Raw genomic sequence first — 72,089 nt, 5'->3', positions numbered from 1 at the left:
TGCTGGAGGGTGGGGTTATTAGGGAGAGCAGTAGTCCCTGGGCAGCCCCCATTGTGTTAGTCCAAAAAAAATGTGGAGCTTGGCAATTTTGTGTAGACTACTGTAAACTCAATAATGTCACACACAAAGATGCTTTCCCTCTTCCCTGGATTGAAGACTCCCTAACCAGCCCAACACAAGCTGAATCGTACTCTACCCTCGATTTAGCTAGTGGGTACTGGCAAGTTGAGGTTGAGGACAGTGACAGGGAAAAACGGCATTTACCACCCCTTTTGGCTTGTTTGAGTTTGAGAGGATGCCATTTGGCCTTTGTAATGCCCCTGCAACCTTCCAGAGACTAATGCAGCGATGTTTATGTGATTAACTCACTGAATCAGATCTTGTGTACTTGGATGATGTAATTGTATTTTCTAAAGACTTTTCAGCCCACCTTGGCGATCTTGAAAAGGTGTTTCAGGCCCTTGGTCGCTATGGCGTCATGCTTCGCCCTGACAAATGCCGGCTGTTCCAGAAACAAGTCAAGTTCCTGGGGCACAAAGTCAGCAGCCAGGGGGTTGCACCCGACCCAGAAAAAGTGAGTGCTGTCCAGAGTTGGAACACCCCCACCACAGTCCGACAGGTGAGATCCTTTTTAAGGTTTGTGGGCTATTACAGACGATTCATCAAAGATTTCTCAAAAATTGCTAAACCACTGAATGAACTCCTGAGAGGCACAGGCCGGAGCCGGGGAAGATACTCGCAGCCCATCCAATGGACTGAAGAGTGTGAGACGGCCTTCAAACAGCTAAAACAAAACTTGGTTAAAGCCCCCATTTTAGCCTTTGCAGATTACACACGGCCCTTCATTGTATACACTGATGCCAGCAATTGTGGGTTAGGAGCCATTTTGGCCCAAGAACAGGATGGTTTGGAACAAGTCATTGCATATGCTAGTAGAAGCCTTCACCCATCTGAGCATAATGATGAAAAGTACAGTTCCTTTAAGCTCGAGCTACTAGCTATGAAATGGGCAATTGTGGAAAAGTTTAAAGATTATCTGTGGGGTGTAAAAATTACTGTTGTGACAGACAATAACCCATTGGTCCATCTGCAAACTGCAAAGCTTGGAGCTGTAGAGCAAAGGTGGGTTGCTCAGCTTGCTAGCTTTGATTACACCATCAAATACCGCCCAGGGAGGGACCATACTAATGCTGATGTTCTATCCAGGCTCCCACCCACTCCTGCAGATCCAACATCAGATGACCAGGAGCACGAAGATGACCTGCTGGTGAGAGCAGTGGAAACCTCAGACACTGGAGGGGACTGGTTTGCCAGCTGGGGAAGGGACCCTGACTGCTGGAAAACTGTACAAGGGGAAGACCCTAACCTCTGCCAAGTCCGACGGTATCTGGAGCAAGGTGGCTTACCTGATCCTGCTCAGAGACTGTTGCTTCCACAAGCAATAAAGGGACTGTTGAACCAGTGGAGGAGATTAGAGCTCAGAGATGGAGTTGTATGTAGGAAAATACATGATTCACTGACTCTCGAAACTTTAAAGCAGGTAGTAGTCCCTGAATCCAACATCCAGGCCCTGCTGGAATCATGCCATAAACATGCAGGGCATCCAGGGACAGAATGGATGCTATCCCTGCTGCGGAGGAACTTCTACTGGCCCCAAATGAAACAGGTAGTGCAAGTCTACACCCAAAAGTGCCCCCGCTGTGTACTACACAAAGCAAAAACCAATGCTAAAGCTCCTCTTTCCCCCTAACTGCTAAGGCCCCCATGCACATTTTACTTATGGATTTCCTGACACAGCCGTCCAACAGACAGATACTAGAACATTCTTGTAGTAACTGATTTGTTTACCAAGTACCCATGGGCAATCCCCACCCCAGACCAAACAGCAACAGCTACAGGTCGTGCATTGTGGACAAATGTCATACAGCCCTTTGGTTGCCCAGAGATCCTTCATTCAGACCAAGGTCCAAATTTTGTGTCAAAGTTGATTAAAGAACTCTGCCGAATATACGGTTGCCGTAAAAGTCGCACAACTCCTTACCATCCACAGGGTAACGGAGCCTGTGAAAGGTTTAACCAAACACTTTTGAACCTGCTAGGAACCTTAGAAGTAGAGCAGCATAATAATTGGGTGGGATATTTGTCTGGGCTTGTTCAGTCCTATAATAAACACCATCCATAGCTCCACATGTTACACACCCGCCTTCCTGATGTTTGGTCGCCACCTTAGGACCCCAATGGACATGTTAACTGGATCAGTAGGCCCAGAAGTTGCTGCAACTACAACTGAGTGGGTTGGGAACCATCACAGGCAGCTAAGCTATGCTTACAGCAAAGCAACAGCTCACTTAAAAAAAGGCAGCAGAGAAAAACAAAAGGATCTATGATCAGACAGCCCAAGAGGCGCCACTGCTGCCAGGAGAACGTGTGATGGTTTTAGATCAGAGGAGACGAGGCAAGGGAAAGTTGAGTGATAGATGGGAGAACCAGCCTCATGTGGTAGTGGCCCAACCCTATCCCGACCACCCAGTGTACAAAATCAGACCCGACGGCAGGGATGGCCCAGAACGTGTCCTCCATCGCAATAATTTGCGCCCCTGCCTTCCCTGTCTATCCCCAAGGGCAGCTGAAAACACAGAACCTCTCGCCATGGGGACCAATGAAAATCCGCCACTTTGGGGTTTTGCACTCACCTTCAGTCCTGCCAATCCTGGGGATGCTGCTGAAGAAGGTCAGGTTCCTGAATTAAGACGTTCCCAGAGGGAAAACAGGCGTTGCCCTTTAAGTTATAGAGAGTGAGTTGTTCTAGGGACTAGACCACTTAAAGTTGGGGGGGAGTGTCACGGGGTGATGGTGTGTGTATATGTGTGTGTGGCTGGTCCTGGTGGCGGCACTATCTTTAGGTGAAGCACTCTCGGCTTTGGCAGCATTGCTTTACTAATGACCCAGAAAGGCACTGTGGGTGAGCATGCAGTGATTGGTGGGCTGGGATTCCTGTGGGTGTCTCCTACCTGTCCCGACATAGCTAATTAGGTGATGCAGGGCAGGTGTGCAAGGAGGGCGGAGGAGAGCGGAGCTCACGGAGACGCGGAGTAGAGTGGCGTGGTCAATACTGGTGTGCAGGAAGAACCTCCAGCCTATGGCCCGGTTCGAACAAGTGCCACAGTTAAGAGGACAGCCCGTCGCCACGAGGGTCACCCGCAAGACGCCGAGGGAAGCAGGATCTGTCGCACACACTGTGCCCACACGCCGCTGCAGTGCAGGGGAGAGTGAGACACGCTTCGTGGGAAAGCAGAGGGATGAATGTGCGCTTCACCCTCCTTCAGTTAAGTCTCACTAACATACTTTACTCCTTGAATCACTTGGATCTGAGAAGCAGCGTGTGTTTATGCAGTGGCTTGTAGACATCTTGGACTGAAAGCAGCTACAAGCTCAATAGGGGGAAAGCCTTTTAAATTAATTCCTGCCTGCTTTTATTTGTTTGCTCTTTTTAACTTGAACGTGTGTTTTATTTGGTTTGTGGTGTTTTTAGGAAATGATTTGGCTCCCCTTGTAGCTTTTATAGCTTGATTTCATCCTTTTGAACTCTTGAGATATCGAGAGACAAATCTGCTTATATCTGTCTCCCTCTGATTCCACTAGCAGAAGGAGCCTCCGAATAGCAAGGGACTGGAGACCGGCGTGGGCTGCAGCAGGAGGCTGGAAAAAGGACTGCTTTTACCTGGGCTAGGCCCTACATGGACCCTTTTAGAGAGAGACTGGGACTTGGTGACATTTTAGTTTTGCTCAAGGGCTCTTTTTACCCCTTTTTAAAGAAACTGCTTTTAACTTGTGTTTTTAATAAATTATTTTATGATTCACGTTAAAAGTCGTTGTCTGCACGCTGATTTGGGTCAGAAATATTCCCCAGTGGCAATTATTAAAATTACTAAAATTTCCCTTTAAAGAAAATCACACCCCTTATCCGTGACACTATTTGTAAGCAGACAGAAGAAACGAGGATGGAGTTGCATTATGGGTATAACTGATCATTTTTAGAATTCAAAGTCAGAATAACTTAGCCTGTGTTGCTCTGGTTTCTTGTTTTAATCTGTCTCTCATGAGTCCTCCAAATTCACAGAAGTTTCAATAGTAAATTGTACTGCATTCAGTTCCCCTTTAAGAGACTCCCTGGACAATGATATGCTAATGAGCCCTGAAGAATAACTTATCTGAATATACTGCTCAGTGTCACAGACCAAGAGCTCCCATCAGTACAGATGCACAAACAAAATGAGCATGTTGTGAAACACACAGAGCACTAAAACTAACTGAAATTTTCTCTCTACAGGAAACAAGAATCTATTCATTTTCTTGATTTAAGGCACATTAATGCAAAGATTGCTTCACTATTGATGATCATTTATGCATGGAATCTAACTTTTCTGTCAACAAGCTTGATGATGTTTTTAGGATCTGTTTTGGAACAGGTGGCTCCTTCAAGTATTTTTTTTCTATTACTTTTCTCTTTTTTTCATTTCTTACAATATCTGGGAACCTTCTTGTAATAACCTCCATCATTTACTTCAAACAGCTCCACACTCCTACAAATTTCCTCATCCTCTCTCTTGCTGTGTCTGACCTGCTTGTTGGGGGTGTAATTTTGACTTTAGGAGTGATACCAGTTAATGACAGCTTTTGTTGGTTAATATTCAGTATCGATTTCTATCTGTGCTCATCTTCTGTTCTGAACTTGTTCTTTATTTCTGTTGACAGATATTATGCTGTGTGTCAGCCTCTGAAGTACAGAACTAAAATGAATGTCCATGTTAGTTTGATCATGATCCTGCTGAGCTGGACTCTATCTACTCTGAGCTTCTCAATTGTTGGTTTACAAGCTGTTTTTTGTTTTTACATCCCAGCTATCATAATGTGTGCCATCTACCTAAAGATTTTGATGGAGGCACAGAGACAGGCACGCAGCATCCACAACACAACCTGTCAGAGCACAAAGTCTGAACGTAAGATGGAGAGAAAGGCGACTAAAACTCTGGCTATTGTGATGGGAGTTTATGTGATCTGCTGGGCTCCTTTCTTTTTTTATTTGGCCTTGTCCAGTTTTGTGACGTTAAATGAAGGTGCAGTAATTATTGGATTTAAATTGTTGGGATGGTCAAATTCAGTGCTCAATCCATTCATCTATGGTTACTTTTACAACTGGTTTCGATCAGCTTTCAGAATGATCATTTCTGGGAAAATATTTCAAGGTGATTTTACTCATTCTAAGCTCTCTTGACTCATGACTTGCTGGTAATCATCACTAGTTTGACTCTGAAGATTTACATCTCTTTCTACTGCAGCTCATATAAAATTTGTCACTGTACTATGCATAAAGTATCTGTATGTACAACTCAGTACACAGATAGCAGTACATAGTAAATAGTACATACAATAATCGCAATCATAATGTCTGTTAATAATCACATGATCCACATATCTTATAGTTTTCCTCATTTCATACTGTATGTATTCAGTCATAGATGCTGCATAATGAATGCAGGACTACAGCTCTGAAGTTCTCTTAAAACTTGTGGAAAGAATGTTTAAAGCACCGTTCTCTTACAGTAGTTTTTAATCATAGCCTTCATTATTTGTTTAGGATGCAGATAGAAACAGAATTAAGTATTAGGTTTCCACAACATTTCTCTGTTCAGATAAGTAATTTATGGATGTACACTTTAGTACCCTTTACAGTAGAATCACTTTATTATGCAACTGAATAAGTTCTCATTCTGTCTCTGCTTTGAAACTTATGAAGATGCTGTGAATCAAAGACTAAGTAGAGAAAATGTCAACTGTTGTGGCTCATGATGATCACACTGCAGTTTGTGTCTTAACAACATTGAGTCATTTTTAGTGGACGTTTGTCTTTTCTTTGTGAGACAATTTCACAATGAATCAAATTTACAAACCAGTACAAACAGGGTTCCTTTAATGTGAAGACTGTGTGTACCTTTTCATTTCATACATCCTCAATTATCAGTCTTCAGTCTGACTTTTACATATCTCACCTCTGCTGTGGTTTAATCAGTGACAAGTCAATGTACCCACATTACAACATAGTTGTTGTATGATTTCATTTTAATGCAATGAAATATTGTGTGAGACAGAGTGTTGTCCTACAAAAACTACTTTAACCTCAAAACATTTTATGTGTCAGTTCAGGCAGGACTGAATTATCCTTGTAGAGCAGTGATACTCAATTATCTTCCAGCTGACTATTTACTCATTCACAATAAAAATGTATTGATTGCCAGTTTTTCCCAGGAAGGAGGGACAGATATGCCAAATTTGGTCTAAATTAGGCTAATAGGAACAGAGAGAAGACTGATTTACATGATGACCTTTCAGGCTGTGAAAAGCGTAATTATTAGCTGAATCCAGTTGCATCCAGTCAGGGTGACATGTAGAGCAATTAAATACTCAGACACAATATCTGTCTTTGTCTCTTATTCCAGATGATTATTTGTTGCTTGCAAACAAGAAACTCCCATGTAAATCTGTAGAAGAAGCACATGAGACTGAAGAGAAATTAGTAACCCTGCAGTTTATATTTGAACATTTGAATATCACTCTTTGTTACAAACAGGTGGACGTTTCTCACTGAGGTCAGAACACAGGCTGCAGCACAGCTGGTCTCCAGTCTCTCTGGGGCCTGAAGTTACAGGTAACCTAAATGAGGGAAAACAATATGTTATCGCTATGGTAACACAAGTGTGGAGATGACCTGGGTGGACCTGAGGCACAGGGCTGACAGCTCTTGAGATCTTCTGGAGGAAAAAAACAACACAGTCAGATTTTGTTCTGACGTGGACGCAGAGTTAATGTTTCAAATTTTTAGTATTAAAAAGCAGATTAATCTTCACTCATGCTTTTCAATCTGTCTGTAGCACCAACCCACAGAGTAATTGGAGACATGTTAACAAGTGAGACGAGAGCTCAGATTTTTTTTAAACTTCTTGGATTAAAAAGCAGATTTGTCTTCACTCTTACTTCTTAACATGTCAGCAGCAGTGACCCACATATGAGCCGACTGTGCTTGAATGTTTACAGTATGCTAATTAGTCCCTCTGTCCATGTTGATTGCTGAGATGAGTAGTAAAGTATTTTTCTGAACATATAAAGAGGAGGGGGAAAGAAAAGAGACAGGAGACGAAAAACATAAATAAATGACTTCTGTGGTGAGTGCTGTCAGAGGCTCCCACACAAACACACAGATAAAGACACACACAGCTGGTGCCTGGTGGCTGGAGATCTATTGGCATGTTGTTTATTAGCATATGGCTTCCTGTTTGGGGTGAATAAACACACTCACACAAGTAACGTGAGTTGAATATTCACATCGCTCATCTCCCTTCCTTGTCCACCTATCCAGCACATGAGTGCAAGCGTCACCTGTTGCTGATTGGTTGGAATTGTTTTGTGTGGCTCGGCCCAAGCCACTATGCCGATATCACATTTAGAGAGCCGGGGCCGTGTAGAAACTTTTTGTCAGCGCACACACAGAACAGGAAGCCAGAGAACTGTGTATTGGATTAGAATATCACAAACACATTTTAAATATTGTAAAGGAATGCGTTTTGGGCTGTGTTGAACCAGGGGTTTCCTGGAGGCAAGCACAGCTGTGACTTTGGTGGTCACCAAAGCAAAAACGTAGGTGTGGGAAGAGTCCAGGGACGCTATAGAGAAAGACTTTCAATTCACCACAAGTGAGACTCACCAAACTGTTAGCTAACTCAAGAAGAGAAAGCAGGGCTTGAGTCTGGCTGTGACCAGCAGTAGAAAGAACACTTTGGGTTGGCAAGGTGCCAGGTGTGGATGAGATTTACTTTGGGGCGCATGAGGCTCTAGACATAGTTGGGCTGTCTTGGCTGATATGCCTTCTCACTCATTCATTCATTCATTCATTGTCTTCTGCTTGTCTGGGATCGGGACGTGGAGGCAGCAGTCTGAGCAGGGACACCCAGACTTCCCTCTCCCTGGACACTTCCTCCAGGTGTTCCGGAGGGACCCCAAGGTGTTTCCAGGCCAGCCGAGTGACATAGTCACTCCAGCGTGTCCTGGGTCTTCCCTGGGGCCTCCTCCCAGTGGGGCATGCCCGGAACACCTCCCCAGGGAGGCACCCAGGAGGCATCTGCTATAGATGCCCAAGCCACCTCAGCTGACTTCTCTCGACGTGGAGGAGCAGCGACTCTACTCCGAGCTCCTCCCGGGTGACAGAGCTCCTCACCCTATCTCTAAGGGAGTGCCCCACCACCCTGCGGAGGAAACTCATTTCAGCCGCTTGTATCCGAGATCTTTCGGCTCAGCTCCTTCTTTCTCACGACAGACTGGCGCAACGACCACATCACTGCTGCTGCCGCACCAATCCATCTGTCAATCTCACGTTCCATCCTCTCCTCACTCATAAACAAGACACCAAGATACTTGAACTCCCCCACTTGAGGCAGGGACTCTCCTCCGACCCGGAGAGAGCAAGCCACCTTTTTCCGGTCGAGAACCCTGGCCTCGGACTTGGCGGTGCTGATTCTCATCCCAGCAACTTCGCACTCGGCTGCAAATCGCCCCAGTACAAGCTGAAGGTCCTGGTTCGAAGGAGCCAACAGGACAACATCATCTGCAAAAAGCAGAGATGAAATCCTGTGGTCCCCGAACCAGACTCCCTCCGGCCCCTGGCTGCGCCTAGAAATTTTGTCCATAAAAATAATGAACAGAACCGGTGACAAAGGGTCCAACATGCACCAGGAACAGGTCTGACTTACTGCCGGTAATGCGAACCAAGCTCCTGCTCCAGTCATACAGAGACCGTACGGCCCTTAGCAGAGGGCGCCGAACTCCATACTCCCAAAACAACTCCCACAGAATGTTACGAGGGACACGGTCGAATGCCTTCTCCAAGTCCACAAAACACATGTGGACTGTTTGGACAAACTCCCATGAACCATCAAGCACCCTGCGGAGGGTATAGAGCTGGTCCAGTGTTCCACGACCAGGACAAAAACCACATTGTTCCTCCTGGATCCGAGGTTCGACTATTGGCCGAATTCTCCTTTCCAGTACCCTGGAATAGACTTTACCAGGGAGGCTGAGGAGTGTGATCCCCCTGTAGTTGGAGCACACCCTCCGGTCCCCCTTCTTAAATAGAGGAACCAACACCCCAGTCTGCCAGTCCAGAGGCACTGTCCCCAACTGCCATGTGACGTTGCAGAGGCGTGTCAACCAAGACAGCCTTAGAACATCCAAACACTTGAGGTACTCAGGGTGGATCTCATCCACCCCCGGTGCCTTGCCACTGAGGAGCTTTTCTGAACTTTTCCCATACCCGAGTTTTTGCTTCCACAACCACCCGGGCCGCAGCACGCTTGGTCTGCCAGTATTCGTCAGCTGCCTCAGGAGTCCCACGAGCCAACCAAGCTCGATAAGACTCCTTCTTCAGCCTGACGGCATCCCTTACCTCCGGTGTCCACCACCGGGTTTGGGGATTGCCAGATTGACCTTACAGCCACAGCTCTGAATGGCCGCGTCAACAATGGAGGCAGAGAACACGGTCCGTTCGGACTCAATGTCTCCAACCTCCCTTAGGATCTGGTCAAAGCTCTCCCGGAGGTGAGAGTTGAAGACCCCTCTGACAGATGGTTCCACCAGATGTTCCCAACAGACCCTCACAGTACATTTGGGCCTGCCAAGTCTGTCCAGCTTCCTCCCTTGCCAGCAGATCCAACTCACCACCAGGTGGTGATCAGTTGACTGCTCAGCTCCTCTCTTCACCCGAGTGTCCAAGACACACGGCCGGAGGTCAGTTGATACAACCACAAAGTCGATCAGTGACCTTTGACCTAGGGCGTCCCCGTGCCACGTGCACTGGTGGACACCCTTATGCTTGAACATGGTATTCGTTATGGACAAACTGTGACTAGCACAGAAGTCCAATAACAGAACACCACTCGGGTTCAGATCAGGGGGTCCATTCCTCCCAATCACACCCCTCCAGGTAACACTGTTACCACCCACATGAGCGTTGAAGTCCCCCAGCAGAACAACGGAGTCCCCAGTCAGAGCACTTTCCAGTACCCCTCCCAAGGTCTCCAAGAAGGCCAGGTACTCTTCACTGCCGTTCGGCCCATAGGCCGAAACAACAGTGAGGCACCTATCCCTGACCCGAAGGCGCAGGGTGGCGACCCTCTCGTTCACCGGGAAAAACTCCAACACATGGCGGCTGAGCTGGGGGGCTATAAGCAAGCCCACAGCAGCCCACCGCCTCACACCATGGGCAACTCCAGAGTAGAAAAGAGTCCAGCCTCTCTTAAGGAGTTGGGTTCCAGAGCCCTGACTGTGCGTGGAGGTGAGCCTGACTATATCTAGCCGGTACCGCTCAACCTCCCGCATTAGCTCAGGCTCCTTCACCCCCAGTGAGGTGACAGTCCATGTCCCCACTGTGAGATTCCATGTGCTGGGATTGGGTCGTTGGGGCCCCCGCCCACGACTGCCACCCAAACCACATTGCATCAGCCCCTTCTGATCCCTCCCGCAGGTGATGGGCCTACAGGAAGGCGGGCCCACGTTGCTCCTTCGGGCTGGGCCCGGCCGGGTCCCATGGGCAAAGACCCAGCCACCAGGCGCTCGCCTGCGAGCCCCGACCCCAGGCCTGGCTCCGGGGTCGGGCCCTGGTAACGCCAATCCGGGCGACGTAAACATCCCTGATGTTTAACTATTCATAGGGGGCATTAGAACCGCTCTTAGTCTGACCCATCACCTAGGGCCTGCTTGCCTTGGGAGACCTTACCAGGGGCAACAAGCCCCCGACAACATAGCTCCTAAGATCATTCAGGTTCTCAAACCCCTCCACCACAATAAGGTGGCGGTTCAAGGAGGGGATACCTTCTCACTGTTACTGTTAACAGAGAGCCTGCAGAAGTTTGGGAGTGTTTTTCAGCCAATGGACCAGGGAACCTAATCACAGTAAACGGCACCATGAAAAAAGAGCAATACATCAAGATTCTCAACAACAACATCAGGCAGTCTGCAGAGAAACCAGTGGACATTTCAGCACGACAACGACCCAAAACACACAGCAAAAGTGGTGAAGAAATGGTTAGCGGACAAAAACATTAATGTTTTGCAGTGGCCCAGCAAGAGTCCTGACTTGAATCCAATTGAGAATCTGTGGAGGGTTGTCGTGGCTTAAAGGCCTTTTCCCATTGTGTGGTTGGGGATAGTGCCTACAGAATAGCAGGCCAGGTTGGTGGTTTCCCATCTTTAAAATTGTTACTGGAAAGTGTGCTCAGCCCCCCCTGGGATAGCTTATGCCAGGGTGCTGGACAGGAGGTTCCAACTGACAACTATCACACCTCAAAAATAAATGAGGACCATTGCAGATTCTTCTTGGTCTTGGAACACTGGTCCAGGTCTTTACCCTTGCAGGATTATTCAGTGGCCATGGGAGTTTGGCCATCAAGTGTGGAACTGTGGGGATTCCTGTAGATGGTACTACAGGACTGTGGTGTATCCGTACTGTTGCTGTAAGCCATTCTGTCCTTATGTGCAATGTAACCCGAGTGAGGTCCTTGTGTAAGGAGACTGTGTCTGTATTCTTGGCAAGAAGTCAAATACTTTTTCAGTGGGTTTTAATTTTGACCTACGACTTTCCAGCTCTCACCTATGGTCATGAGCTTTGGGTGGTGACTGGAAGAATAGTTTTCCAGATCCAAGTAGCCAAAATGAGTTGTGTGGGATGGCTGGCTTCACTTGGCTTCACAGGAAGAGCTGGGAAGCCTTACTGAGGAGAGGGACATCTAGACTACCTTGCCTTGCCTACCTTCCTTAACACCGACTCTTGATAAGGGCTCAGAAAATAGAAGGATGGAGAGAAGCTGATAGCAGAGTTTTAAGTCTGTAGTTGATTGTGTTCAAAACTTCAAAATTACTTGAGAGTGCACTGATTAATTTAAAAGAGAGGATTACAAATCATACATAGGTATTGGAAATTAAATATTTGCCTTAAATGAAATGCCACACTATGCTAATAAGCCCAGAGTAATAACTCTAATGTGATCACTCAGTGGCACAGAAACTCATGTTATTGATGTTTGATGGAAGCACAGACAAAACCAACAATGTTCAGCGAGTCACAGAAGAGTTCCTGAGTTAGCATCCAATGTACAGAAACAGTTGTCTGAATTTTTGTTGTTGTTGTTGTTGTTAAGTATGAAAAAATGTTGACAATGAAAGCAATATTATGAGATGATAATATTGTCAGTGGTCTCTAAACCTGAATGCAAGACTGACCCCAGACCTCACTCAAGTGTTTACTGTTGCACTGCTTGCACATGGATTTTGTGGGTGATTCACTGGATAACTCGGGAAAGTAAGGTATGTTTAACATACTTATTTTAACCCAAATCATGATCTTTTCTAAATCCTAAACAAGTAGTACTGTTGCCTAAACTAACCCAAACTACATCCATTTCAGAAAGTTAACGCAGCATTTAAATCTGTTATCATGACAGTAAAGGTCACCTGATGATGGATATTCTCTTCATGGGAAGACTTGGTGTATTGCATGTGTGCAAAATACGACTATGCAATGACACAATCTGAAACTATAGAGTTGTGTTAATTGTAAGGAGATTGAAGAGACAAGGATGGAGGTGCATTATGGGTATGACCCACCATTTTTAGAATTCAAAGTCAGAATATCTCGGCCTGTTTTGCTCTGATTTCTATTTTAATCTGTCTCTAATGAGTCCTCTGAGTTCACCGAAGTTCAATACTAAATTCTGCTGCATTGAGTTCACCTTTGAGAGACTCCCTTGACCATGATATGCAAATGAGCCCTGAAGAATAACTTATGTGAATATACTGCACAGTGTCACAGACCAAGAGCTCCCATCAGTACAGATGCACAAACCAAATCAGCATGGTGTGAAACACACAGAGCACTAAAACTAACTGAAAATCTCTCTCTACAGAAAACTACATTTTACTAATTTTCTTGGTTTAAGGCATATTAATTCAAATGTCACTTCACTATTGATGATCATTTATGCATGGATTCTAACGTTTCTGTCAGCAGGTCTGATGATGCTTCTGGGGCCTGTTTTGGAACAGGCGCCACCATAAAGTATTTATTTTATATTATTTTTGGCTCTTTTTCATTTCTTATAATATGTGGGAACCTTCTTGTAATAACCTCCATCATTTACTTCAAACAGCTCCACACTCCTACAAACTTCCTCATCCTCTCTCTCGCTGTGTCTGACCTGCTTGTTGGGGTTTTACTTTTCACTTTAGGAGTGATACCAGTTAATCAAAGCTTTTGTTGGATAATATACTTTATCGACCTCTATCTGTGCTCATCTTCTGTTCTGAACTTGTGCTTTATTTCTATTGACAGATATTATGCTGTGTGTCAGCCTCTGACGTACAGAACTAAAATAAATGTCCGTGTTACTGTGATCATGATCCTGCTGAGCTGGACTGTATCTACACTTTGCTCCTCAATTGTTGGTTTACAAGCTCTTTTTTGTTTTTACCTCCCAGCTATCATAATGTGTGCCATCTACCTAAAGATTTTGATTGTGGCACAGAGACAGGCACGCAGCATCCAGAACACAACCTGTCAGAGCACAAAGTCTGAAAGTAAGATGGAGAGAAAGGCAACCAAAACTCTGGCTATTGTGGTGGGAGTTTATCTGATCTGTTGGGCTCCTTTCTTTTTTTGTTGGTCATTGTCCGGTTTTATGAAGTCAAATGAAGGTGAAATAATTATTGGATTTAAGTGTCTCGGATGGTCAAATTCAGTGCTCAATCCATTCATCTATGGTTTCTTTTACAGCTGGTTTCGATCAGCTTTCAGAATGATCATTTCTGGGAAAATATTTCTTGGTAATTTTACTCATTATAGGCTCTCTTAACTCATGACTTGCTGGTAATCATCACTAGTTTGGCTCTGAAGATTTACATCTCTTTCTATTGTAGGACATATAAAATTTACCACTGTACTATGCATAAAGTATCTGTATGTACAACTCAGTACACAGATAGCAGTACATAGTAAACAGTACATACAATAATCTCAATGTTAATGTCTGTAAATAATCATAGGATCCACATATCTCATAGTTTTCCTCATTTCTTACTGTATGTATTCAGTCATAGATGCTGCATAATGAATGCAGGAGTATAGCTCTGAAATTCTCTATGAATTAAAGTTGAGGAATTATTCATGTTTAAATCACCTTTCTCTTACAGTAGTTTTCAATCATTATGTTCGTCATCTTTTTAGAATGCCGATAGAAACAGAATTAAGTTTTAGCTTTCCACAACATTGGAGTAAAGTGAGGAAGGATAACTTGTAGTTCTGCAGGCACAGAAACAACTTAAGCAAATAACGCTGAATTACTTTTCACTCTCTGTTCAGATAACAAATTTATGGATGTACACTTTAGTACCCTTTACAGTAGAATCACTTTATTATGCAACTGAATAAGTTCTCATTCTGTCTCTGCTTTGAAACTTATGAAGATGCTGTGAATCAAAGACTAAGCAGAGAAAATGTCAACTTTTATGGCCCATGATGATCACACTGCAGTTTGTGTCTTAACAACATTGAGTCATTTTTAGTGGACATTTGTCTTTTCTTTGTGAGACAGTTTCACAATGAATCAAATTTACAAAACACTACAAACAGGGTTCCTTTAATGTGAAGACTGTGTGTACCTTTTCATTTTATACATCCTCAATTATCAGTTTTCAGTCTGACTTTTACATATCTCACCTCTGCTGTGGTTTAATCAGTGACAAGTCAATGTACCCACATTACAACATAGTTGTTGTATGATTACATTTTAATGCAGTGGAAAATTGTGTGAGACAGAGTGTTGTCATAAAAAAACTACTTTAATCTCAGTTCAGGCAGGACTGAATTATCCTTGTAGAGCAGTGATACTCAATTATCTTCCAGCAGGCCAAATCTGGCCTCAAATAGGCTGCCAGGCAGCTGTCTGACTATTTACTCATTCACAATGAAAATGTATTGATTGACAGTTTTTCCCAGGAAGGAGGGACAGATATGCCAATTTTGGGTGAAGGTCTAAATTAGGCTGCTAGTAACAGAGAGAAGACTGATTTACATGATGACCTTTCAGGCTGTGAAAATTATTGGCTGAAGAGGAGCAAAAGTTCCAGTTATGTTTAATGTTGTAACCTGTTTCAAATGTTACCACAGCAGAACTATAATGTAGTTACAGTTTTTAAATGCAGTAAAACACAACAAATGATTTATCGGTCAGTCCTTCCACCAAGTTAATTTAGTTCAGAGGTTACGTTTTAATGTCGATTTATTTAGTATAAAAAGTAATGCTGTACATGAAGTTTTCATAACTGACCCCTGGTCAGTTTGTAAAAGTTGAAAAATGAGTAACTCTGTTGTAGGGGTTCCTGGGGCAAAAATAAGCTTTAAACTCATACTGACCCCACATACTAACCCAGTCACTGTACATCAATTGTGTGTTATTTTGCAATTAGTATGTGGCAACTTGATTCAGCACTAATTAATATTGATTGATGAGACACATAAGAACAAGATGAACTGAAATAATAAGTGTCCCTCTACAAAACAAGTGTCACAGTGAACAGAAAACCTTTTGCATCCAGTCAGGATGAGATGAAGAGCAATTAAATAGTCAGACACAATATCTGTCTTTGTCTCTTATTCCAGATGATTATTTGTTGCTTGCAAACATGAACCTCCATGTAAATCTGTAGAAGAAGCACATGAGACTGAAGAGAAATTGTCTACACTGCAGTTTATACTTGAACATTTGAATATCACTCTTTGTTACAAACAGGTGGCTGTTTCTCACCGAGGTCAGAACACAGGCTGCAGCACAGCTGGTCTCCAGTCTCTCTGGGGCCTGAAGTTACAGGTAACCTAAATGAGGGAAAACAATATTTTATTTATATGGTAACACAAGTGTGGAGATGACCTGGGTGGACCTGAGGCACAGGGCTGACAGCTCTTGAGAGCGTCTGGAGGAAAAAAACAACATAGTCAGACTGATTTTGTTCTGACATGGACTCAGAGTTAATGTTTCAAATTTTTGGTATTAAAAAGCAGATTAATCTTCACTCATGCTTTTCAATCTGTCTGTAGCACCAACCCACATATGAGCCGACCGTTCTTGAATGTTTACAGTATGCTAATTAGTCTCTCTGTCCATGTTGATTGCTGAGATGAGTAGTAAAGTATTTTTCTGAACATATAGAGAGGAGGGGGAAAGAAGAGAGACAAGGGACAAAACAGAAATAAATGGCTTCTGTGGTGAGTGCTGTCAGAGGCTCCCACACAAACAGATAAAGACACACACAGCTGGTGCCTGGCAGCTGGAGATCTATTGGCATGTTGCTTATTAGCATATGGCTTCCTGTTTGGGGTTAATAAACACACTCAAGTAACGTGAGGTGAATATTCGCATCACTCATCTCCCTTCCGTGTCCACCTATCTAGCACATGAGTGGAAGCGACACTGTTGCTGATTGGTTGGAGCTGTTTTGTGTGGTTCGGCCCAAGCCACTTTGCCTATATCAAATTTACAGAGCCGGGACCGTGTAGAAACATTGGGACTTTCATCAGAGCACACACAGAACAGGAAGCCAGAGAACTGTGTATTGGATTAGAATAGCACAGATAAATCTTAAATATTGTAAAGGAAGACGTTTTGATCTGTGTTGAACCAGGGGTTTCCTGGAGGTGAGCACAGCTGTGACTTCAGTGGTCACCAAAGCAAAAACTTAGGTGTGGGAAGAGTCCACGGACGCTATAGAGAAAGACTTTCAATTCACCACAAGTGAGACTGACCAAACTGTTAGCTAACTCTAGAAGAGAAAGCAGGGCTTGAGTCTGGCTGTGACCAGCAGTAGAAAGAACACTTTGGGTTGGCAAGGTGCCAGGTGTGGATGAGATTTACTTTGGGGTGCATAAGGCTCTGGACATAGTTGGGCTGTCTTGGCTGATATGTCTTCTCACTGTTACTGTTAATGAGAGAGCCTGCAGAATGGTAGACCAGGTTGGTGGTTTCACATCTTTATGAGAGGGTAGTCACGGTCATGGTCTCCAAGTCACGGTCATGGTCTCCAAGAATTCTCAAGCTTGTCATAGAAGCCATATATTCAACTTTTACCCTACAATGCAATATTATGTCGAAAAAAGCGACGATTTTTGGGCCTGTGCAAGGACTTTTAGGCTAGGGCATCTCTGCAGCACTACTGTACTTCATTATAATGCATTCAGTAATAAAGTGTTTCCTGATAAGCAAATTTTAGATTAGATTTAGATTATAGAAATGAAATGAAAAAACATTTTATGGTCATTTGGTTTTATTTTATTATTTAATTTCATACAGTAGTTTTATGATTTGGAAGAGGAGCACCTCATACTGCTTCAGATGGCATCCCAGCCCAAACGAGTAAAGAGCAAAGAGTAAAAGAAACCAGAAAATATTCATATTTAAGAAGCTGACCATGATATACATTATTAAGATTGCCTTGTATTCATGGATGTGGCTTTGTTTGTTATTTTTTTCAGTCACCTCAGGAACACACCTGTCACCCATTGTGTATCCAGTCCTAAAGTATTCATAAGGACTGTCTCTCCTTTTTCTCTCCCCCCTTCCTCTACGCCCTCTGTCAGGACCAGCAAGTGTCCTGCCACTGAAATCCTCTTGGATTCAGCTGCCTCTGTAAGTTTCTTTAATTCTACATTTCACATTTGCAATAGTTCATTTACTTGAATATTGAAACAGTATTTTCCCTCTCTCTATCTCTAGCTGTGCGTGTGTTTATGTCTGATCCACTTTAGATTAGGATGGATCTAGTTCAACTGCCCCACTTGTGCCTCTGCCTCTTCCTCTGCCTGTGGTTCCATCACCTGGATGTGGTCAGCTGTGGTTGCCTGAGAAGCTGAAAAAGACCCTCCCTGTGCAAGATCATCACTGGATTGCCTCTACCTCGTGGAGAAACCAGAGACTACGAGATGATCTTAAAATGTGGTATGATCCTCCTGCCCCATCACTGATCTTTCACCAGGTCCCCACTCCAGAGCGCTTCTTCTGCCACCAGCTTCTGGTGTGGATGCCTTACCACCTGTGGAAGATCAGGGTGTTCTGCCCCAAATGTGGGGGGGCATCTCACAGGAGGGGGTATTCATAAGAGGGCACGTCAGGTGCTGGATATCGACCGGAACTATTTGATGATAACAGAGATCCTCTGGTGCAGCAACACAGAATGCAAGGCATCCTGTTTGTCATCAAGCAACGCCATTTTGGATCAGCCAGACCTTCCTCACCGATCAGAGTTCCGCATCATCCTGACACATAAGTGAGTTGCTGTCTGCACATTTGATCTATCAGTGAAATTTTATTTAAACTCTACACTACACAAGTTCATTGTTTTTTTTGTGTGTAATTATTGACCAATAACTGCATGTGTGTTGCTAAGAATGAACACACTGGGTATATGTTTGTTTTCCTTGTTGCTGTTATTTTGTCACAGTCCACTGTTTTTCATTTGGTTGTCCTTTATTTTTATATGGTTTCTGCATATGTAGGTATGCGTGTGACATTCATGTCATACGACTGATGAGGGAGAGAACATTGGGGAACAGCTCTACCCATCTGACCAAACAACTGAAGGAGAACCACAGTGAGGAGTGGCTTCAGCACCTGGCAAGATACGTTGGCGAGTGTTCAGACTTCGCACATCGCCCAATTCTCCTCCCTGTAGTCTTCCAGGAAGCCCCAGAGCCTGTAGCTGTACCAACCAACAGGTGGCTGATGGCAGTATATGCCAAGGACATTATGGCGAGGATAGAGCACATAAAGGCCAGAATCACTTCTGTTTTTGGGTCTGTTTTAAAAATGGACTCAGCCAAGAAGGTAAAAAATTTTTCAAATTACATAACATTAATGCAGTAATAATAATGAAAGATTATTGTAGTTACACGTGCAGTTTATTAAGATATTAATTAACCACTTTTTTGTTTTATCTGTGTATTCACAGATCACCAAGAAGTTGTCAGGGGCAGCAAAGGGGACGGCACTGTGGATGACTTCAGTTGGAAATTAACTGGGTCAGATTCTTATCAGTGTGTAACATTCTGGTTTTCATCATGTTATTTCCTGATTTATTTTGTAATGCTACCTCTTGTGTCCTTTCAGTTTCCTGTGTTTTCCCGCCTCTCATCAACCACACCTGAAGCCACTTATTCACCTGCCCCTGATTACCCTCCTTGCCATCCCTGTGTATTTATACCCCCACCAGCTCCACATGTCTTTGCCAGATTGTCTTTGTTGTCAGTGATGCTGCTTCTAGCTTTGCTGTGTTAGGCTCCATGATTTCGTTTGGACTTCACCTATTTGTGGGTTTTTAGTTTTGTGCCTTGTTTCCTGTCTGTTTTTGTTTGCCTTTTTGGATTCTAGTAAAGACAGTGATTTTTGTTTGAACCTCACTCTGCCTCCTGTGTGTTCTCTGCACCTGAGTCTCAACCTTCCAGAGTTGTTACAGTACAATCTGGCCATGTCTGACTCAGCAGAGAACAATGCTCTCCGCGCTGGTCTCCAGTCTCAAGGGCAGCGGCTGAAGGACCATGAACAGGCACTGAACAAATTGGGTGGCGGTGTTCAAGAGCTTCATGTATGCCAAGACGCCTTCCAAAATGCCATGAAGGAGCAGCTACTCGCACTCACAGCCCAGACTCAGCAGTTGTTAACGCTGCTGGGCAACCAAGCTCCGTCGGAGGCTGCCTCTACCTCACCTGCTCCCCCTGCCCCCGCAGCCATGCCTGATCTCCAGCCTGTCCTTTGCCATGAACGGCGTGCACCACCCATTGAAAGGTATGGCGGGGACCCTGAGACCTGCCGCTCCTTCCTGACTCTCTGCTCCCTAACATTCGGCCTCCAGCCGTCATCGTTTCCCACCGATCATTCCGGTGTTGCCTTCATGATCACCAACCTCACTGGAAGGGCATGAGAGTGGGCTACGGCTGAATGGGACAGACAGTCGCCAGTATGCCTGTCTGAGGAGACTTTTTCTGCTGCATTAAGAAGAGTTTTTGGACATTATACCCCTGGTCGTGAGGCAGCCCGGGGTTTGCTAGCTCTGAAACAGGGCAACAGCCGTGTGGCAGACCATGCCATTCGTTTTCGGACTTTGGCTGCTGACAGTGAATGGAACACTCAGTCCCTGTCCGACACATTCCTGCATAGCTTTCCTGACGATATTAAGGTTCACCTCGCTCTACTAGATTTGCCCTCAGACTTTGATGCTCTGGTTGTCTTGGTTATCAAGATTGATAATCGCCTGTTTGTAATAAGAAAGGAGAGAAGTCATGCTGAGAAGAGAACCACAGCCCACTGGGGGCAGTCCACTTTCTGGTCTCCAACCAAACGCCGTTCCTGTTCTTCTGGGAGCTCCAGTGTGGAAGTTAAAGTGCCTCCTGGGGAGAAGGAGGAACCTACGCAGTTGGGCCGAACTCAGCTTTCCCCAGAGGAGCATCAGCGCGGCTTTAGGGAGGGAAGATGCTTCTACTGTGGTCTCATAGGACATTTCCAGGCAGCATGCCCAGTAAAAGGCTGTGCTCATCAGTGAATGGAGGGTTACTGGTGAGCAGAACTTTTTCTTCAAGACCCTCCCATGCACTCTCCCTGGCCCGTATTTTCCTCTCCTGTGGTTTCCTTGGAGTTGGCTGCTTTCGATGAGAACTTCATGGACCAAGGCCTTGCTCGCCAGCTCCAGCTGCAACTCTCCCCTCTCCCCTCCCCCCTGGTGGCCCATGCCCTTGATGGTCGCCTCCTCTGTCATTTGTCTCTCCAGACTCTAGCTCTCACTCTCCTCATGTCAGGTAACCATTCAGAGACTATTTCTTTTTACATTATTGACTCTCCTGACCATCCTCTCATTCTCGGTTTTCCGTGGCTAACCAAGCACAACCCGCATATAGACTCGTCTACTGGCACTGTTCTGGGCTGGAGTAACAAATGTCATTCATCTTGTCTCCTATCTGCTGATCTCCCCAAGCCTGTTGACCCCTCCTCAGAGTTCCCTGATCTGTCTGGCATTCCTTCTGCTTACATGGATTTGAAGGAGGTTTTCAACAAGGCCCGTGCTACTTCTCTGCTGCCTCACAGACCCTATGACTGTGCCATCGACCTTCTCCCTGGAACCTTCCCCCTTAAGGGCCGCCTTTACTCCCTGTCAGCCCCTGAGAGGGAAGCCATGAATAAATACATCCAGAGCTCCTTAGCCGCTGGCATTATCTGCCCCTCCTCATCTCCTGCTGGTGCTGGATTTTTCTTCGTGGAGAAGAAGGACAAGACTCTGCGACCGTGCATTGACTACAGGGGCCTAAACGACATCACCGTCAAGAACAGGTACCCCCTCCCTCTCATGTCATCTGCCTTTGAACTGTTGCAAGGAGCCACCATTTTCACTAAGCTCGATCTCAGAAATGCTTACCATCTTGTTTGCATTAGGGAGGGGGATGAGTGGAAGACTGCTTTCAACACCCCTAGTGGCCATTATGAGTACCTGGTGATGCCTTTTGGTCTTACTAATGCCCCAGCAGTTTTTCAGTCCCTGGTCAATGATGTTCTTCGTGATATGCTTAACGACTTTGTCTTTGTCTACCTGGATGACATTCTGATTTTTTCTAAGAGTGAAAGTGAGCACATCCACCATGTCCGGCAGGTACTTCAGCGGCTGTTGGAGAACCAGCTTTTTGTCAAGGCAGAGAAATGTGAGTTTCACCAGCAGTCAGTCTCTTTCCTGGGGTTCATCGTGTCACCTGTAAGCATCCAAATGGATCCCACCAAGGTGTTAGTGCAGTTGTTGACTGGGCAATACCCTCTGACCGCAAGCAGTTGCAGAGATTTTTGGGGTTCACCAACTTTTACAGACGTTTTATCAGGAACTACAGCTCTGTAGTAGCCCCTTTACATGCCCTCACTTCACTTCAAGTTTCAGTGGAATACTCAAGCAGAAGAGGCCTTCAATACCCTGAAGCACCGGTTCACCTCTCGAAGCACCTTCATCCTCTCCATGCCAAACCCCAAAGTTCAATTCATTGTGGAGGTTGATGCCTCAGATGTGGGGGTGGGGTACTTTCTTAATGCTCTCTCAAAGACAACAAGGTTCACCCATGTGCTTTCTTTTCTAGAAAACTGTCCAAAGCAGAGAAGAACTATGGGTAACTGAAGTTGTTGGCTGTAAAGTTGGCCTTGGAGGAGTGGAGACACTAGCTGGAAGAGGCTGAACAGCCATTCCTTGTATGGACGGACCATAAGAACCTGGAATACGTCAGAACAGCCAGCAGGTTGAACTCGCATCAAGCCAGGTGGGCCCTGTTTTTTACCCGATTCAACTTCACCCTGTCTTATTGCCCTGGTTCCAGGAACACCAAACCAGATGCCCTCTCCCGCCGGTTTGAATCTGATAACTATCCTAGGGCCCCCTCTACCATCCTGCCCACTGCCCGTGTGATTGGAGCTGTGACTTGGGGCATTGAGAGTGAGGTGAGACGAGCACTGGAGGGGGCTCAAATTCCTGCCGGATGTCCTCAGAACCTTCTCTTCATCCCGATCGGCTTCATACCTGGTCGGCTTCCTGTATCTTCTGGTGCTCTTCCACCTGCTAATATCCGCCCTGCTGCTCCTCCTCAAACTCCAGGCCCTGAGCATGTATACAACTTGCCCTCAAGCACCGTAGGACAGGCAAAGTCAAATTGGCGGGCTAGAGCTCCTATCACTGCCGCCCCACGAGCTATCCAGCCAAAGCCGGCAGCACAGAAACAGCTTTTTCCGCGGCCTCCTGCTTCCGGTTCTCTCTTTTTTCTCCTTCAAGCACCCTTCTCCTACCCCATCCACTTTCACACTAGTTGCTGTTCCTACACCTGCATGCAGTGCCCCCCAAAATCCTGCTGCTCCTCTGGCTCCATCTGCACCTCCCCCACCACCTGCCAGTGGTCGACCTACCTCTAAGGCATGGTTTAATAAGAGGAAAGTTGTGTCCAACACTTGCAGGAAGTGTGGACAGTTCAGGACTGCAGAGACTGGACACAGCCAGTATCGGGGCATTATCTACTGCCCCAATACAGAAACAGTCCCTAAAGAGCTGTGGTTGGCACAGAGAACAATCAAAACTGTAAATATGTAATTTAAATGGAAAATGTAAATAGGTTGTAATGTTCATATAGTGTATACAGGCTGTGTTATGTGTGGTGTTTTTTTTTTGTTTATTGTTAATTTATTCAGAATTTTCAGGTAATTGTTGGAATCCTAAAAGTAAGAAAATAAAGGAGGAAAACATACTTAAAGTGGGTCATAACTGATGATTGACAGGGATTATTCATCATTTTTATTATTGTTGTTGTTGCAGCTGTTCTTGTTGTTACAGCAGATGCATGGCTAAGTGTACAGAAACAGCTGTCTGAATTTTTGTTGTTGTTAAGTATGAGAAAATGTTGGCAATGAAAACAATATTTAAAAAAAATTGCTCTTGTTGCACTATTTTAACACTGACATGCGCCCCGTATGAGATGATAATATTGTCAGTGGTCTCTAAACTTGAATGCAAGACTGACCCCAGACCTCACTCACGTGTTTACTGTTGCACTGCTTGCACAAGGATTTTATGGGTGATTCACTGTGATAACTCGGGAAAGTAAGGTATGTTTAACATACTTATTATTATGTTTTTTTGACCTTCTTTTTATTGAGCATCAACAACATAGTATATAGATACACATACAGAGAAATCACGATGTTCATGTTTATATTTACAACCTTCTCCCACCCCCACAAACATGTTGGACACCAATCCATAAGGAGAGTATGACTGATTGAATAAGAACAATCAAACAAGCAAACAAAACAAACAAAAAAAAAAAAACATATGCCTAGGCTCACCAAGACCAAAGCTGTGCACTAAACCGGACATGGTTCACATGAATTCAATCATAAACACAAATATAGATGCTAGATAACTGCTAATTTGGCACAAGAAGTGCTGTTGTTAACTCTTAGAAGAGCACTCTCCCAAGTGTCCTCTTCCAGGTCTTCCCCTAGCTCATCCACCCAGTCTGCCCTGATCTTTGCCAATGTGGTGTTTTTAAAGGAGGTTATACAATCATCAATCCTTGAGATAAGTCTTTTTGGATTGAATTGGGATTTTAACAGATCATCTAAACCAGAAGGTGATGTTAAATATGGAAAGTTGGGATCATGATGTTGAAGGAAATGGCGGACTTAAATATCGAAATAGGCTGGACCGGGGAAGGCCAAATTTGTGTGATAACTCATTAAAGCTTGCAAAAATAGAGTTTATATACATATCCTTAAAATTATGAATGCCTTGTCTCTGCCAGAGACTAAATTCAGAATCTAACCTAGCTGGGGGAAAAAGATGATTATTGTGTATGGGACTTCGTTTTTTAAAGTTCCGTCTAAGCTGAACCCATATTTTGAGGGTGTTTATGACTATAGGATTGTTAGTGTATTGTAAGAAAGAGAGGGGAAGAGAGGTGGAAATACAAGATGCAGCTTCAAGGTAGCACCAGTCTGCATCAGGACTATGGAGCCAATACATAATTTTTTGAACATTTGAGGCCCAATAATAATGACAAAGATTTGGAAGAGCTAAACTACCTTGATTTTTGGGCCTCTGTAACAGTTCTAACCGTGTTCTAGGTTTCTTCCTGTCCCATATAAATGAAATTAAGGCTTTATCAATAGATTTAAAAAAAGATTTAGGAAGATAAAGAGAAATGCATTGAAATAGGTAAAGAAACTTGGGGAGCACATTCATTTTGATACAGTTCACTTTCCCCGCTAAGGATAGATGAAGTGGCTTCCATTTCTTCAGGTCTAATTTGACTTTATCAAATAGTAAACAGAAGTTTTCTTGGTAAAGATTTTGCATGTCCCTTGTAATATTAATGCCCGGGTATTTAAAACCATTCCTAGACATTTTGAATGGTAGAGTACCATCCTGTATTTGAAGAGCCAGATCATTACCAGGATAACATTCACTTTTACTAAAGTTCGTGTTTCTTCCCGTCCCATATAAATGAAATTAAGGTTTTATCAATAGATTTAAAAAAAGATTTAGGAAGATAAAGAGAAATGCATTGAAATAGGTAAAGAAACTTGGGGAGCACATTCATTTTGATACAGTTCACTTTCCCCGCTAAGGATAGATAAAGTGGCTTCCATTTCTTCAGGTCTAATTTGACTTTATCAAATAGTAAACAGAAGTTTTCTTGATAAAGATTTTGCATGTCCCTTGTAATATTAATGCCCGGGTATTTAAAACCATTCCTAGACATTTTGAATGGTAGAGTACCATCCTGTATTTGAAGAGCCAGATCATTAACAGGATAACATTCACTCTTACTAAAGTTCAATTTGTACCCAGAAAGAACACCAAATCTCCTCAGAGCACGGGTAATATGGGGAGCACATGAAACAGGGTCAGACACATACATTAATAAATCATCTGCATAAAGAGATACTCTATGCTCTCTCCCCCCCCTATAAATCCCAGTGATTGATGGTGATGCTTAAACTGTTAAAGACAAGGGCTCTATAGCTAAGGCTAATAGCACTGGACTGACCGGACAGCCCTGACGGGTGCCCCTTGACAGCTGGAAATATTGTGAGCGCTTACCATTCATGGTTACAGAGGCCTTGGGTGAGGTATACAAAAGTTTAATCCATGATATAAAATTAGGGCCATATCCAAATTTCTTTAAACAAGCAAATAAATAACCCCATTCCACCCTATCAAATTTGTAGGTTTAGAACTGGAGCGGTCAAGTGCTGGATTCATCACGCAGTTTAGGTCTCCACCAAAAATCAATTGTTGTGAATTCAAATCTGGAATTAATGATATAATTTTGCCAATAAATTTATCCTCATCCCAATTCGGGGCATGGACATTTACCAGAACCACAGGCTTGTGGTAAAGGAGCCCAGGGACTATCACAAATCGTCCTTGTGGATCTGAAATAACAGTAGTTGCATTAAACTTATTTTTTTATGAACCAATATGGCTGTACCACAAGTTTTAGAGTTAAGATTGGAATGGAATACATTCCCCACCCACCCTGTTTTAAGTCTGACTTGATCTTTTACTAACAGATTAGTTTCCTGGAGAAATGCAACATCGCATTTTAAGTACTTAAGATGATTAAATATCCTGGCTCTTTTAACAGGCCCATTTAAACCCTTCACATTCCAACTATTAATCTTATAGCGGCCATCTTTGCATCAATACCATTCACCATGTTTAACTAAATAAAATAAAATGAGAAAAGGAGCAATAAAAAGGTAAAGGTAATGCAGTGATCATGTTTAAGTGCACAGTTTGAATCCTTTCTTCTCTTACATGAATAAAGGTGAGTATACATTGCAAAAATATGGTGGTGTCCCTATCCCTAACCCTGTCCAAAAACAAAAACAAAACTAGAACTAAGCCTATACTTGTCGCTCTCTTTGAGCCAAGCTGCAGGCTAAACACTATTTCAAATAACTTCTGGTAGCACATTTTCTCAACACTTCTACCTAGGAAGGCTCCCAGTTCCTGTGATAAGCTATAATAATACCTCTTAACATGAAGGAAGAAATAGAAACAAGATGGCTGAGCAGCACAATAAATGTCAAACAAGTGGGCAGATACACACACTCATATGAAAAAGTATATAACCTCAATGTTAAAAAGAAACAGAGGTGGTTTATATAAAGGAAGAATTCTAGATATAAGTCAGCATAATATTGATTAGTCCAGCATTAACATCACTGAATGTCCATACCTCAGGTCCGCGAACCGCAGGTTGACATCTATGCCGACAAGGAGAACTTACACGTCATCGATCTCAGGTGCTTAATCATCGTCAGGCTGAACAGTCTAAGCCGCGACACAGTCTTATTCTTTACCAAACCTCCAGTCGAAAAACTTCTGGGCTTCATCAGGCAAGTCGAAGGTGAACACATCGTCTTCGCACATCACTCGCAGCTGGGCCGGGTAGAGCTGGTGGAATCTGATGTTCTTCTGGTACAAGGCTTGCTTGATGCGGTTAAATGCAGCTCTCTTTTTAGCGAGTGCTGCGCAGACATCCTGGTAGATCCTTATAAGCCTGATGAGGAACCGGTCAACTGTCCCTTGAGACACACGGATGGCACCACCCACCACAAGTTTGGCCTGGTTGTCTGGGAGCTTGCTCTGCTTACTTTTGCCTCCTTGTTCCTGTGGTGACTTCCGTGAACATGCACTAAAAGCAGCAAGCTTTGATGGATGCTTTCTCTGTGAATACACACAGTACAAGAGGGTACAGAGTAGTTATGTATTTGTAGGCACACTCATATTTAGAAAATACTATTTGAGAACTAGAACATTTATTAAGCTAGAACAATCTCATCCTTATGAAAAAAATGTGTTGTACTGTCACTGTTATATTAAAAAATGCAGAATTTAATAGGCCTACTGTAGGATTGCTGCAGTTAGCTAGGCATTAAATTCATTAAATTATTAAATCCTTAAATTAAATAGAGAAATTCTACTAAGAATCCCCAGCCCACTGTCCCCCAGCATCTGCGATCCGTACTACACTACCCCCCCGCCAAATCTCACGCCTACGTTTCTGGGAAAGTTGGCAGCACTGTGTTATCTGGGATTAATAAACCAAACAACAAATAAACTGTTTGGGATGTAAGAGACAAAAACACATGCGCTAACTTACCACCACATGCTTTCGTAAATTAGATGTTGATGTCTTGAATGCTGAAAGCTCCGTTCTGCCGGGCAGGCACATTTTACACTGCATTATAATGTTGTTGCCTTTTGTGCGTTTGAACGCAAATAAGTCTTCAAGTTTGGCCAAGGGTTTTTGTGGCTTTTCTCTTCAGAATTTATATCTTCGTCGGGCCCTTCCTCCTCCATGATCTCCATATCTTGGTCAGCAACAGCCATCTTCCAACGCGTAGATCCAATTATGAGACGCATTTAATGTTTTTCACTATCAATATTGTACTCAGTAACGTCAGGGGGTTCAAATGTAGCGAAGTAAAATACTTGGGTCAAAATTTACTCGAGTAAAAGTAAAAATTACATATTTCAAAAATGACATAAAATTCATAAAAAGTACTCAATTACAGTAACGTCAGTAAATGTAATTTGTTACTTTCCACCCCTGCTTGACAGTAAAGGTCACCTGATGATGGATATTCTCTTCATGGGAAGACTTGGTGTATTGCATGTGTGCAAAATTGGACTATGCAATGACACAATCGTAAACTATAGAGTTGCGTTAATGGTAAGGAGATTGAAGAGACAAGGATGGAGGTGCATTATGGGTATGACCCACCATTTTTAGAATTCAAAGTCAGAATATCTCGGCCTGTTTTGCTCTGATTTCTATTTTAATCTGTTTCTAATGAGTCCTCCAAGTTCACCAAAGTTCAATACTAAATTCTGCTGCATTGAGTTCCCCTTTAAGAGACTCCCTGGACAATGATATGCAAATGAGCCCTGAAGAATAACTTATGTGAATATACTGCTCAGTGTCACAGACCAAGAGCTCCCATCAGTACAGATGCACAAACCAAATCAGCATGGTGTGAAACACACAGAGCACTAAAACTAACTGAAAATCTCTCTCTACAGAAAACTACACTGTACTAATTTTCTTGATTTAAGGCATATTAATGCAAATGTCACTTCACTATTGATGATCATTTATGCATGGATTCTAACTTTTCTGTAAACAGGTCTGATGATGTTTTTCAGGTTTGTTTTGGAACAAGCACCTCCATCAAGTATTTATATTTTATTATTTTTCTCTCTTTTTCATTTCTTACAATATGTGGGAACCTTCTTGTAATAACCTCCATCATTTACTTCAAACAGCTCCACACTCCTACAAACATCCTTATCCTCTCTCTCACTGTGTCTGACCTGCTTGTTGGGGTTTTAATTTTCACTTTAGGATTGATACCAATTAATCACACCTTTTGTTGGTTATTAGGCTCTTTCGATCTCTATCTGTGCTCATCTTCTGTTCTGAACTTGTTCTTTATTTCTATTGACAGATATTATGCTGTGTGTCAGCCTCTGAGGTACAGAACTAAAATAAATGTCCGTGTTACTGTGATCATGATCCTGATGAGCTGGACTGTATCTACTCTGAGCTTCTCATTTATTAGTTTACAAGCTGTGTTCTGTTTTTACATCCCAGGTATCATAATGTGTGCCATCTACCTAAAGATTTTGATTGTGGCACAGAGACAGGCACACAGCATCCAGAACACAACCTGTCAGAGCACAAAGTCTGAAAGTAAGATGGAGAGAAAGGCCACCAAAACTCTGGCTATTGTGGTGGGACTTTATCTGATCTGCTGGGCTCCTTTCTTTGTTTATTTGTCCCTGTCTGATTTTATGAAGTCAGATGAAGGTGCAATACTTATTGGATTTAAGTGCCTTGGATGGTTCAATTCAACGCTCAATCCATTCATCTATGGTTTCTTTTACAGCTGGTTTCGATCAGCTTTCAGAATGATCATTTCTGGGAAAATATTTCAAGGTGATTTTACTCATTCTAAGCTCTCTTGACTCATGACTTGCTGGTAATCATCACTAGTTTGACTCTGAAGATTTACATCTCTTTCTACTGCAGCTCATATAAAATTTGCCACTATACTATGCATAAAGTATCTGTATGTACAACTCAGTACACAGATAGCAGTACAGAGTAAACAGTACATACAATACTCTCAATGATGATGTCTGAGACAGAATTAAGTTTTTGTTTTCCACAACATTGGAGTACAATGAGGAAGGATAACTTCTAGTTCTGCAGGCACAGAAACAACTTAAGTGAACAACACTGGATTACTTTTTTCTCTGTTCTTATATTTTTATGTTTCTTAATTTATGGATGTACACTTTAGTACCCTTTACAGTAGAATCACTTTATTATGCAACTGAATAAGTTCTCATTCTGTCTCTGCTTTGAAACTTATGAAGATGCTGTGAATCTAAGACTAAGCAGAGAAAATGTCAACTTTTATGGCTCATGATGATCACACTGCAGTTTGTGTCTTAACAACACTGAGTCATTTTTAGTTGACACTTGTCTTGTCTTTGTGAGACAGTTTCACAATGAATCACATTTACAAAACAGAAAAAGTGGGGTCCTTGATTCTAAAGACTGTGTGTACCTTTTCATTTCATACATTCTCAATTATCAGTCTTCAGTCTGACTTTAACACCTCTGCTGTGGTTTAATCAGTGACAAGTCAATGTACCCACATTACAACATAGTTGTTGTATGATTACATTTTAATGCAGTGGAAATTTTTGTGAGACAGAGTGTTGTCATAAGAAAAAAATACTTTAATCTCAGGCTGGACTGAATTATCCTTGTAGAGCAGTGATACTCAATTATCTTCCAGCAGGCCAAATCTGGCCTCAAATAGGCTGCCAGGCAGCTGTCTGACTATTTACTCATTCACAATGAAAATGTATTGATTGACAGTTTTTCCCAGGAAGGAGGGACAGATATGCCAATTTTGGGTGAAGGTCTAAATTAGGCTGTTAGTAACAGAGAGAAGACTGATTTACATGATGACCTTTCAGGCTGTGAAAAGCGTAATTATTGGCTGACGAGAATCAAAAATTACACAGAGATGAGGATAATTCTGATCCCATAAATGTGTATTACAGACTAAAAGAGTTTAAATATGCTGCTCTTTCTGTTCCTGGTAGGATGGAAAAGGTTACAGTTATGTTTAATGTTGTAACCTGTTTCAAATGTTACCAAAGTACAACTAAAATGTAGTTACAGTTTTTAAATGCAGTAAAACACAACAAATGATTTATCTGTCAGTCCTTGCATCAAGTTAATAAATTTCAGAGGTTACATTTTATTGTCTATTTATTTAGTGTAAAAAGTAATGTTGTTCATGTAGTTTTCATAACTGATCCCTGGTCAGTTTGCAAAAGTTGCAAATTGAGTAACACTGTTGTAGGGGTTCCTGGGGCAAAAATGAGCTTTAAACTCATACTGACCCCACATACTAACCCAGTCACTGTACATCAATTGTGTGTTATTTTGCAATTAGTATGTGGCAACTTGATTCAGCACTAATTAATACTGATTGATGAGACACATAAGAACAAGATGAACTGAAATAATAAGTGTCCCTCTACAAAACAAGTGTCACGGTGAACAGAAAACCTTTTGCATCTAGTCAGGATGAGATGAAGAGCAATTAAATACTCAGACACAATATCTGTCTTTGTCTCTTATTCCAGATGATTATTTGTTGCTTGCAAACATGAACCTCCATGTAAATCTGTGGAAGAAGCACATGAGACTGAAGAGAAATTGTTTACACTGCAGTTTATACTTGAACATTTGAATATCACTCTTTGTTACAAACAGGTGGATGTTTCTCACCGAGGTCAGAACACAGGCTGCAGCACAGCTGGTCTCCAGTCTCTCTGGGGCCTGAAGTTACAGGTAACCTAAATGAGGGAAAACAATATGTTATCGCTATGGTAACACAATTGTGGAGATGACCTGGGTGGAACTGAGGCACAGGGCTGACAGCTCTTGAGAGCTTCTGGAGGAAAAACAAACTACATAGTCAGACTGATTTTGTTCTGACGTTTTTAGTCTTAAAAAGCAGATTCATCTTCACTCATGCTTTTCAATCTGTCTGTAGCACCAACCCACAGAGTAGTTGGAGACATGTTAACAAGTGAGACGAGAGCTCAGATTTTTTTTTAAACTTCTTGGATTAAAAAGCAGATTTGTCTTCACTCTTACTTCTTAACATGTCAGCAGCAGTGACCCACATATGAGCCGACTGTGCTTGAATGTTTACAGTACGCTAATTAGTCTCTCTGTCCATGTTGATTGCTGAGATGAGTAGTAAAGTATTTTTCTGAGCATATAGAGAGGAGGGGGAAAGAAAAGAGACGAGGGACAAAACATAAATAAATGACTTCTGTGGTGAGTGCTGTCAGAGGCTCCCACACAAACACACAGATAAAGACACACACAGCTGGTGCCTGGTGGCTGGAGATCTATTGGCATGTTGCTTATTAGCATATGGCTTCCTGTTTGGGGTTAATAAACACACACAAGTAACGTGAGTTGAATATTCACATCACTCATCTCCCTTCCTTGTCCACCTATCCAGCACATGAGCACAGGCGTCATCTTTTGCTGATTGGTTGGAATTGTTTTGTGTGGTTTGGCCCAAGCCACTTTGCCTATATCACATTTAAAGAGCCGGGACCGTGTAGAAACATTGGGACTTTTGTCAGCGCACACACAGAACAGGAAGCCAGAGAACTGTGTATTGGATTAGAATAGCACAAATAAATTTTAAATATTGTAAAGGAATGCGTTTTGATCTGTGTTGAACCAGGGGTTTCCTGGAGGCGAGCACAGCTTTGACTTTGGTGGTCACCAAAGCAAAAACTTAGGTGTGGGAAGAATCCAGGGACGCTATAGAGAAAGACTTTCAATTCATCACAAGGAAGATCTACCAAACTGGGCCCCATTTCCCAGAGCCTCCGTAGCACTACGTGCATCGTAAGTTGTATCTTAAGATCTTCCTTAAGCTTATGGGCTGTTTCCCAGGGGATAGTGGCTACCTGCTCCGAAGCTACCTGCTGTCATCGTTGTCACACAACATTGATGTGCACGAGCACGTCTTCCTCCAGAGGAGAATGAAGGAGAAGATGATGATGCATACAATGATGGTATCAACCCCCGCCCGAACATCGTGCAGCACTGTACAATGCCGGTTTTCAAACAAGACAAAACATCATAAACATTTTTGCCTGAAGTTCCTGATTTTTTTCTCCTCCACTTTTCCTGTGCAAACGGTCCATGTCCCACAGTCACCAAAGCATCACAATGACCCTTTATTTCTCCCCACAATAAGCCCACTATCATAAAGTGTGGCACCCAAATTCATTTTTAAAAACAACCTTATATGGACATGAGTGAATCTCTTGAGCACACTTGGTGCGCTTCTGCAGCTCAGCTCAATGTCTCTGGGAGACTGCAGAAACACGCTCAAGAGACCCCCCATACCCCTTTGTTCCCAATCTCTCAAGTTAAGTTTTAAATAAATGAAAAGTTGCAAAGATGCAATCACATATCAAGTGTTACCCTTCATTTTAACAATGAAAAGCAGCATGGTTTTACTGCAACTTCAAGAGTTTGACCCCAAATGTTTATACTACACAAGCAACCTCATTTCTCCCAACAACAAGCCCACCGTTATCAGTTTTACCATATATATATATATATATATATAGAGAGAGAGAGGGGACAACATGATGTAGAACATAAGTAGGTCGCGGATTTTGCATGAAACGTTGCCAAAACACTCGTCTGGATAGAGATTTGGTTTAAAAACGCTGTTTTTAAAAATACCTGTGTATGTGTGGACTAGGTTTCAAATAGTTTAGCAGATGATCTCTGGGAGGCAGAGCATTTATGATATAATATTTGATGGAGGTAAAATGATTGTGGCAAAGCTTGTAATATTACAACATCATTTATTTACCTTTATAAGTGATCAATCGATGCGTGCAGCATCTATTAATATACTTTCAGCACCGTGGTGAAGGACAGCTCCAACTTACGATGTACATTAGCAGCTCTTTGTAAGAGCACCCGCTGAGGGACAGTTTGGGAAACACTCGTAGGAAAAGAAGTTCCTTTGCTAAGGTATATCTTAGAGACCTTCTTAGAGCGCTGAGATACATCGAAACTGGGAACCACAGCCCTGTTAGATAACTCAGGAACAGAAAGCAGGGCTTGAGTCTGGCTGTGACCAGCAGTAGAAAGAACACTAGGGGTTGGCAAGGTGCCAGGTGTGGATGAGATTTACTTTGGGGCGCATGAGCCTCTGGACATAGTTGGGCTGTCTTGGCTGATATGTCTTCTCACTGTTACTGTTAATGAGAGAGCCTGCAGACTGGTAGACCAGGTTGGTGGTTTCACATCTTTATGAGAGGGTAGTCACAGTTCATGTTCCCACTTGTATAATCCATAAATGGTCTCCAAGAATTCTCAAGCTTGTCATAGAAGCCACATATTATAAATCTCAGTTTCTCAAGTTTGACTTGCTGCATTAACTCCCTCAGCCAGTCCAGTTCAGCTGATGAAGAGTCTTCCAGTGGAGAAGGATCAATCTCTCTGCTAACAGAGTGACTCATTTAGTTATACTGAGTTCAATTCTAGAGAGATTACTGTCCTGTCCAAATGATATTCTTCAACAACAGGTCCAACATCAAGCAACAACATCAAACATGGCAGTGCTTTGGTTTAATCTTCCCTTCATGCATTTTGCTTTTTACGGCCACCACCTCCCAACCTCTCTGGTGTATATTTAAAATATTTTGACATATATTCTTCAACTTTGGTCGTTGTCGTATTAAATGAACAGAAGACAGCATCTGAAGAGGAAAAAAAAAAAACAGCAGATCACTATTAGCAAATGCTAACCTCATAGTTATGTCAAAATACCAAGGTGCACAAAACTGCCTTATGTTATTGCATTATCTTTCAAAGCACATTGTGCGAAAATTGATGGCAGAGCACCTAAGTGGGACTTTTGCAGAGGGCCGTGTGGAGAGAGAAAGGGTTTCTCTCTGCATGCTGAGTGCTCGTCTCCACCATCAGTAGCAAGTCCTGGTTTGTCTTTTGTGCAGCAAAAAGAGTTGCCCCTGGTTCAGATGAAATGGAACACTGAGAAGGAGGTTGCAGAGGAAAGAAGGTGACAGGGTATATGGTCTAGACAAGTGATGCAAATGATGCAGTTACATGAAATACGCGTATTGATGTAAATTGAAAATACTCAACTTAAGTGAAACATTTGCGTGTATTGCAGAACTTTTACAGAGTTTTGTGTGGAGAGGACCAGGCAGAGAACTGGCAGACAGCTGCTGAGGTCTGCAGAGCTCTGCAAAAAATAGCTGTAGGGCAGAATGGAGCCTCTGGGGGACTAAACACTGTAGGCACACCCAATTTTTGCTTCACCGCAGACTTGCTCACTGGTGAGAGGAGAGCTCAGTTTGTTTGCCAAACTTTTGGAATTAAAAAGTGCATTAATCTTCAGTCTTGCTTGATAACCTGCACTGTCCTTGCCGAAGCGTTTACTGTGGGCTAGTTAGTTCCTCTGTCCATGTTGACTGCTGACTGTGGAAGAAATGTACTTTAAAGTCACATCATGGACATACAGAGAGGAAAAAGAAGAGAGACAAGACAGTCCGAACAGAGTTCAGTCAGAGGCTGCTTACTAGATTTCAGGTAGTTGCTCATTAGCTTGTGACTGGCTGTTTGGGGTGAGTTATCCGACTTGAGTAATGCAAATAACTAAAAATGTTCCCTGAATGATCTGACAGTCAAACTTGTGCAAGTAACCTGACCAAACTGTGACTGTTTCACATCCTCAACAAAGCGTTTGTTTTTGTAACCATGAAAATAAACATCACCTGATTTTTTTTCTCCACATATGTTAATGGGAAGGATTGGCGTATCACATGTAGGCAACATTGTAGGTTGGCGTACGCAGTCAGTGCAATTTTGAAAGTATAAAGTGGTGTTATTTGGATGTGGATTGAAAAGACCAAGATTAAGTTGCATTATGGAAATGACCCAGTATTTTTAGGAACTAAAAGTCTGGAAATCTTGTTCTCTCTTACTCTGGTTTCTTATTTTAATCTGTCTCGTGTGAGTCCTACAAATTCACAGAAGTGTAATACTAAATTGAAACCCCTATGAGAGGGTCACCTGACCATGATATGCTAATCAGCTCCGAAGACTAACTGATCAATATACTGCTCAGTGACACAGACCAAGAGCTCCCATCAGTACAGATGCACAAACCAAACAGACACAGTGTGAAACACACAGAGCACTGAACTTAACTGAACATCTCTCTCTACAGAAAACTAGAAACTATTAATGTTCTTCATGTAAAGTATGTTATTATGAATGTTACCTCTCTATTAATGATTGTTTGTGCATGGAACCCGAGTTTTTTCTCAACAGCTCTGATTATGTTTTTGAAACAATTCTCTGTTATGTAACACTAGATGTATCAGACACAACAGCAGCAACCACCTCCATGTATTTATCATACATTTTAGTTGTCTCTTTATCATCTCTTATAATATGTGGCAACCTTCTTGTGATAACTTCCATCATTTACTTCAAACAGCTCCACACTCCTACAAACTTCTTCATCCTCTCTCTTGCTGTAGCTGACCTGCTTGTTGGGGTTTTACTGTTGCTTTTTGCCCTGTTACCGGACACGGTAAGCTCTTGTTCGGTGCTATTCAGTGTTGATCTTTATCTGTGCACATCTTCTGTTTGGAACTTGTGCTTTATTTCTGTTGACAGATATTATGCTGTGTGTCAGCCTCTGATGTACAGAACTAAGATAAATGTCCGTGTTACTGTGATCATGACTCTGATGAGCTGGACTCTATCTGGTCTTAGCATGTCAAGTTTTGGTTTAAATCAATTTTTTGCTTTTTACCTCCCAGCTATCATAATGTCTGCCATCTACCTAAAGATTTTGACGGTGGCACAGAGACAGGCACGCAGCATCCAGAACACAACCTGTCAGAGCACAAAGTCTGAAAGTAAGATGGAGAGAAAGGCGACTAAAACTCTGGCTATTGTGATGGGAGTTTTTCTTATCTGTTGGACTCCATACTTTCTTTGTTGGGCCATAATCAGCAATAATTACCATATACCAATGTTTGTGTATTATGCATTTATGTGGCTTGGATGGTCAAATTCAGTGCTCAATCCATTCATCTATGGTTTCTTTTACAGCTGGTTTCGATCAGCTTTCAGAATGATCATTTCTGGGAAAATATTTCAAGGTGATTTTACTCATTCTAAGCTCTCTTGACTCATGACTTGCTGGTAATCATCACTAGTTTGACTCTGAAGATTTACATCTCTTTCTACTGCAGCGCATATAAAATTTGCCACTGTACTATTCATAAATTATCTTGATGTGAAACTTGCTACACAGTACATACATATATTTTCACAAGATCCACAGATGTTACATAATAAATGCAGGAGTACAGCTCTGAAGTTCTCTGTGAATAAAACTTGAGGAATTATTTCATGATGATCTTGGTTTTAAAGCAGATTTCAGTCAGTACCTTCATTTTTTGTTTTGGCTTAAGATAAAATCAGAAATAGAATAAAATTTAATCACTGTCAGTCATAAAGCAGGATGACTAAAAAGTCCTTCATTTACAGTCACATTTAAATCAGTTAACAACAAGTTGCATATTGTCGACAATATTGTGTTGATTTTAATGACAAGACATAACTTCTAGTTTTAACAGCACAAGTATAGCTCAAGTGAAAAATAGTGAAAAATATCTGATCAGATAAATGAATTATGTTAATAAATTGTGTTCACTTTATAATCTTAGTTATATTAGAATGACTTTTTGTGCAGGGTAATAATTTCTCATTCTGTCTCTTACAAAGATGCTGTGATCCTAAGATTAAGCAGAAAAAATATCCTATTTTATGGCCCTCGATGATCATGGCCATTTATAATGTGTATACTGCAGTTAGTGTTAACATCACTAAGTCATTATTTGTGGACATTCAGCTTGACTTTGTCAGAAAGTCTCAGAATGAATCAGATTTACAAATCAGTAAAAGCAGATGTGAAGACTGTGTATACATAATTTCATTTGACCAATTCTCAATTTTCAGTCTCCAGTCGTTACCATCAAAAGCTATTTTATCTCAAAAACTTTTATGTGTCAGTGATACACAACTTGCGGCCAGAAGGCGAAATCTGTCTCCCAATAAATGACAGGTGGCCCTCCGACTGTGTTTCTCATTAAGAATGCAAATTAATTGATTGACACAGTTTTTCCCAGAAAAAAGGGACAGATATGCCGGTTTTCAATGATGGTCTAAATTAGACTGTTAATAACAGAGAAATCTGATTTCCATGATGACATATCAGGCTGTAAAAAGTGCAATTATTATCTGAAGAGGACCAAAATTTACACAGAAGTGGTAATTCTGATCCCACAAGTTTGTGTTCCATCCTAAAAGAGCTGAAATATGCTGATCTTGTTCCTGGTAGGATGAAAGAGGTTCCACTGACCTCCATCTAACCTGTTTCAAATTTTAACAAAGCACAACTTAAATGCAGTTTTAGTTTCTAAGTGCAGAAAAAACATCCAATTTACCTATCAATCCTTGAACCAAGTTAATTTATTTAATAAATAAGGGGGTTAAATAAGGGGTTAATAAATAAATTAATTTAATACTATAATTTATATAATATTAATTACTCCCTGATGTCCATATCATCCAGGTTTCTGGTCTCCTTCTGCTAGACTGTGCTGTAGAGCAGGACGGCATTTAGACTGCTATCATCCAGCTGGTCAGCTAGCACAGGGCCATTCCATTCCCTGTCTGATCCTTCCTGGAGGCCTTCTGGAAGGAATCATGGCATGCCTGTCATATCCTGGTTGGCCTGGAGTAATATCTTCTGCTGGTGTGGCCACAACTATCAATTTCAAACTGGTCCAAAAATGCCAAAAATCACAGTTGATCACATTTTGTTTTCTTAATGCACTTTTGATGAGTAATACCGGTACAGTATTTTTTTCCTCATAAATTCACCCATTCAGGATACTGCAATTACAAAACAATTGTGATACTTTCAATGGCCAATCTGCGGGCTAGCTGTTACAAGCCATCCAGTCCTTAAATACCTGGAGTGAGGTCCTTAATCATATTACTTCATTTTCTGGTCACAAAGTGAGCAACCAGTTAAATACCAAATACTACTAACTAATGATTCTGAATCTGTCAGAACAAGCAACAAGGAGACTAAATAATTTGGTAATTTATTTCTTTATTTCTAAGTCTCACTGTTCAAGACATTAACTTATCAACACAAGTCATTCTTTCAAATTGTCATCTATAGTCATATGTTTCAGTTATGGTAAGAATGATATCATTAATACAAACAGCTGAAACGGGCTCACCCCCATATTATGGAGCTCAGATATCTGGAGGGAGCTTGGGGTTGAAACAAGCTGATAATAATGATCAATAACGGATTTAATTTTCATTAAATCCTCCACAAGGGCACCACTCTTCAAAAGAAGATAGACAATCTCAAAATATAATGAAGTATCAATTCGGCATTGTGATTAATAATAAAATTAAGAACTATAACCAGATTTCCATATCAACAGCTAGTAACGGTCAATGCATATGGAACTTTATGCAGTAGAACTTGGCAACATTCACTCTTGTACAACATTAAATAAGCCTGCAAGGACATTCAAAATCATCTGTGTGCACATAATCAAATCAAACCAAAAAACACTAGAAAACTAGGCTGCAGAGGAACAAACACAATCTGGCAGAGACATGAAGAGCTGGTGAAAATGATAATCAGGGGTAGGTGTGCAAGTGGCAGCAGACCATCCTTGAGTTCTTTATTTTCAAATGCAGGTTTCCGACACAGCAGGTGACTTCACTCAGGTTCTGTCAGGGTTCTTGCAGTAAGGGCTGAGGACGGACTGAAGACAGACGACCAGAGCTGAACACCATTGCGATAATCATTAAAGGACATTTTTCAGGAAAGTGACACTTTTGTTACACTTAATTTAAATATGGCCAAGTACTTTAATTCACATTACAGGTGCTACAGTTGTAATATTAATTAATTCCTCAAGTTTTATTCTCAGAGAACTTCAGAGCTGTACCGTGGTGTTATCACAGTGCTATCTGTGCCAAAGCTCCAGCAAAGAAAGAAAGGAGTCCAGCTGATCAGAAAAACTCCCATCACAATAGCCAGAGTTTTAGTTGCCTTTCTCTCCATCTTACTTTAAGACTTTTTGCTCTGACAGGTTGTGTTCTGGATGCTGCGTGTCTGTCTCTGTGCCACTGTCAAAATCTTTAGACAGATGACAGACATTATGATAGCTGGGAGAAAAAAATCCAAAAATGTCTTGTAAACCTACAATTGAGACGCTAAAACCAGATATAGTCCAGGACATTTATTTTAGTTCTGTACCTCAGAGGCTGACACACAGCATAATATCTGTCGACAGAGATAAAGCACAAGTTCCAAACAGAAGATGAGCTCAGACAGAGATTAAAGTCATCTAGTACCAAACACGAAGCCGGTATCAAAACATAAGACAAAAGTAAAACTCCAACAAGCAGGTCAGATACAGCAAGAGAGAGAATGAGGAAGTTTGTAGGAGTGTGAAGCTGTTTGAAGTAAATGATGGAGGTTATTACAAGAAGGTTCCCACATATTATAAGAAATGATAAAGAGCCAACAAAAATATATAATAAATGCATGGTGGAGATTGCTGTCGTGAGAGGTACATCAGGTGTTTCAAGACAAATAATTTTATCCCCCAAAACATCATCAGACCTGTTGACAGAAAAGTTAGATTCCATGCATAAATGATAATTAGTAGTGAGGCAACATTTTCAATAACATGCTCTACATTAAGAAAAAGTAACAGTTTCTAGTTTTCTGGAAAGAGAGATTGTCAGTTAATTTTAGTGCTCTGTATGTTTCACACTGTGCCTGTTTGGTTTGTGCATCTGTACTGATGGGAGCTCGTGGTCTTTGACACTGGACAGTGTATTGGATGTGCATATTATAAGCATATTAGCATATTATTGTCAACTGACCCTCTTAAAGGGATACACAATGTGTACAATTTAGTGTTGCACTTCCATAAAGTTGCAGTCATAATAGATGGATAAAAAAACAACGAAGAAAGACTGAGATATCCTTATTTTGTTACTGAAAATGTGGGTCGGAGTCTTGATGCTGAGTCTTACCGTTCCCACAATGCAAATTCAACCCCGTCTCTTCAATCTGTGTACAAACCCTAACTTCGCAGTATCATATTTTTGTTTTTGCATATGGACTTCAATGGAAAGCAGATCCATAGTCAGGTGATCTTCATCATCATGATGACAAAAAATAATGCTTGGTTTATGTTGTGAAACTTTTGCAATTTTGTTAGGTTTAGGCAATCAAACTACTTGGTTAGGTTTTGGGAACGATTTTGGTTTGAGTTCAAATAAGTAAGTTAAACATTTAGGATATAAATTTAATCTGCCTCAAAACCTTTTTCAGATTCATCCATATTCGTTCTTCTGTCAGACAACTCACATTTAAGAAGCATTTCCATCAGCAGAACATAGTTTGAGTTTGGTGTCTAGGCTCAGAGCTCATCACTCCTTGCAGATTATGTTTACATAGAGATATTGAGGATTGATGAACACATATCTTGGACCCCCTGTTGGAGCCTGCAGGTGGATGCTGGGGTGGTGGTGGGGCTGACAGAACAGGCAGCTGCTGCTGGGTTGAAGGAGAGAGACTGTATAGTCACCAAACAGTGGACTGGGAGAGGGACTGGCTGAGTATCCTGGTGAAGACTCCAGCCAGCTGGTCCGCACAGTCCCTCAACACACGTCCTGAGATGCCGTCGTCCAGCAGTCTTCCTCGAATTGATGGCCCGCAGCGTGCGCCTGACCTCACACTCCTCTACTGTGAGGGTGAAGCTGCTGTGGACTGTGGAGTGTAGTGTAGCTGCCTCTGGTGGCTCCACCTCAAAGCAGGCAAAGAAGAGGTTCAGCTCCTCTGCCAGCGTGGCGTTGCCGTCAGCAACTCCAAGGTTGGTCCTGTAGTTAGTGAGATGCTGGACACCCTGCCACACCTGCCTGCTTTTGTTGCTGTTCAGGTGGTCCTCGATTCTCCTCATGTGGTATGGCTTGGCCTTTCTGATGCCTCTCTTCAGGCGATGTTCCTGTCCTTCAACAGCTGCTGGACCCGGGTAGACCTGGATGCGTTTGTCCACTGTGACAGTGTCAATGCAGTTCTCAGTGGAACACAGAACACTGTCCGTGAACACCTCCAGGTCTGGATGTTCAAAAACGTCCCAGTCGGTCCTGTTGAAGCAGCCCTGCAGCTGCTGAGAGGCACCATCTGGCCAAGTCTTGACAGTCTTTGTGGTGGTAAGAGCAGTTTTCCTGAGAGGAAGTTGTAGTTAGTTAGTAGTACTCCAGTTGTTATTGATGTACACACAGAGCCCTCCTCCTCTGCTCTTACCAGTAGACTTGCACCGATTTGAACTTTCTTAGCCAATTCCAATTTCCGATTTTTGAGGGGTCTGACCTACCGATTCCGATTTTGGCCGGTTCCGATTTTCAGTCTTTCTAAGAACTGTAATTGACAGCATTCACAAACATTTTTGCAACTTTTCTTGTAAATATGTTCATAATAAGACACTGACTATTAAATTTTCATTTAATACTTTCTCCAAAATCATCCAGGTTACAACCAGGCCTTATTATAATTTTATATTAAGATTATGAATTGGGTGAACGTGATCTCGCGAGATCATCTTGCGGGATTTCGTGGGACGCGATTTCAAGTGATCTTTTGTGGAAGCGGATGTTAACAAACTGGAGACTAACGCGGTGCAACAGTTTGAAGTAAAACTTTGCCGTGAGAAAAACAAACACAGAAGTTAAAGGAGTCTGGATGAGAAAATGTTTGAGGAGATGCATCAACACAGGTTGTTTGTTCTTCAGCCAGAACAGGAGGTGAGATTTGAACTGTCCCTCTGTGAACAGCAGTCTGCTGCTAGCTTGCTAGCATTAGCCTGAAGTGCGAGAGAGTTTACGGCTGTTCTGCGTCATTGTCAGCTGCTCTGTCTCGTTGTAGACTGTCTGTCTTCTCTTTATTCTGTTCTTTGAATCTGTCGCTGACACCATCTTCAAGCAGACGTGTCAGAGTGTGTAGCTGTTATCAGCGCTGTGTTGACGTCACGGTCAGTTTGTCTGCTGCGCGCATGACGTGACCATCGTGCAGAACATGTGTGTGACAATGACGGGCACAGAACCGGATTTGTGACGTTGACCGGCCGGTCACCGGTCAAGGCCAGTAACGTGAAAACCGGCCCGATTCTGAGCACTGCCGATTAATCAGTGCAAGTCTACTTACCAGAGTCTGATATCCTGTCATGACGCTGTGTGGTGTAGCGTGCTAGCTCGATAACAGAGTCTGGGATGGATGAATGAAGCCAGGTCTCTGTGATCAGCAGAATATAACTATCCTTCATGATGTTGTTGGTTGCAATCTGTAGCCTCAATTCATCCATCTTATTAGCAAGGGATCTGGTGAGAAAAAAGCTGGGGAGTGGTGGTTTGTGTGGCTGCCTCCATAGCCTAGCTAGCGCGCCGGCCCTTCAGCCTTGCTTCTGCCTTCTCTCCCCTTCCCACGGGGATGATAATCCACGGAGAGCTGGGGCTCCTTGCTATGTCCACCGGAATGTTGTGTGAGCAGAGAAACTCGGCTGTAACACTCCGCCTGTAACAAACTCCTATTTTAAGGAGATTGTGCCGGCTGTAGATGTTGTTCGCCCAGCAGGATGTACACAGGACGAGAAACAACACATACAGCCAAACAAAGCACCGACAGGGAAAGCACTGAGCTGCTACATCTGTGTGCGCCACCATCTTGCCTGTGTTTTCCCCCATGAAGCTCATTATAAGTTTTTGATGTTTAGAAACAGTTGAGATTTCTCCAGAAGAGAAAGTCCAACATTTTCTTTATCTCCTCGACCTCCTCGTCCAAGATTTTCCTGCTTTGTCTGGTTTGCTTTGGTGGCATTTAGCTTGTTTGTGCACAACCGACCAAGCATAGTAGTGTACAGTTATTATGTACACAGCAGCCACCACTGCTTTAAACAGTTATAAACAGCTATAAACAGCCCAGCTAGACTGACTGGCCATGCTAGCTAGTCGGCTTTCTGATATCAGTCTTTCAAGTCTGAGTTCCTTAATCTTTGTCACAGTCCAGGCAGTGGTCAAAGCCAGACATCTCAAGTGTATATAGTCCAAAATTGGTTGTCTTTTCCAAAAATGCAGTCAAAAAGCCAAGAAAAAGAAGCAAGAACATTAAAAACAACCATGAACAAGTGTCCCAGAACCAAGAGAAAAATGTGTGAAGGATAGATCTAGATCCTGCCTGTGAAAGAAGAAGAGTCTCACCTGCCTCTGGAGCACATTCATTCTGGCCATGTCCTAATCTGTGCATTTGTTGGAGTTCAAGCTCTAAAAAGCTTTCTGATATTTTCAGAATGTTTTTTAATAATACCAATAATAATTTAAATAATGAATAAATCTTTCTGGAAACTGGAATGGATCGTCTTTGGTCTATGGACCATACAGATCTGGTTAAGTCAGCATGTGATCCACATGCTAAATGAAACTCATGTGAAAATCATTCATACTGTCACTGTTACTTTCCTTTTGTTTACGTAATATTTTTACATATTTGACATATTAAATGATATTTGGGTGTTTATTTGTGGTAAGATGTTGAAATTTTCTTTCTTTTGAGTAGACCTTGACTTCCTTATATCCACCGAAACAAAATAAAATTTAGGCATGATGAAGAATAAACTAAGAGTGACTGTTGTGAAACTGTAATGATAAAGATGAAAGTCAGGAAAAGTGTTAAGCTTTTCTCTCTTTCATAAACAGGTTTTCTGTTTACCATGACACTTCATGCAGCATCTTGTAGACAGACCTTTATTATTTCAGTTTATCTTGTGCTTACATGTTATGTTAATCTGTATAATTTTGTACTTAATCAATTTGACACGTGCTAATTGCTAAATAATAAACAATAATGTACAGTGGCCGGTTTAGTATCTGTTGTCAGTATGAGCACAAAGCTCATTTTTGCCCCCATATCCCCTACAACAGGGTTACTCAACTTGCTTTTCCCAGTGGCCACTTTTGCCGCTGGGAAATTAATATTAACATTACTTATCAGATAAAATGAATAAACATAAAATGACAAAGAACTCATATTTCTTTTAAATTATTTATTTTTAAATTAAATAACTTCTTAACTATATTATCTTGGTGCAAGGATTGACAGATAAGTCAGATGTTTTGCTGCATTTACAAACTGCAGCTGCAGTTTAGTTGTGCTTTGGTAACATTTGAAACGGGTTACGACATTAAACATAACAGGAACCTGTTCTGTTTATTATTTAATAATTGCACTTTTCAGTTATTCAATTTGCCCTGAAAAGCCATCATGCAAATCAGCTGTCTGTTTGTTACCAACAGCCAAATTTAGACCATCAGCCAATAGTGGCATATCTGTCCCTCCTTCCTGGGAATAACAACTGTGAATTGTCTTTCATTGTGAATGAGAAAAAAGTCAGAAGGCCGCCTGGCAGCCTAGTGAAGGCCAGATTTGGCATGACAGCCAGAAGTCGAGTATCACTACCCTACATTAATAATTCAGCCTTGTCCCAACTGACAATTGAAAGGTTTTAAGGTTGAAGTAGTTTTTAATGGCAACATTCTGTCTCACAGAATTTTCCATAGCATCAAATTGTAATCATTCAACAACTATGTTATCATGTGGGAGGTGAGATATGTAGACTGAAGACTGATAACTGAGAATGACTAAGATGAAAACATACACAGTCTTCAGATTTAAAGAGGCCTGCTTGTACGGACTTGTAAATTTCATTCATCATGAAAATATCTCACACAGGCAAATTGAGTGTCCACTAATAAAGACTCAGTGTTTTTAAGACCCAAACTGCAGTGTGGACAACATAAATGACCATGATCAACATGGAACATGAAAGTGGGCATATTCTCTGCTTAGTCTTGGATTCACAGCATCTTAATAGATGTGAAAGAAGAGACAGAATGAGAACTTATTAACTTACACAAAAAAGTGATTCTGTTGTTAAGTATACATCCATAAATTTGTTATCTGAACAGAGAAAAAGTAGCCTAATACACCATTCTTAACTGTAGCTATTCTTGTGCCATGAAAAGTTATTAAGTTAAGTTATTTATCTTCATTCTATGCTACACAATGTTGTGGATAATGAACAAATTCACAAAATAATGAAATGGTGACTGAAAACTACTGCAAGAGAAAAATACTATTAACATGAATTTATTCCTGAAAATTTTCTTCACAAAGAGAATTTCAGAGCTGTACTCCTGCATTCTTTATGTAGCATCTATGACTGAATACATACAGTAAGAAATGAGGAAAACTATGAGATATGTGGATCCTGTGATTATTTACACACATTAACATTGAGATTATTGTATGTACTGTTTACTATGTACTGCTATCTGTGCACTGAGTTGTACATACAGATACTTTATGCATAGTACATAGTTTGTATGACCTGCAGCAGAAAGAGATGTAAATCTTTCAGTCAAGAGAGCTTAGAATGAGTAAAATCACCTTGAAATATTTTCCCAGAAATAATCATTCTGAAAGCTGATCGAAACCAGCTGTAAAAGAAACCATAGATGAATGGATTGAGCATCGAATTTGACCATCCAAACCACATAAATGCATCAACCAAAGCATAAGGTATGCCGTAATGAATCAATGGGCGTAAACTCCAACAAAGAAAGAAAGGAGTCCAACAGATCAGAAAAAGTCCCATCACAATAGCCAGAGTTTTAGTCGCCTTTCTCTCCATCTTACTTTCAGACTTTGTGCTCTGACAGGTTGTGTTCTGGATGCTGCGTGCCTGTCTCTGTGCCACTGTCAAAATCTTTAGGTAGATGGCACACATTATGATAGCTGGGAGGTAAAAACAAAAAATATCTTGTAAACCTGTAATTGAGACGCTAAAACCAGATAAAATCCAGCTCACCAGGATCATGATCACAGTAACATGGACATTTATTTTAGTTCTATACCTCAGAGGCTGACACACAGCATAATATCTGTCAATAGAAATAAAGCACAAGTTCCAAACAGAAGATGAGCTGATATAGAGGTCAAATTTGTCTAGTGCCAAACATGAGCTTACTGAACCTGGTGTCAAAATATACAACAGAAGTAAAAGCCCAACAAGCAGGTCGGATACAGCGAGAGAGAGGATGAGGAAGTTTGTAGGAGTGTGGAGCTGTTTGAAGTAAATGATGGAGGTTATTACAAGAAGGTTCCCACATATTATAAGAAATGATAAAGAGCTAACAAAAATATATAATAAATGCATGGGGGTGAATGCTGAATTGAAATATACATATGGTGCGTAAAGACAAAGAATTCTGTCCCAAAAAACATCATCAGACTCGTTGATAAAAAGGTCAAATTCCATGCATAAAAGAGCATTAATCGTGAGGACACATTTGCAATGACATGTCTTAAATCAAGGAAATAAAAAGTTTACAATTTTCTGTAGAGAGAGATTTTCAGTTAGTTTTAGTGCTCTGTGTGTTTCACACCATGCTGATTTGGTTTGTGCATCTGTACTGATGGGAGCTCTTGGTCTGTGACACTGAGCAGTATATTCACATAAGTTATTCTTCAGGGCTCATTAGCATATCATTCTCAAGTGACCTTCTTAAAGGGTACTCAGTGTCATAAAACTTAGTATCTCACTTCCATAAACTTGCAGGAGTCATTTGAGATGGATTCAAATTTTAAAAAAAGAAAAAAGTAAAATCAGAACAACAAAGGTCAAGATATCCTGACTTTGTTGCGAGAGTTTTCCAGTTTTGTGATATCAGTTCAGTTCTGAATGCAGTTATGGATTGTTATGTTCTTGTTCCTCTGTATTTCATTTTTTGTTCCTCCTTGTCTTTTCCACAATCATAGCTATGGATCACAAAAACAAACAAATGGTCACTGATGTCATTCATCAGCAGTCTACTCACGAAACTGCTTTCCATTTAATTTATGAATATATTGTTAATTAGAGTGGCAGAGTACATTGTTGTTCTGCTTGGTTTGGTGATCAGTCAGTATAAACTCATACTGTACATTGTGTCATTTTGTATTTGTTTGGATTAAGCAGGTCTACATTAAAATCCCTACAAATGAAGGTAACCATCTGATTAGTTTTGTCAAATATTCCCTCCATACTGTCTTTAAAAGTTTCAATGCTGGCTCCTGGTGCTCTGTATACACAACTAACAATCACATTGTTCTGTTTCTGCATTCACATCTCTACAGTGATACAATCCATCACATCATCAATAGTGGTTGACATGTTCTCCATGACCTTAAAGCTCAGTCTATTATTCACACACAGAGCCACATTCTCTACTTTGTTATTATTTTTGTTCATGTAATTAAATTCATGTCGTTTTAAGTTGAGAGCTGCTTCCTTCTCAAAGCTGAGCCAGCTTTTGGAAATTGCTATGACACTGAATGTTTTTATGAACTGACTTCAGTATTCTTTGATGTTTTGATAATTAGCATTAGCATTAGCTTCTACTGTTGAAGTGAATCAATCAATGTCTTATTCAGGTTCACGCATATTATGTTCACTTAGTGATTAATTAATGTTTTGAGAGAAAGAACCCATTATCCATAGTCAGACAGTTATGATTACATTGCTGTGTTGTTCTGGAGTCACTGGTTTTTGTCCAGTTCTTCAATTTCTCTGATGACCAGCCGCAGTCCAAGTTGACTGAATTTTCCTCTGCTTTCTTAGAAACTCTCTTTTGGCAGTGTCTGCATTTTCTTTGTGGAGTGTTTGTTCACATAGACATCTGATCCCTTCAGCTTCCTTCTTTTATCTGAGCAGCTCAGTTTTCTGTTGGTAAACCAGATTATTATGGCTGGTTTGTGGTTCATGTTTCCCTGAGAGAGAGTGTGAGAGGGTGGCATGTCTCAGTGTTGGGGTTGTTGACGGAGTTGCCTTTGTTGTTGAAGGAGGCTGTCACCTATTACTCTTGGGACATCTCAATTGCATCCCCACCATCTGCTGGTGTCATCGCTTGGGTGTATGACCACAGCCTGGTCTCCAACCTGCTAATGATCATGTTGTTTATACTGCTCCAGGCCTGTCAGAGGCCTTCTCAGAGGGTCTCTTGTCCTTCTCAGTATGTTGTCTCTTAACATTAGAACCACCAAGATGGTCTGACAGACAGTTTTGGTTTTTATAATCCAAATAACTTTGTTTTTTGTTTTTTTTTGTTTGTTTTTTTAAAGTACAAGCCTCTCATTCCGTGACTTTTCCTAAATATGTGTTTTGTATGTTTTTCTGAAGCCTATAAGGTATCTAAATAAAATACAAAGGATTTCTGAGCATTTATACCTCTGACCACCACAGCAGTCACACAGGCTGCAGGTGAAAAATGATACAATTAAGAGGGTTGTTTTCCTGCTGCTATGATTTTTTTTATTAGTTATTGTTTATATTTATATATTCCATATTCATACGCAGGAACAGTCTGAATAGAGAGAGACAGAGACACAGAGAGAGTGATACAGACAGTCACATGGACAGAGTGACACAGACAGACAGAAAGAAATAAAGAGAAATAAAAATCAACAAAAGAAATGACGATGAAGAAAAGGTCGACAAAAAATATTATTTTGAAGCACAGAGAGTGAAAAGTACATGTAAGGGTTGAGAGCTTTTTGCCCCAGGTTTCTCACCTGCCCCTGCAAGAAAAGAATGATTGTGAGAGGTGTAGTAATTTTAACATTTTTGCAGAGACTATAGACCAACCATGAGAGAATTTCAGAGAATACTGCAAAAGAACTTTGGGACTCACAAAATCAGGGGTTATTTCATTGAAGCCAGACTGCCTCTGCACATGAAAAACCCAGAATGGACACATAATGGCAACCAAGAATACCGAGATGCAGTTACAGCACTCTGTGCAGCGGTCCAGGCCCCATTTCCAGTTCACAAGACATGACGGCTCTCGAACTGATGAATCAGGGATTGGAAGAGACTGTGGCAGCACTCCTGGCTCGCCAGGGCAGAATGCACCCCTCACTAGCAGATGCCTGTCGCCACACCTGCATTACCTGGGTATCATGTAGCTTGGCAGATATTTCGCGGAGAAACTGGATGAGGCCCAGTTGACCATATACAATGCAATGACCAGGGGGCATGAGGACGAGGGCGGGGCAGAGGCAGGTTCCAAAGCAATGTGCAGGGCAGCGGGCATGGACGCTGGGACCAAGAGGAATGTTTTAACTGTGGAGAAAAAGGACATTGGGCAAATGAGTGCCCCCACCCTGGGGGAGGAAGGGGAGCAGCCGGGGAAAAGACGTTCTCAACCTGAAACGGTGGTGGTTCTAAAGTGAACATCCATAATTTTTAAATCTAATTCTCCATCTTTTTCTCTTTTCATCTGAAGCCAAAACAACTGATGAAGGCACTGCCTGAAAACTGCTGTAAACAACAACTTTAAATGATTCCTTAAGTTTTATTCAGAGAGAAGTTCAGAGCTGCATTAATTAGGCAACATCTGACTGTTAACATGCAGTAAGAAATGAGTAAATCAATGAGATATGTGGATCCTGTGACAATTTCTAGACATAAAAATTGAGATTATTGTATGTACTGTTTACTATGTACTGCTATCTGTATACTGAGTTGTACATACAGATACTTTATGCATAGTACAGTGGTAAATTTTATATGAGCTGCAGTAGAAAGAGATGTAAATCTTCAGAGCCAAACTAGTGATGATTACCAGCAAGTCATGAGTCAAGAGAGCTTAGAATGAGTAAAATCACCTTGAAATATTTTCCCAGAAATGATCATTCTGAAAGCTGATCGAAACCAGCTGTAAAAGAAACCATAGATGAATGGATTGACCATTAAATTTGACCATGCAAGACACCTAAATGCACAATACGCAAACACTGGTATATAGTAACTAACTGATAAGGCCCAATAAATAAAGAAAGGAGTCCAACAGATCAGAAAAACTCCCATCACAATAGCCAGAGTTTTAGTCGCCTTTCTCTCCATCTTACTTTCAGACTTTGTGCTCTGACAGGTTGTGTTCTGGATGCTGCGTGCCTGTCTCTGTGCCACAATCAAAATCTTTGGGTAGATGAAAGACATTATGATAGGGAGGTAAAATCCAAAAATATCGGCTAAACCCATAATAGGGTTGGGGTAAAAACCGCTTGTGCTTTAGACCAACCAAAACCTGGTTGAAGCACAAAGTCTGTGGTCTTTTCAGTTTCGGCTTGGCCAAAACATGCACACATCTTCACAATCACAAAACACCTTCATTTATGCTCATTCTCTTCCTCACATGGCAGTGTGAATTAGTTAAGTGTTATTTGAACATATTTTCTATCAGCAAAAAATGTAAATATTGAAGTTAAAAGTGTTTGCGTGTGTCTCACGCTTGGCTGAGGCGCACACACGTCTCCACAATCACAGAACAACTTTCATTAATATTAGACACCTATGCACGTATGTGTCTTTAAAAATAAACTCACTAATAAGGGGAAGAATATAATTATAAAGCCTAATAAATCTAAACGGACCTACAAAGTGCGCATGGGCTGGGATCACAGCTGTCAGATCACCTTAATCAGATGAATCAGCATGACAGCTGGAGCAGCTCTAGTGTTTGTGTCTGTGTGTTTGTTATGATCCAGAAAAAAATGATTGAACAATTATGATCTATAACATATAAAATGTACCAGACACTATATTTGACCACAGGACTCCAGCCCAACAGAGAAAAAAGTTATGTGTGCTTCTATCAGAGCTGGTTGGATAGATCTATGTGTAATTTTGTGCTCTTCAACCTTAGGTGGGAGAGGAGAAGAAGGAGGAACACAGACTGCTGCGTATCTGCTCCTCCACCTGGCTCAGGTGGGCCAGCGGAACCAGGAACCTTCGCGGCTGGACTGGATCTGTTCGCCTCCCCTCTCTACTGCACCATCTCTGTCCCCAGTTCCTCAGCCAGCAAAGTTAATAATGATGATGATGATAATAATTAATTATAAAATACAACACAATTTCAAGGTGCTTCAGGTTAAAAAATAATCAATTACATATCTGCATGACATTTGGGGTTCACTTATTGTATTGGTTTTTGCAGGTGTTAATGTAAAGTAAACTATTTCTACATGAAACTTCTTTGGTGATATCCTGCTGTCTCCATATATTGCATGCTCTCACACTTTCACTCTTCAAACCAGGAGATCTGTCTCTTCACTTTGAAACTCTTTTCTCATTGTTTCCTCCTAGTAAATCTGCTGTCATGCTGCCTCTGCTTGTCCTGCTGGTGCACCTGCCTCTCAAAGGTGATGAGAGCTGACTTTCTGATTGGTTTATTGCGTGTTTGGCCTAAACTTAACTGTGAATTAATGAGGGCAATTGGCCACATCTGATAGGTTTATCCCTCTTTGCACTGGTGCTGCAAAGGCCGGCACAGGGCAAAATATCACTCCCGCCCCTGGCACAAGACAGCAAAAGTGGATTTGGACACGCCTTGAATAAATTAAATCCATTACATCTTGCGCTTTCCACTTGTGCTTTTGATCAGCGTAAGACATGGCCCCAAATGTTATTTTTCAAGGCAGCGCTGTGAGAGCCTGTGTTAACAAAGTAAGCAAGTCTTCTTAGCACCAGCAGTTAGAACACAGAGTCTGTCAGCAAAGTTAGTTTCACAGCTTCATAGCAGCAACAACCAAGTTACCAACAGAATGGCTAACTCTGCAATGACAAGAAAGGAGCATCTGGCTTCCCTCTTGCCTGCAACCACACTAAACACAGCAAACAAAGACTTTTCCCTTCAACATTGGATTTCACCTTTCTCCAGCCTGGCTCTTTCTTCACAGCAATGGACCACTAGATTACAAGCACCTCAAAGCAACCACTGTTTCCCCGAGTACTGATTACCAGCCATGTACACGGTTACATACTGGGCACGACGTAGTAACAGTGTACATGGCTGAGCATAGAAGTGCTGAACTTTGTAAATGTGCTTGTACTGACTTGTTGTTGACTGAGGTATTGTTACAATTTCTGTCAGTCACTGAGGCAGCCATTCTTCTTTGATTGACCTTTTTTTCATACCTATACGCTCTCTCTCTTAGTTTGATTGTGTGTTTTGGTTTGATTTGATTACATGTAAATAAATGATTTTGACTGTACCTGCCTGCCTAATTAATGTTGTAAGTGAGTGAATATTGCAACTTCTACTACATAGAAGTCCATATTTATCAACCTTTTCTATCTGCTGATATGGTTATAGACATCATCTGTGTGCAATAAAGCAGATACCTGAAAGTACAAACAGAAACAGAGAGAGAAACATCAGATGCTAAAGGTACTGAGAGCTGAACATCAAGACACTTTTAAAAACATCTTTCTCTCTTCTCTCCTGCACACACAAGAGCTGAGTATCACAACAGTTGCTTGTTCGAGGGAGAGAAAAGGAGGTTGTCATGGATTGGCCATGGTGGTAGGTCGGGTTCACTTTGGCCCCTCACCAGAGTAGCCTGTTTCAACTTAAAGTGGCAGATTATGAGGCTCAGCTTGTCAAAATGCCAGCATCAAGTTTTAGAACAGCCAACCGAGTCATAGCAAAGTCAACTGGACAAGTCAATTACAAACGGTCAATAATGGCAGGGTTTGGACGGAGGAATGAGAGGTTGACCTCATCAGTTTGTTTAAGGAGCAGCCATGTCTGTATGACACAAGGCTTCTTGGGTTTGGGTGGTGTGTGAGGATGTTTATTTTTGCTTTAAACATAAACGCTTTCCTCTCCTATTGGGTCAACTGAGGTGTCAATCAAAAGGTCACAGAGCAGGAACCATTTTGATACCCACATATTGATCGACATGCTCCCTTGAGTTATGATAGAAAATATAGTTTAGGACATCTGCCTAATTTTAAAATGATGACCCAGCACTTTGTTACTATTTACTGTTGAAGAAATGTGTTCTGTGCTAAATATTTTACTGGATTGGATTGACTGGTCCTTTAACAATGTATCAAGACTGAGTTTTATTAATCAGTGGAATAATATGAGGCTTCATTAACAAGTTGTCTGCATTTTGCAATTTATTGTGTTTTTGTTGGCCTTGCTCTTTTTTAAAGGTATATCACACAAGTTCCCACTCAAACATGGAAGTCGGTACAAGAAATATTTAATATTAGAATCTGCAAAGTGGCGACTGCCCTGTAAACCCTGATCCTTTGCCTTCAGGTTCACTGTGTGGTAGTTTTGCTGTTTTGATTAACTGGAAATTTGTTAAGCATAATATTGAACTGAAATTAGTAGGGCCACAGCCAGTGGCATAGATAATATCCTGGAGATGAGTCAAGCCTGTTTTTTCAGCCAGTGAGAACTGGACACCTTCTGTGTGGAAGTATTCAATTTGTACAAGTGTATTAACTGTATGTCAACTGTTGCCAGGTCTGGACAGTGAGCATGTAAAGGTCAGAAGAGTGTTCACACCAAATGAGGAAAAGTACAGGTAATAGAGAACATTTATGTTATCAAAGACAGACTGGAGACCAGCTGTGCTGTAGACTGTGTGCTCTTGACCTCATCGCTAAATGTGAACCTTTATAGCAAAGGTATAAACTGCCATATAAGCAATTTCTCTTCAGTCTCATGTGCTTCTTCCCCAGATGTACATGGAGGTTCTTGCTTCCAGTAATAAATAATACTTTGGAATAAGAGACAAAGACAGATTTTGTGTCTGAGTATTTAATTTCTCTTCAGCTCACCATGCAAATGAACGTGAATCCAGTTGCCACATATTAAAGAAATGATGTACAGAGAATGGGTAGGTGTGTGACAGCTGAAGACTGATAATGTAAAGCGAATATGCCAGAAATATGTATACACAAAAAAACCTGCCTGTACTGCTTTGTGAATTCAATCATAGAGAAAATGTCTCCCAAAGGCAAGCTGAGTGTCCACTATAATGTTAAGAGACAAAATGCAGTGTGGACAACATAAATGACCATGGTTATCAAAGGCCATGAAAGTGGACATTTTCTCTGTTTAGTCTTGGATTCACAGCATCTTCATGAATGCCAAAGCAGAGAATAAGAATTTATTAACTTGCATAAAAAGTGGTTGTACTGTAATGGATGCTTAAGTATATATTCAAAAATGTATTATCTAAAGACACTGGACAGGGAAAGACAAAGACGAAAGTAATCAACCCTTTTTCACTTGGTTACCTTTCTTGTGTGAGTCTTCATAATGTTGTGGACAATGTGTAACTTACTGCCAAAATGATTTTTACTGTAAATAAACATGGTCTATTCATTATACTGTTTTATTTGATCTGAGCTGATTATTCACACTGATTAAACTTCTTTCTATTTCTTAATTCTGTTTCCACCTGCAGCCAAAACAAATGTTGAAGACACTAAATGAAAACTACTGTGAGAGAAAGATGATTTCAACATTGAATTTTTGTCTCTGTGAAGAAAGCTTTAAGAATTAGAGCTGTACTCCTTCATTCATTATGATGCATCTATAACTGAATGCATACAGAAAAGGAGAGGAGGCAAAATTGAGATATGTGTATTCTGCATTGATTTTGACACATTCACATTATGATTACCAGACAAAGTGTTTACAATGCACCTCTATCTGTGCACTGAGTTACATACAGATACTTCATGCATAGGACAGTTGCATTTTTTATGTGTAACATGCAGAAGAAGGACATGCAAGTCTGTGATTATTTACAGACATTATCATCTAGGTTATTGTATGTACTATTTACTATGTACTGCTATCTGTGTACTGAGTTGTACATACAGATACTTTATGCATAGTACAGTGGCAAAATTTATATGAGCTGCAGCAGAAAGAGATGTAAATCTTCAGAGATAAACTAGTGATGATTACCAGCAAGTCATGAGTCAAGAGAGCTTAGAATGAGTAAAATCACCTTGAAATATTTTCCCACAAATGATCATTCTGAAAGCTGATCGAAACCAGCTGTAAAAGACACCATAGATAAATGGATTGAGCATCGAATTTAACCATCCAAGACACCTTAAGGCAAATATTGTTGTAGGTGATATGTTTAACGTCATATAATCAGACAAGGCCCAATAAATAAAGAAAGGAGTCCAACAGAGCAGAAAAACTCCCATCACAATAGCCAGAGTTTTAGTCGCCTTTCTCTCCATCTTACTTTCAGACTTTGTGCTCTGACAGGTTGTGTTCTGGATGCTGCGTGCCTGTCTCTGTGCCACAATCAAAATCTTTAGGTAGATGATAGACATTATGGAAGCTGGGAGGTAAAATCCAAAAATATCAGCTAAACCCATAATAGAGATGCTAAGAGCAGACAGAGTCCAGCTCAGCAGGATCATGATCACAGTAACACGGACATTCATTTTAGTTCTGTACCTCAGAGGCTGACACACAGCATAATATCTGTCAACAGAAATAAAACACAAGTTCCACACAGAAGATGCACACAAATAGACATCAAATTGGTCTTGTACCCCACAAGAAACCATTGTTGCCGGTATCACGCCATAAGAAAAAAGTAAAACCCCAACAAGCAGGTCAGCTACAGCAAGAGAGAGGATGAGGAAGTTTGTAGGAGTGTGGAGCTGTTTGAAGTAAATGATGGAAGTTATTACAAGAAGGTTCCCACATATTATAAGAAATGATAAAGAGACAACAAAGGTATATAATAAATAAGTGGTGGTGGTGACTGCTGTTGTGCTAAACACAGAACAGAGAAATTTGTCCTCAAAAAAATTATCAGACCAACTGACAGACAAATTAGGTTCCATGCATAAATGATCATTAATAGTGAAGTAACATTTGCAACATTATACCCTAAATCAAGAAAATGAATAGTTTCTTGTTTCCTGTAGAGAGAGATTTTCAGTTAGTATTAGTGCTCTGTGTGTTTCACACCATGCTGATTTAGTTTGTGTATCTGTACTGATGGGAGCTCTTGGTCTGTGTCACTGAGCCGTATATTGGATCAGAGTTATTATTCTGGGCTCATTAACATATCATGGTCAAGAGACACCACCTCCAACTTCATCATCCACTTTTTCACACGTGACACATCATTTCTTCCCACTGTCTTCTGTGGAGAGATCCATTGTCAGGTGACCTTCATCGTCATGGTGACAAAAATCTCTTAGGTTTACACAACAAAACTCCTTGTTAGATGTTGGAAAAGACCACAGTGTGGGTTAAAATAAGTATGTTAAGCAATTGGGCAATACATTTAATATGCCACAATCCATTTTGCAGTTTCATCGACAGTTACATTAAAGTTGACAAACCTTCCTTTCCCAACTGCACTGTTGAATCAAACTTTATTTGACCCAACATTGTCAACACAGTCCTCCATTCAAGATTTGTCACATTAATTACACTATAAGGAAATCTGAGCAAAATTTAGGTATGTTGTCAGACTTGGGAATGAGCAGGCGTGGTGGCAGAACAAGATGGCTGAGCTATACTGTTATCTAACAGATACTTAACCTCAGTATGTGGATATTTGTGCCTCTCTGGATGAACACATAAAACATCTGTTTAATATGTTTACAAACACCAATATCTATATTGTATTCAACCAGTTGCGTGCAAGTAGGTGTATCACGAAATAGACATGGAGTTTGCAGTAGAAAGAGATGTAAATCTTCAGAGTCACACTAATGATGATTGCCTCCAAGTAATAAGTCAAGAGAGCTTAATGTGTAAAATCACCTTGAAATATTTTCACAGAAATGATCATTCTGAAAGCTGATCGAAACCAGCTGTAAAAGAAACCATAGATGAATGGATGAGCATTGAATTTGACCATCCAAGACACCTAGATGCAAAAGGCTTTGTAAATGGCACATTTTCTTCACTTCATCAAAAATTACAAGACCCAACAAAAAAAGAAATAAAGGAGACCGACAGATCATCACAATAGGCAGAGTTTTGGTGGCCTTTCTCTCCATCTTACTTTCAGACTTTGTGCTCTGACAGGTTGTGTTCTGGATGCTGCGTGCCTGTCTCTGTGCCACCATCAAAATCTTTAGGTAGATGGCACACATTATGATAGCTGGGAGGTAAAAACAAAAAATATCTTGCAAACCTATAATTGAGAGGCTAAGAGCAGATAGAGTCCAGGTCAGAAGTATCATGATCACAATAACACGGACATTTATTTTAGTTCTGTACTTCAGAGGCTGACACACAGCATAATATCTGTCAACAGAAATAAAGCACAAGTTCCAAACAGACGATGAACACAGATAGAGATCAACACTAAATAACACTGAACAAGAGGTTGTTGTGAGTGGTATCACTCCAAAAAACAAAAGTAAAATCCCAACAACAAGGTCAGCTACAGCGAGAGAGAGGATGAGGAAGTTTGTAGGAGTGTGGAGCTGTTTGAAGTAAATGATGGAGGTTATTACAAGAAGGTTCCCACATATTATAAGAATGGATAAAGACCCAACAAAAATATATAATACATTCTTGGTTATGGTGACTGTTTCAAGACAGAGAATTTTTTCCTTAAAAGCATCATCAGATCTGTTGACAGAAAAGTTAGATTCCATTCATAAATGATACTTGACAGTGAAGTAACACTTGCAATAATATGCCTTAAATCAAGAAAATTAGTTGTCTCTAGTTTTCTGTAGAGAGAGATTTTCAGTTAATTTTAGTGCTCTGCGTGTTTCACACTGTGCTTTGTCACTGCATCTGTACTGATGGGAGCTCTTGGTCTGTGCTGCTGAGCAGTGCAATTGGGTAAATAATTTTTCTGGGCTCATTAATATATCATGGGTCCAGGAAGTCTCTTAAAGGGGGACTCAATGTGGTACAATTTAGTATTTGATTTTCATAGACTTGTAGCAGTCATAAGAGACAGATTAACATCAGAAAAGCAACACAGGCCAAAATATTCTGACTTTTAATTCCTAAAATTGCTGAGTCTTAACATTTCCATAATGCAAATCTAACCCTGTCCCTTCAATCTACACACAAATAACACAACCTCACACTATCAAATTGCATGATTGCATACTTCAAATTACAATTTTGATTACATGCGTTATGCCAGTTTTTCCCTTAACTTCTGTGAAGACCAGATCCATAGTCCTAGTCATAGTGAGGCCTTCAGCATCATAGTAACAATAATAAATGCTTAGTTAATGTTGTGAAGTGGTCAAACGTGTAGTTTTAGGCAACAAAATTACTTGGGTAGATTTTGGAAAAGATCATGGTTTGGATTAAAATATTTTTATTGAACAAATGTGAAATAACTTTCATGTGCTGCAATCCCATTTGTTTTAGTGTGAATGCCGTGCCAAGCCATCTGGCTCTTGAGCAAGGTCTAGCAGAAAGGACACCAAAGAGCTTAATGATAAAGATGACAGCGTTTCAGCATCATCTGGAATGTTGCTTTCTTGTGAGAGCTGTCTTGAAGACAAACTGGGAAGCAGTCCTTAAAAACTATTTCGAAAAGGGCAAGCACTTTTGTAAAAACACTTAGTAGTTCCACTCCCGTACTGAGGGTACAGTCTCATCCTCCACCACAAGCTGCGTCTCCTACCACCCTGGTCATCGGCGATTCAATTATGAGGCACGTCAGGAGACGATTGGCGGAGACATTTTTTTTTCCTGGTGCTAAAGTGGTTGACCTCCAGGCGAAAATCCCTGGTCTTCTGGCGAAGTATCCCAGCGCTAGGAATGTTATTATCCATGTTGGATCCAAAGATAGCCTCTCTATGCAGGCTACTGAAATTTTAAAGCAGGATTTTAGCAGGCTTCTTCATATGTTGAAAGACTGTGGAAAGCATGTCTCCATTTCCGGACCCCTGCCTCCACTGAGCTACAGCGTTGGCCATTTCAGCCGTATCCTCAGCCTCCATTCATGGCTCCAGTCTGCCTGTGTAGCATGCAGGATGGTTTTTATTGACAATTTTAACCTCTTCTGGAAACGTTCTTCCTTTTATCTGAGGGATGGTATCCATCCTAGCAGGCTGGGTGCACGAGTTTTAACGGACAACATATTTTATTCAGTTTTAAATGCTCCTGCACGTTGACTACTGTCTGTGATATGCTCGGATGACCAGGTGTGCTTGTCACAGGTCATTTCCGGTCACCAACCGCTGACCGACTTCTTCTCTGCACATCTGTCATCTTCCCAGGCAAATATTGGCTCGTAAGCTCCCCCTTATGCTCAGGTGGTTTCAAGACCAATACAGTCTCCTCGACTGGTATGTGCTTCAAGGCCTTCCTTAACTTCACTGGCATTAAAGCCTGACCTCAGTGCTTCTCTAAAATCTGAATCTGTTCCACACCCAACCCTTACTCCTACAGATTTTAAGAACAGGAAAGGTTTAATTCATTTAAATATTAGGAGCATTACTCAGTATGAGAAGCTGGATCAGCTGAAAATTTTAATGGCACATACAAATCCTGACATTGTGGTTTTATCTGAAACTTGGTTAAGTTGCACTGTAAGTGATTCTGAGGTGGCCTTGGATGGTTATAACCTGTTCAGAATAGACAGAAACACTAGAGGAGGAAGTGTGGCCATGTATTCTAGAGCTTGTCTTAATTGTACTGTTCTGAAAGCAGTCTCGGCGGACAAATACTTTGAGTTTTTAGCGCTGAAAGTGTCTATAACACAAAATAATACTCTTATTTGAGTTGGTATATACAGACCACCTACTGCGCCCTCCTCTGCTATTAATAAGATAGCTGATCTCTTAGCTGCTCTTAAAGATTCAGAACTGATTGTTCTAGGTGATTTTAACTTAAACTGGTTGAGTTCGGCCTCCCAGTTTTTAAAGGAGGTTTGTGGTGATCTTAATCTTTCTCAGATAATTACTGCCCCTACTAGGCCAAACTTAAAGGACCTCATTCTAAGTCATCTCTTCTTGACTTAATCTTATCGAACAGAACAGGAAAAATTTCAGACTCTGGAGTATTTGAACTTGGTTTGAGCGACCATTGTCCAGTAGCTTGCATCAGAAGTACCAGAATAAGAAATCTATGTCCCTGTATGGTATCCAGAAGGAATTTTAAACACTTTGATGAGCAAACTTTTTTGAAAGATCTCCTGGCATATGATCATATCATATTCAAATCCAGCAAATTTCTGGAAGGCAGTAAATACTCTTAACTGCAAGTCCTCCATCTCATTCCCTCCTCTCACCACAGAAAATGGGTCTTCTATATCAGACCATACAGGTATTTGTGTAGCTTTTAATGAACATTTTGCATCTGCTGGTAACCTGTTTGATGAAACCTATACAGGTCCACCACTGTCTGCTGTTGATCCCATAACCCCTATTATGACAACTCCTTGTTTTTCATTGCGGTCTTTCTCTATTGATGAAGTGGCCAATGCACTCCGGACTATGGATCCTAAAATTTCTGTCGGAGAGGACAAACTTGACCCCTTCTTTTTAAAGCTTGCTGTACCAATTGTGGTCAGCTACATTTCACATATTTTTAACCTCTCAGTTTCAAATGGTTCGGTCCCTAAGGTTTGGAAGGTCGCTTGTGTAACACCTTTGCATAAAGGCGGTGGAACAGCCAACCTTAATAATTATAGACCTATTTCTAAATTATCATGCTTAGCAAAAATATTGGGATCTCTTGTTAATAATCAGGTAAGAGCATTCCTCTCAACACACTGCATTCTCAGCATGTATCAGTCGGGTTTTAGGGAAAGACACAGCACTATTACTGTTGCCACTCTTGTTTTAAATGACATCATAACAGCTCTAGATAAGAAAAAACACTGTGTGGCTCTTTTTATTGATCTCTCAAAAGCATTCGAAAAGGTGGATCATACACTGCTCCTAAAAAGACTTTGTAGTCTTGGATTTGATGAATTGGCTCTTAAATCGTTTCAGAGTTACCTCAGTGACAGGCAGCAGTGTGTTTCTATTTGTAATGTTAAATCTGAATTTATCCAAATAGCAAAAGGTGTCCCACAAGGCTCAATTCTAGGGCCTGTTCTGTTTTCGATTTACAGCAATGATATTACCTCAGCTGTCACTAGATGTAATATCCATTTTTATGCAGATGACACTGTTTTGTATTGTATTGCCAATGATGCACACTCAGCCATAAAATCCCTCCAACACTGCTTTTCTGATCTACAAGTTGCACTCAATAATCATAAATTGGTTTTCAATGCTGGCAAAACTAAATTCATGTTGTTCACCAGATCAAAAAATAGTATCAGTGACAACCTCATAATTTCTACCAGATACGGTACAAATATTGAAAGGGTCACTGTGTATAAGTACCTTGGTATTTGGTTAGGTGATAAATTAACCTTTAAACATCATATTTCTAAGCTGGTGAGTTCTTTACGAATTAAAATTGGGTTCTTTTACAGAAATAGACTCTCCTTTCCGCAACATTGTAGGAAGATGCTTGTTGAGGCAACTTTTTTAATAGTATTGGACTATGGTGATATTTTGTACATGCATGCCTCTGCTGCCACTCTGAAGCCCCTGGACTCTTTATAACTCTGCCTTAAGATTTATCACTGGCGATAGCTATAACACCCATCACTGTGATTTGTATTCTAAGGCTGGGTGGCCCTCTCTTGCTGTAAGACGTGAAAGACACTGGGTTTTATTTATTTATAAAGCTCTTATTGGTTCTTTACCTTCTTATATCAGTTCCATGCTTTCTTTTAATGTGGGTTCTTATCGGACCCGGTCCAGTGATTGGATTACACTCCAGGAGCCAGTTGTTTTTACCGAACTTGGAAAATCTAGTTTCTCATATTGTGCACCTGCAACGTGGAACAACATGCAGAACCATTTAAAGCTTTCATCTTTTTTATCCATAGGGCAATTTAAATCCTTAACTGTTTCACATTTTACCTCCAGGTGTTCCTGTTTAACCTGATTAATGTGTTTTACATTTTAACTATTTTATTAATTATTGATGCTTTTATTATTATTTTTTTAAAACATTTTTAATTTCAGTTGTATTGTGTGTTTTTTTTTAATTCTGGTTGCCACTCTAACATGAGTTTCTCTTTGGTTTTCTATGTCTATGTACTTTTATTTTCTATGGTTTTACTCGGCTACATTGTAAATGAGGTGTCTACCTCAATGTATTCCCAAGTATAAATAAAGATTGAATGAATGGCCTTCATGGGATAAAGCATTTAACTTGAGGTAGATTCCAGTTAGAGAAAAAGATATAGCACCTCTTTTCTGGAGGAAGTGGGTGATTCAACAGTGCAACTGGGAAAGGAAGGTGTTTTAACTTTAATGTAACTGATTCGACGAAACTGGAAAATGGATTGTGGCATGTTGTATTTCCTAATTGTATGACATACATACTTTAACCCACACCGTGGTTTTTTCCAAAATCTAACAAGGAGTTTTGTTGCGTAAACCTACACAAACTGTGACGATGAAGGTCACCTGAGTATTGATCTCTCCACAGAAGTCAGTGGGAAGAAATTATGTATCATGTGTGAAAAACTGGATTACTGGAAAGTGGCAGTGGTGTCCCTTGACCATGATATGCTAATAAGCCCAGAATAATAACTCTGATCCAATATACTGCTCAGTGACACAGACTAAGAGCTCCCATCAGTACAGATACACAAACTAAATCAGCATGATGTGAAACACACAGAACACTTAAAGCAACTTAAAATCTCTCTCTGCAGGAAACAAGAAATTATTAATTTTATTGATTTCAGGTATAATGCTGCAAATGTTACTTCACTATTAATTATCATTTATGCATGGTACCTAGTGTTTTTGTCAATGGGTCTGATGATGTTTCTGAGGAAAAATCTGTCTGTTTTGTGTTTATCCCAGAAGCAATCACCACCACCGCCACTTGTTTATTATATATATTTGTTGGCTCTTTATTATTTCTTATCATATGTGGCAACATTCTTGTAATAATCTCCATTATTTACTTCAAACAGCTCCACACTCCTACAAACTTCTTCATCCTGTCTCTCGCTATAGCTGACCTTCTTGTTGGGGTTTTAATTTTGCCATATGGCTTGATATGGATTATGATTAGCTCTTGTAAGGCCCTGGGCGATATAGATCAGTATCTGTGTGCATCTTCCGTTTGGAACTTGTGCTTTATTTCTGTTGACAGATATTATGCTGTGTGTCAGCCTCTGAGGTACAGAACTAAAATAAATATCTATGTTACTCTGATCATGATCCTGGTGAGCTGGACTATATCTGGATTTAGCCTCTCAATTCTACCTTTGCAACTTATTTTTTGTTTTTACCTCCCAGCTATCATTTTGATTCGATTTTGATTGTGGCACAGAGACAGGCACGCAGCATCCAGAACACAACCTGTCAGAGCACAAAGTCTGAAAGTAAGATGGAGAGAAAGGCCACCAAAACTCTGGCTATTGTGATGGGAGTTTTTCTGATTTGCTGGAGTCCTTATGTTATTTGTTGGACCTTAAATCTTTTCATTTATTACAACATACCATCTCCTGTGTTTTCTGGGTTTAGGTGTCTTGGATGGTTAAATTCACTGCTCAATCCATTCATCTATGGTGTCTTTTACAGCTGGTTTCGATCAGCTTTCAGAATGATCATTTCTGGGAAAATATTTCAAGGTGATTTTACTCATTCTAAGCTCTCTTGATTCATGACTTGCTGGTAATCATCACTAGTTTGGCTCTGAAGATTTACATCTCTTTCTACTGCAGCTCATATAAAATTTACCACTGTACTATACATAAAGTACCTGCATGTACAACTCAGTACACAGATAGCAGTACATAGTAAACAGTACATACAATAATCTCAATGTTAATATCTGTAAATAATCACAGGATCCACATATCTCATAGTTTTCCTCATTTCTTACTGTATGTATTCAGTCATAGATGCTGTATAATGAATGTAGGAGTACAGCTCTGAAGTTCTCTGTGAATAAAACTTCAGGAATGAATTAATGTTGAAATTATCTTTCTATTACAGGAGTTTCCAATAATTGCCTTCATCATTTGTTTTGGATGCAGATAGAGACAGAATTAAGTATGAGTTTTCAACAACATTGGAGTATAATGAAGATAAATAACTTCCAGTTTAGCAGGCACAGAAATGTCTCAAGCAACGAATGGAGGATTAACTTTGACTCTGTCTCTGTTTGTGTCTGTAAATAATCACAGGATCCTAATATCTCTTATCAAATTTACACAGCAGTACAAACAGGGTTCCTTTAATCTGTAGACTGTGTGTACCTTTTCATTTTATACATTCTTGATGATCAGTCTTCAGTCTGACTTTTTCACATCTCACCTCTGCTGTGGTTTCATCAGTGACAAATCAATGTACCCACATTACAAGATAGTGGTTAAATGATTACGTTTTACTGTAGTTGTCATCAAAAACTACTTTAAACTCAAAACCTTTTGTCTGTCAGTTCAGGCAGGACTGAATTATCCTTGTAGGACAGTGATATTCAACTTGCAGCCAGCAGGCCAAGTCTGGCCCTCAGTTGGCTGTCGTGTAAAAGAACTTCAGAGAAAGATGAATTGTGGGTCTCTTAATGTTCATTCATTTCATGTGATAAGTATTGTTTTGTTAATATTTTTTATTAACTGTCCTATGCTCTCCAGTTGTTTTGCAAATGTGGCCCCTGGGCAAAACAAGTTAAGTAACCCTACTGTAGAGTTTTCTTTGGGCAAAAATAAACTTTACACTCATACTGATCCAGCATAGTAACCCATTCACTGTGTATACTTTCTGGAGTAATTAGTATGTGAAACTTTATTCAGCACAAATTAACATAGATTAATGTGACACATAAGCACAAGATAAACTATTGTGGGGGACACAGATGGACAGGGAGGCGAACCCATTCAATCTAGCCACAAAGCTGCCCAGCTCCACTGGCCCACCTGAGCCAGGTGGAGGAGCAGATACACGACTGTCTGTCCTCTTCCTTTTTTTCCTTTCTCACCTAATCCTCATCTCCTCCTCCCATCCTCACTCCTCTGACCCGCTATGAAACAATCAGAAATGAGTTTATGAAGTTTGAAGTGGGCAAAATTATGCACAGATGTATCCAAACAGCACTGATAGAAGCACACAACTTTTTCTCTCCAGGTCAGGCCAGACTGGTGTGGTCAAATATAGTGTCTTGTATGTTTTATGTTATAGATCATAATCCATTAATCCTTGTTTTCTGGATCACAATAAACATGCAGATACAAACACTACAGCTGCTCCAGCTATCATGCTGACTCATCTGATAAAGACAATCTGACAGCTGTGATCCTGTCCCGTGTGCACTTTACTTTTACATTTGTTAGGCTTTGTAATCAAAAAATTATTTATTTTTCCTTATTAGTGAGTTTATCCTTAAAGACACGCGCATGGTTATTTAACATTAATTAAAAGTGTTCTGTGATTATGGAGACGTATGTGTGCCTCAACCAAGCATGAGACACACACAAACGCTTTTAACTTCAATATTTACATTTTATTGCCGATAGAAAACATGTTCAAATAACACTTTACTAATCCGCACTCCCATGTGAGGAAGAGAGTGACCATAAATGATGGTGTTTTGTGATTGTGAAGACGTGTGTGTATCAGCCAAACCCGTCGGGTGCTATCTTGTGCTGAAAGACTGCAGACTTTGTTTTTCAACCAGGTTTTGGCTGGTCTATAGCAGAAGTGTCACACAAGGGTGTGAGGGTTCTTACTTATACCAGCACTTGATATTTCCACTGTTAAAAAATGACTCGTTTGGTGGCTTTAAATAATTTATTTAAAACCAATAAAAAACACAGCATTTACAAATGCAGGGATATAAACAACAAAGATAAAAACTGTTAAAATACAACAGTTAAAATGGGCTCTTTAAAGTGGCTGACAGAGATACAAATGTTCAAATAAAACCTCTTTAAAAGCAGTTCCCAAACGATCTATGGGACAATTAAAATTAGTTCAGGAAGGGGAAGCTTCTACTTATTCATTTAGATGGGGTGGTAGTAAGGGATAGGCCTCGATGTACTGTCGCCGTTCCTCGCCGTCTCCTGGCGTCTCTTCTCCACGTGCTTCCACTGTCCCTCCTCCCTCCAACTGCGGCGGTGCTGTGGGGAAGAAGAGCGCGTCCTCAGTCATGTGATCACCAAACAGGGAGTACCAATAGACACACACACACATGCCAACACGCTTAGATTGGTCGACTTTCCTTTACTTATCTCTGTGAAGGCGTTGACCAAGTCTCTGTTGCTCCGTGTCCATGCGCCAGCCCGCTGCCTCGTCTCGGCAGTTTTTCTTCTCTGCCTTCTGCCTATGCAGATCCTCTGTCCGGTCGCCTCTGCTCTGCGTTCCACCTCTGAGCTGCGTGTGTGCGCGTTGTCCTCCTCTCGTCCTGCTCGTGTTTCTCTGTGCTGCCTTGCTTCCCCCTTTCGGTTCTGTGTGATACCTCCTCCACATGTTGTTAAGACACACACTGCAGTGTGGACAATATAAAAGGCCATGGTCATCATGGGACATAAAAGTTGACATTCTCTCTGTTTAGTCTTGGATTCACAGCATCTTCAGAAGTGTTAAAGCAGAGACAGAATGAAAACTTATTAACTTGCATAAAAAAGTGATTCTACTGTAAAGGATGTTAAAGTGCACATCCATAAATTTGTTATCTGAGAAGAGACAAAAGTAATCCACCATTCTTTGCTTTAGCTATTTTTGTGCTGTGGAAACTGTGTTATTCTTCTTCATTATAATCTTCACAATACTGTGGACAATGTGGAACTTTTCAACTAATTTAGATGTTACAACAAATGAAGATCCTTTGAGTCCTGCTGCTTTATTTAATATCATTGATAAACATTAAACTTCATTATTTTTTCTTTTCTGTTTCCATCTGAAGCCAAAATGAGCATGTTATGGAAATAACGTTCCAGGAACCTAAAGGTTCCAGTAAGGCACCAAGGACTAATCCCATATACTGCTCAGTGACACAGACCAAGAGCTCCCATCAGTAGAGATGCACAAACCAAACAGGCATGGTGTGATTTTTTTATATAATGAATTTGGTTGCTCTTCATCATGTTTTATGATATGTAGGAACCTTCTTGTAATAACCTCCATCATTTACTTCAAACAGCTCTGCTCACCTTCAACTTGTAGCTGACCTGCTTGTTGGAATTTTATCTGTGCTCGTGTTCTAATTGGAACATGTGCTTTATTTCTGTTGACAGATATTATGCTGTGTGTCAGCCTCTGAGGTACAGAACTAAAATAAATATCCGTGTTACTGTGATCATGATCCTGCTGAGCTTACCTTTTCAATTACAAATTTACACCGTTAGGCTGTTGCTGTATTGACCTCTCATAGCAGAACTTTACTTGCATTTTTATACTTCAGACAGCCAATTGATTTTTGTTAACAATCATAACAACAACAAATACAGTCACACTCTTAAATGTTGCCTTAAGCGCTTCTTAAGCATGAAGAGACACCAGTGTGCAAAATAACTATATATGTTGAAGTGAATTGTGTATATGGGTGATTAACTTAATGTGCAATATGGTTTTTAATAACCGAGCCCTTGAGTTTTCAACCCCAAAGAAATAAGGAGCAGGTACACACGTCAACAAAAGGTTAAGCTGGTATGCTAACAGAACCAGTAGGTCCAACATTGCAATCCAGAGGCACGAAACTAACTAAAACACAACTCTGAGCTTACACACAGTCCCCAAGAAATACATTTAAATATCCTCATAATTAATTTACATGTGGTTCACATGCTTAAACATGACACCAACCTCAAAAAAAAAAGGTTGAAATGAGCAGACAGGACACCGTTAGGCTGTTGCTGCATTGACTTCTCATAGCAGAATGATGGGAGAGCCAACAACAGTACAAAACAGGAGTTTCAGTTATTGCCCCAAAAGGAAAGTCCATGAAGACTGAATAAAAGTCTTAAGACTAAAAAAAATATCAGCAAGTGCTGGAATAATTATACAAAAACTATTGACCCATATGGTAGGTAATCTTTTGTGTGTCACAGTGGCGCAGAGACAGGCACGCAGCATCCAGAACACAACCTGTCAGAGCACAAAGTCTGAAAGAAAGATGGAGAGAAAGGCCACCAAAACTCTGGCTATTGTGATGATGTGTTGGTTTCCTTTCTTTCTCTGTTGGGCCTTGTCATTAGATGAAGTTATATTCACCATTTACAATGCTTTTTGCATCTAGGTGTCTTGGACGGTCAAATTCAATACTCAATAGATTTCTCTATCCCCCTTTTTTTTTCTTACAGCTGGTTTCGATCAGCTTTCAGAATGATCTTTTCTGGGAAAGTATTTCAAGGTGATTTTACTCATTCTACGCTCTTTTGACCCATTACTTGGTGGAAATTATCACTAGTTCAGCTTTGAAAACTCTTTTTACTGCAAAGTGCGATATCCATGTTTATTTGGTGATACATCTACTCACACACAACTGGTTGAACACAATATAGATGTTGGTGGTTGTAAACCTATTGAACAGAGGTTTTATTGTGTTCATTCAGAGAGGCACAAATATCCACAAGCGAGGTTAAGTATCGGTTAGATAATAGGACAGCTGAGCCAAGTCTGACAACACACCTAAATTTTGCTCAGATTTCCTTATGATGTAAATAATGTGACAGTTCTCATTCTCTATTCTCATTCTCATCTCCTGAAATGGAGGACAGCGTTGTCAATCTTGGGTCAAATAAGGTTTGACTGCCTGCTAGGATTGTATTCATACACCGTAATGGTCTTTGGTTGGAAAAATACGCTGGCAACCTTTCAGTGCCTGATCAATACTGTTGTTGGAGGGCTGGAAGGTTGCCTGGTGTATTTGGATAATGTGGTCAACTTTTCAGATGACTGGTCGAGCCATCTTGACCGAATTCAGCAGCTGTTTGTCCAGTTGGCTCACACACATGTGACAATTAATCTCGCCAAATGCAAGTTTGTAAATGCCACAATTATGTATTTGGGTCTTGTAGTGGTGCAGGGCAGTGTGCCCTGTGCTAAACTTCAGGTTATGATGAATATGCCCCGCCTCCAACTAAAAAGGGTCTCATGTGTTTTTTGGGACTAAAGGGGTATTACCAGTGTTTTTGTAGATTTTTTTTCCTACTGATTTTGCTGCTCTCACAGATCTGTTGAAGGCTAAGGCTAAATGTATGTGGTCCCCAGAAATTCTCAGAATGTTAAAGCCCTGATTTGTAATGCTTTTGTTTTGGCTGCACCTCCATGGGATAAAGCATTTAACTTGAAATAGATGCCAGTTAGAGAAAAAGATATAGCACCTCTTTTCTGGAGGAAGTGGGTGATTCAGCAGTGCAACTGGGAAAAGAAGGTGTGTTAACTTTAATGTATCTGATTCGACGAAACTGGAAAATGGATTGTGGCTTGTTAAATGTATTTCCCAATTGTATAACATACATACTTTAACCCACACCGTGAGTTTTGTTGCGTAAACCTACACAAACTGTGACGATGAAGGTCACCTGAGTATTGATCTCTCCACACAAGTCAGTGGGAAGAAATTATGTATCACGTGTGAAAAACGAAACGAAAAACGAAAGTGGCAGTGGTGTCCCTTGACCATGATATGCTAATAAGCCCAGAATAACAACTCTGATCCAATATACTGCTCAGTGACACAGACTAAGAGCTCCCATCAGTACAGATACACAAACTAAATCAGCATGATGTGAAACACACAGAACACTTAAGGCAACTTAAAATCTCTCTCTACAAGAAACAAATTATTATTTTTATTGATTTAAGGTATAATGTTGCAAATGTTACTTCACTATTAATTATCATTTATGCATGGTGTCTAGCGTTTTTGTCAATGGGTCTGATGATGTTTTTGTGGAGAAATCTCTCTGTTTTACGTTTCAGCCAGAAGGAATCACCACCACTGCCATTTGTTTCTTATATATATTTATTGGCTCTTTATTATTTCTTATCATATGTGGCAACATTCTTGTAATAATCTCCATTATTTACTTCAAACAGCTACACACTCCTACAAACTTCTTCATCCTGTCTCTCGCTATAGCTGACCTTCTTGTTGGGGTTTTAATTTTGCCATATAGCTTGATATGGATTATAATTAGCTCTTGTAAGGCCCTGGGCGATATGGATCAGTATCTGTGTGCATCTTCCGTTTGGAACTTGTGCTTTATTTCTGTTGACAGATATTATGCTGTGTGTCAGCCTCTGAGGTACAGAACGAAAATAAATATCTATGTTAGTGTGATCATGATCCTGTTGAGCTGGATTTTATCTGGATTTAGCTTATTCTTTCCAGTTTTTCCAGAAGGTTTTTCTTTTTACCTCCCAGCTATCATAATGTGTGGCTTCTACCTAAAAATTCTGACAGTGGCACAGAGACAGGCACGCAGCATCCAGAACACAACCTGTCAAAGCGCAAAGTCTGAAAGTAAGATGGAGAGAAAGGCGACTAAAACTCTGGCTATTGTGGTGGGAGTTTTTCTGATCTGTTGGACTCCGTACTTTATTTGTTGGACCTTAAATCATTTTATTTCTAATATAATACCATCTCCTGTATTTTCTGCATTTAAGTGGCTTGGATGGTTCAATTCAGTGCTCAATCCATTCATCTGTGGTTTCTTTTACAGCTGGTTTCGATCAGCTTTCAGAATGATCATTTCTGGGAAAATATTTCAAGGTGATTTTACTCATTCTAAGCTCTCTTGACTCATGACTTGCTGGTAATCATCACTAGTTTGGCTCTGAAGGTTTACATCTTTTTCTACTGCAGCTCATATAGAATTTACCACTGTACTATGCATAAAGTATCTGTATGTACAACTCAGTAAACAGATAGCAGTACATAGTAAACAATACATGCAATAATCTCAATGCTTGTGATTGTAAATAATCACAGGATCCTAATATCTCTTATCAAATTTACACAGCAGTACAAACAGGGTTCCTTTAATCTGTAGACTGTGTGTACCTTTTCATTTTATACATTCTTGATGATCAGTCTTCAGTCTGACTTTTTCACATCTCACCTCTGCTGTGGTTTCATCAGTGACAAATCAATGTACCCACATTACAACATAATTGTTAAATGATTACATTTTACTGTAGTTGTCATCAAAAACTACTTTAAA

General features: G+C 40.9%; 2 protein-coding genes and 1 pseudogene across 2 annotated transcripts; 2 read left to right on the top strand and 1 right to left on the bottom strand.

Annotated features, from left to right (window-relative positions):
- Positions 1-46,431: 46,431 nt before the first annotated feature.
- On the bottom strand, positions 46,432-47,229 carry LOC146314004 (trace amine-associated receptor 1-like). Its single transcript, XM_084737045.1, has one exon. The coding sequence runs from the start codon at positions 47,227-47,229 to the stop codon at positions 46,432-46,434; it is 798 nt and encodes a 265-aa protein (XP_084593171.1).
- A 2,843-nt stretch (positions 47,230-50,072) lies between these two features.
- On the top strand, positions 50,073-64,579 carry LOC146314003 (trace amine-associated receptor 1-like; annotated as a pseudogene).
- Positions 64,580-70,773: 6,194 nt separating this feature from the next.
- LOC146314002 (trace amine-associated receptor 4-like) lies at positions 70,774-71,667 on the top strand. Its single transcript, XM_084737044.1, has one exon. The coding sequence runs from the start codon at positions 70,774-70,776 to the stop codon at positions 71,665-71,667; it is 894 nt and encodes a 297-aa protein (XP_084593170.1).
- Positions 71,668-72,089: the final 422 nt, after the last annotated feature.

This window comes from Lutjanus erythropterus, chromosome 15 (genome assembly GCF_056507025.1).
Source record: "Lutjanus erythropterus isolate fLutEry1 chromosome 15, fLutEry1.hap2, whole genome shotgun sequence".
Lineage (NCBI taxonomy): Eukaryota > Metazoa > Chordata > Actinopteri > Lutjaniformes > Lutjanidae > Lutjanus > Lutjanus erythropterus.
This window is presented reverse-complemented; position numbering and strand designations above follow the sequence as displayed.

Bases quoted from the DNA above. Each gene is read 5' to 3' on its own strand.
- LOC146314004 (XM_084737045.1), bottom strand. From the start codon at position 47,229: ATGCATTTATTATATATTTTTGTTAGCTCTTTATCATTTCTTATAATA.
- LOC146314002 (XM_084737044.1), top strand. From the start codon at position 70,774: ATGGTGTCTAGCGTTTTTGTCAATGGGTCTGATGATGTTTTTGTGGAG.